This window comes from Notechis scutatus, chromosome 1 (assembly GCF_049901735.1).
Source record: "Notechis scutatus isolate UNSWTSFEM ecotype Mainland chromosome 1, rNotScu1.2, whole genome shotgun sequence".
NCBI lineage: Eukaryota > Metazoa > Chordata > Lepidosauria > Squamata > Elapidae > Notechis > Notechis scutatus.
This window is the reverse complement of record NC_142009.1, coordinates 225,152,608-225,216,468: the sequence shown is the minus strand read 5'-3', so window position 1 is coordinate 225,216,468 and position 63,861 is coordinate 225,152,608. Positions and strand designations below refer to the sequence as shown.

The window sequence follows — 63,861 nt, the reverse complement described above, 5'->3', positions numbered from 1 at the left end:
AGTTACAATTCCCCCCAAGAAAGCTGATAACCGAGATGGGTAATGGTCTTCCTCGGATCAACCTTACTGACATCTTTGCCTTTCATGACTTCAGGTGGAAATCCTCATGGAGCTTTCCCCATGCACGTGTGCATGCACAGTAGAACTGAGCTGCAGCAACAGCTCACGTGCCGGCAGAGATAGCTCTGCATGCTACTTCTGGCACATGTGCCATAAGTTTGCCATCACGGCCCTATACCATTTCTGACAGATGGCAGTCCAGTCTCTTCTTGAAAGTCTCCAGTGATGAAGCTCCCACAACACCTGAAGACAAGCTGTTCCATTGGTTGATTGTTCTCACTGTCAGAACATTTCTCCTTATTTCCAGGTTGAATCTCTCCTTGATCAGTTTCCATCCATTATTCCTTTTCTGGCCTTCAGGTGCTTTGGAAAATAGGTTGAAACCCTCTCCGCCCCCATCAGAGCCCTGGATCTGTGCAAAATCTTATTCTAACTGGGATCCTTCCAGGCTCTTCCTGATATCATCTCACAAAAGGCTTGGAAAAGAGTTGCAATTGTCCCGCCTGGATCTGTACTGCCTTGAGGCCAGAGTAGCGATGTTGTCTCCACAACTGGTTCTCCCTACCCTCTTAGAACAACAGTGTAGTACCAGCGCAGGGTCACAAGGAAGCCTAGTAACCATGCTGCCCCAACACCTTGACTAGAGTGCAGACAAGACGCAACCAATTTATCTTTAATTATGTTTTCGTGGAGGAAGTTATTATGCCTGCTAATGAAAGGCAGGCTGGTGAGTCTGCGCCGCACAACCCCAGGGACTAGGTGTGCTGATGGAAGTCCTCCAGACCCAATTCCTGCATTCTTTACTAAGGTTGGGTGTGAATGGACGGAAAGGGAAGGTCCTGGCAGATTCTGCCGTTTCCACCAGAATAGTGGACAGCCTAAAACCCTCCCAGGATTAATGGCTCCCTTCTATCTTCTGGGGCGCAGCTCTTGTTGTTGCAACCAGGCCATTCCCCCTCTCCCGCCATGAGGTCGCAGCCACCCCATGTTGATGACATCACGGGCCGCTGCTATGGAGACGGCCGGGATGTGACAAACATGGCTCGATGACCTCACTGCAGGAGCTGAGCCCGCCGGCCTTCAATCACCGACGGACGGGGAGAGATGTAATAAGAAAGGCAACGCGGAGCGCTGGGAAAATATGCGGCTGTTTGAGTTGGAGGCAGGCGAGGTTTTCCACCCGCAGCGGGACCGTCCATTTCCGTTCCCTCCCTTGGTCGACGGAGCGGCGGGGGGGTTCGAGGCGGAGCCGCGATGCCCGAATACGGAGGGAGTGCGGGAGGTCGCCGGGGAGGGGTCGCGGCCGCCAGGCCTGCGGGAACGCGCGTTGGGCGACAGGTGGCTCCGGCCCCTTGTAAGTCGCTGCTGCCCCGAAGTTTCTCGCTCCTCGTCGGCCTTCTGCCAGGGGTCGCTGTGCGCCAGCAAGCAGAGCCCGGAACGCCGCGGAGAGAAGCCTCGCCGCTCGGGCCTGGGCTTCAGCGCAAGCGACGGAACCTCATCGGCCCAGGATCGAGCGAGGGTTTGCGGGGCGGGAACGGGGAGCGACTCACCGGGAGTCCTGCCCTCCTTGCTCCACGCGAAGTGGAAGCCTGGGGGCCTCCTGGGTGTTCATCACCCCTCGCGCTTCTGCCTAAAGAAGAGAAGACGATGGGACGAAGCGTAACTGGAAGTAACCTCCCAAACCTGGACTGGCAGCCTTGGCCATGGACCTTCTTGATGCGGAGGGAATCTGTTAAACTGCGCAGCGGTTATGAGGGCAAAGAGGAAGGAGATGCCTGTCTGGAAATATGTTTCCTTATGGCTACTCTTCCCCCCCCACACCCGGTAGAAATTGAAAGAGGCCAATATAAGCTTAACTTCTTCACGCTCCTGATTTTCTGTGCTGTCGATTCCCAGAACAATTTTTAAACTGCTCCTTTGAGCAGGTTAGCTGAGTGTTTGCTTCCTTTAAAAATAATAATAATAATAATAATAATAATAATAATAATAATAATAATAATAATAATAATAATAATAATAATAATAATAATTAATAATAATAATAATAATAAATTGCCAACTATAGTGATTAATACTCTTAAAAGCTTGTCTACTCTAATGCACAGATCATGGGTTAAACAGCAAGGTTTCCCAACCTGGTGCTTTGGAAATACGTTGAACTACAATTCCCATAATCCCAAGAGAATATAGCCATCGCCATGTGATAAAACCCTTGGTTTAGGGAGAAGGAAGAAAAGAGAAACAGGTGAAGTTGTTTAGAATACAACTACCAGTCCTAAATTACTCTAACCAAGGGCTGCATGGAAACCATAGTATCACATGCACCTTCCTGCATTAGTTTCAGGATCATCCTGATTGTTCTTCCCATGCCACAAAAGTCAGGGCAGAAGCCTTGGGAGAAGTAAAGGTAACATGAGGGTTCGTAGGGAAATGAGGTGAAATTCTTTGAAAAAGATAGGATAGGCAGGTTAATTGACTATACCAGCTTCAGTTTAATATAATTTTTATAATGGTTGACAAGCATGGTGTAGTGAGTATTAGTTCAAGGCCTATTTTAGGATGCTAATCATTGCAATCTTTCAAAATGACTGAGCTCTGAATTTCCCAGTGAAATGGGCAGTTAATTCAGGACGGAAATTGACTGAGATCACACATCCTTCCAAGCTATGGTTTGCCTAAATATGGTTTGTTGAATGAGCCACAACTAGTTTGATTTCCATGCTGTGTCAAGTGATAAGCCCCAACTACTTGGTATGTATGGTATACCAAGCCAAAAATCAAGCAAAAGTACATTATGCCTTAGTCTATTTATTACAAAATACAGGGATGGCTTTGGGCTTAGATGGCTTTAAAAAGGGATTAAATCAGGGTTGGGCAGAAGACAGATTGAATCCAACTGGTACATTTTTGGATGATGTGCAATGGAACAGTCAAAATGTTTATTCTGTAATTGTAAGTCAAAACAAAACCATGCACCTCTCATTTCTCTCTCCCCACCCCAAATAGCTTGCCCTCTTACTGAACAAATCTCATTTTAAAAATAAAATCTTATTTGCCACTCATCTCCTATCCAGTGACTCTGAACATCTTATACCGTATTTTCAGTGATCTTTGCTATGAAATTTTGACGGTCATAATACTTGGAGAAAGTAACAGGCTTATTCCTAAGTCTTTGTTTTGCACACAGTTCCTACTGGTGGATCTTGGGTTCTGCTTTGAAGCAAGAAAACGGAGCCTATGAACCTGGAATCGACTCATGTGTGCAATTTTAGGAAAGTTTTTTCATCAGCGCATAATGGGACTTCCATGTACAGAGGCAGTGTATCATTAACTTCTTGAGAGAAATGAGAGAGGGACTTTTACTAACTTGTAGGATTGTAAACCTTTCATGCACCTGGAAGGACACTATTTGGGGGAGGGGGTGAAGGATGCTGGGACTAAAGTAGCTGCCTTTAATCCAGTCTGGCAAATCTGCTGCCCATTTTGTAGACAACACAGCAGCAATCCATCCGGTGTCCAGGGATTGTTAGTGTCAACAGGTTTTTCTGTAGATAAGATTCCCTTAACAGCAAAGGGCAAGGAAGTTACAGAGCAAAGATGGATTTCTACCACGGAATCCTGTGTATGGCTTGCAAGTTATGCCTCCTCGTTTAAGACTACACAAGCACCACCTAAGCTTTTCCATTAGCTGGAGCACTGCTGCTCACCCTCTATGTATGTATGTATCTCTGCAGAGTTGTTCTCTGAAACGAATGAGACCCCCATCAGTGGTGGGATTCAATAATTTTTACTACTGGTTCTGTGGGTGTGGCTTAGTGGGCGTGGTGTGGTTTGTTGGGGGTGGTTTGTTGGGCATGGTGTGGTTTGGTGGGCATGGTTTGGTGGGCGTGGCAGGGGAAGGATACTGCAAAATCTCCCTACCCCACTAACCTGCTTTCCAGCTCCGTTCTCCTGGGCAGGGCAACCAAAGAAGAACCAGCCAATCAGCTGGGACTCAGGAGGCAGAGAATAGTTGGAGGTAGGGCCAGTCAGAGGTGGTATTCTGAACTACTCAAAATTTCCACTACTGATTCTCCAAACTACTCAGAATTTCCACTACTGGTTCTCCAAACTACTCAGAATTTCCACTACTGGTTCTCCAAACTACTCAGAATTTCCACTACTGGTTCTCCAAACTACTCAGAATTTCCACTACTGGTTCTCCAAACTACTCAGAATTTCCACTACTGGTTCTCCAAACTACTCAGAATTTCCACTACTGGTTCTCCAAACTACTCAGAATTTCCACTACTGGTTCTCCAAACTACTCAGAATTTCCACTACTGGTTCTCCAAACTACTCAGAATTTCCACTACTGGTTCTCCAAACTACTCAGAATTTCCACTACTGGTTCTCCAAACTACTCAGAATTTCCACTACTGGTTCTCCAAACTACTCAGAATTTCCACTACTGGTTCTCCAAACTACTCAGAATTTCCACTACTGGTTCTCCAAACTACTCAGAATTTCCACTACTGGTTCTCCAAACTACTCAAAATTTCCACTACTGGTTCTCCAAACTACTCAAAATTTCTGCTACCAGTTCTCCGGAACTGGTGAGAACCTGATGAATACCACCTCTGCACCCCACACAGTTTACAAGAAGTTGTTGGGAAGCCACACCTTCCTATTTTAAAGCGCCACTCTCTAGGCCCTGGGGTTTGCTGGCCAGTCTCTGGGGTATTGGTTCTATGTTGGCTTGTTCTCAAAACATTGTTGCTTCTTTGCCTGGACACAGTGGTGTATTAACCATGAAGCAGGCTAAGCCGGTGCTTAGGGCACCAGGCCCAAAGGGGGCACCACAAAGTTGAGAATCTGGCTTCCTTTGTACAGTATGTGCAAAGGGGGAGGGGGCATTAATCCCCTACTGCTGGACAGATAGCAGCCAGCACCACTCCTCCGGTGTCCTTGAGCAAGCCGTTCCTCACCCACACGAGTTGGTTCCGGATGTTCTTGCTTCTGTCTTAGTCAACGGAACAAGAACGGTCTACTTGTGTAATGTAGGGGCCGCGGACTGGGCTTTTCAAATTTAGGCAGAGGAGGTTCTCGGGCCTTTGGGAGGCGAGGCGAGGCGGGGGTGGGGTGGGGTGGGTGTTCAGCCGGCCCCAGCTCTCAGGGCTGGCGACTGCGGCGGCGTGCCTGGCCGGCAGCAAAGGCAGAGTTTTCGCTCCGCGCCGGTCGCTCAGCTGGCCGGCCACGTCCCCCCTCCAGCAGCTCAACACAGCCCAGCAGCGATGATGAATGGGGATTTGCCATCGGACGCACCTGCTGCCGCGGCAAACAGAGTTTCGTTTTCTTCCCGCTTTGAACTCCCCGGGACGAGGGAAATCAAAGGGATTTTTGGGCGGTTAGGAAATCAGATAAAGGGGCTTCACCTGCCCCGTGGCCTCTCTGCTCAAAGGAAAGAGGCGTGGTGAGCTGTGCGGGAGTGGAAACTGGCGATCGCTCTGGTGAATCTCTCCCCCTCCTCCCCCCCATCTCTATCTCTGGGTCGGTCTGTCTCGCTCCTCTCTTTCTCCCCCCTTTCTCTCTCTCTCTCTCTCTCTCTCTCTCCATCTCTCTGCGCGGGAGGGAGAGCGAGGCTGGGGGAGATTCCCTGCGGGGGCGTTTAAAGAGCTGCGCTTATAGCCGCCAACCTTCTTGCTCCCAAGAGCAAGGTCAGAGACCAGGTTAGGGACAGACCGTCACGGAGAAAATCTATGTATCGCTAGGAGTCGAAGAGGACTTGATGGCACCTATCAATCAAGAGCAAGGAGCTGCTCTCCTCCGCGCGGGGCGGGAATTCCTTAGGACTCGACCCTGGGGTGTGTGGGAAGAGCCCTCCTCCATTTGTCGGGAGGGGTATTATGTTGGGCCTATGCTCGCATGGTTCGCATTGAGGGAGCCCAGAACGGCAAAAGAAGAGCAGGGTGGACCTGGGCAAGTTGAGTGGTTTTCCATATGGAAGTGTTTTTAAATGCCCTTGTCTATAGAAAATTGTTGGAGTAGGTAAAAACAGAAGAGATCAAACGCCACAATATAACCAACCTTTCTCTAGATTGCGATTTTTTTTTTAAATCACCAAGCACGATTTCTGACATGTGACTCTTGTGGATGTACATAGTTTTCATTGCTTTTTATGCTAGCCAAGGCGCGGCAGCTTCAAAGGAGATGGCGTGCAGTCGGGTTGATTGACAAGCATATGCACGCTACCAACTGGGATTATGCTGGACTTGGGTTTGGCGCACTCCTGGTTCTGTGAAATGGGTACCTGATGCCCTCTTCTACATGGGGAAAGACTTTCCATGTTCAGATTTCTTCTATCTGGAATAGGCAGCATTTACATGGTCGAGGAGAGCCACACTTAACAAGGGCTGCTGTGGGTGATCACATACATACACAGAGTGTGGCTGTATCAAACTGGGTAGGGATTTTCTTTTCTTGAAACTGGGGGGAAGGATTCCCTTTCTGAAAGCAGATTAGAACTAGAGGAAAATGGCAACGATGTTTGTGCATCCACCTCCTCTCCCAATGTGTGGGAAGCCATGCCATCAATTATGGGTCACATGTGAATTCAGGAACCTCCAGGGCTACAAGCGTGATATTTGGGGTGCAAAGCATTTAGCCAGAGCTCTCCTCAGCTAAGGCTTAATGAAGAAGTGTGTGTAAGTCCTGCAATAAAGCCTGTCCAGCTATCCATGGAGAAAGCTCTACCTACTGGTCAGCAAGACAAGGATGGACAGGATCGTCGCCTTATGTGGGCAAATGGGCAGTTTAAATAAGCAGCCAATAAACTATAAAAAAAAATTGCAGCATTTTGGGTGAACTTTCCTGAATCTGAATTAATGCCAGCTGTACTAACATATTAGAACAGAACATACAGAAATGCATTTTTTCCCTTTTAAAATGTGGCTAGTGGTGGGGTGGAAGCCTGGGGATACTATTGTTACAGCACCTACTGTAGTATTTATATAGGTTATTCATACAGCAGCAACTAATATAGACAAATGCTCTTTGATCTATCATACAAGGCAGAAGCTGGCACTTGAACAAGTGGTTTGCAAGTGAACAACCACTTGGCTCGTAGCTTTCTCTATTGGCTCATGGTTTGCTTTATAATGCAAGGCACCCTGAGGTTCTGCAAATATGGGGACTATGATTCACACAGCATACTCTGCCTCGGTACTGAATTAACCCATTTTTCCTGGGATCACAGAATACCTTGAGCAATATATTAACGCCCTGGACTCGATTTGGATAATATTCCAACAACAATAAAAAAAACAACAGTATTGATATTTGCCAGGCTTTCTGTACTTATCAGGCCAATGGAATGACTAAACTTTTAAGGGATCTGACTGAATGTGTTGTGTGAACGCTGCCTGTACAGCATGTATGACTAATGTCTATGTAGAAGAGGGGGGGGGAGGGTTCGTGAATGGAATGTGTGTGTGCTGTTTAGGTGTGTGTGCTCAAATGACAAATTGTGTGTGTCTGAATGGAGTGTGTGCATAAGAGTGGCTCTGGGTGTGCATGCGGCCCCACCCACTGCTGGCACGAACCAGTCTTCCAAGTCAGTTTGGCACCCAGACAGAAATACGCTGAATATTCCACAGGCGCACTTGTATTGTCTTGACACTCCCTTGACCATTAGGTTAGCTGTGCATTAGGTAAAGGGGTGGTGGTGGTGGGGTGGGGGGAGAGAATAGAATCGGGGATATTAGAATTCAACATGCTGAACTTCAGCCTCCTAGCAGTCCCAGCCAGAATGGCCAGTTCGAAGGCACGAGAATTGTAGTTCTGCCACATTTTGGAGGCACCAAATTGCATCTGCTATTAATCACTGCATTTTAAATAGTTTGAACCGGGTGAGGATGTTGAAATTGTCCCAAAGAGTTTCCGTTGGAAACTCTCCTTTGCTCTGATGAAAACGCCTATGACTTTTTTGGGATTACTACCCAGATGATTTTTTGGAGGGCGCGCGCGCGCAGGCTTCGCATCCCATCTGCCAGTCTTAAGGCAAATAGCTAATGTAAGAGCGCCTGCACCCAAAGCTTCAATAGGACGGAGGGAATGGAGGTGAAAGATAAGCAGTGCGGCAAGGAAGACTTAAAATGGAGCCCCTGCTTCCAGAAAGAAAGAAAAATTGGAGGCCTTTGTGAACAGAGATGAAACCCGATTAAAAGACGGAAGGGAGGGGAAGGGGGGGGGCAAACAATTCTAGCCTCTGCACGAAGGATGATCCCACGCCCCGGTGCTGAAAGGAAGCGGCTCCAGAAGCTGCCCCGCTGATGGAAACCGCCAGCGATCAGGAAGGATCCAACAAACCCGGTTGGGAATCGAAGTGGGGGTTGGAGACGTAGAGGCGAGTCGTTTATGCCGACGAAGTCAGGTTTTTGGTGATCTGGTCCGGGGCGGGTGGGAACTCAACTTCTGCCTTTTCTCCCAGGCGGGCCCCCTCCTTGGAGAGAATCCGCGCTGGTCCTCCTTGCCCGGGCCGGCGGGAGATGGCGATCACGGTGCGCTCGGATCGGAATGCGCCGCTTGGCCCTCGCTCAGCCCCTCCCCTCCCACTCCCTGCCTTTCGCTCTCCCCTCCCCGCGCTCCGCTTTGCCTGTCAAGGGGAAGCAGCCTCGCCGGCCGTCCCTCCCTCCCTCCCTCCCTGGCTCTTCTGGCTCTTCTCCTCCTCCGCTTGGGACGGGGCTTGCGAGCAACCGCTCGTCCAGCCCAGCGAAGCCGGCTTTGCCCTGCGTGCGCGCTCTCCCTCTCTCTCTCTGCGCCTTCCGGGGCGCCCCGTGTGCGCCGCGCTGGAGAAGGGGTCGGCGGCCCCAACGGCCGGGATCATCCGGGCGCTTCTCGGAGTTGTTTCTTCGCCGCCAGGATGTGGTCCCAGCTGGGGCTTTTCTTCATCTTGCTCTGCCCAGCCAACATCATCGGACTCTGGTGGTGAGTAGTTTGGGAAGCCGGAGGAGAGTTGCCGGGAAACGACTCAACGGAGGTCCCCAATCTCTCTCTGGAAGCTCCAGGCGCGGAGATCGGGGAAACCCCCGGACTCAGGGGCGTTTGGAAGACCCCCGGGAATCCCTTAGGCGGGGGAGGGTGTGCACGTGCGGCGGCCAAGGAGAGCTTCCTAGAGAGCTGGAAGGTCTGGAGGCGAGAAGGGGGTTTGCGAAAACTCGGGGGAACCAGGAGCGGTTTCCAACTTAGCCCACCTCCTCTCCAGCCAGCCTCAAGCGCGCCTGGCCGGCCTGAAATGAAAAACCGAGGGGAGCAGCTTCAAAGGGGGACGCTTGCACACTCGGGAGGGCTTATGCTGCAGCGTCAGCCTCCCTTGCACTCTGGGGCTCTCTAAGCGTTAGGACAGCTGTGCGGTTGGGAGGAGAGAGACCCTCTAAGACTAAGAGAGCGCCCGTGCCCCGTGCATGCGCGCCTGTCGCAAGCTAAACTCCCCCCCACACGTGCCCTAAAACCCCCGCGGGTGGCTCCTGAAAGGACCGCCGAGGTGTTCTTTCATCACCCCGGGACGCATCTCCCTTCTGTCGCTCAGCTTCCGGGAAAAAGCCCTCCGGGTTCAAATTAAAACACACACACACACACACACACGCACACGCAGAGCCCTCCATCTCCCGCAGCTTGACTCCCCTCTCCCCGCCCCGTCCCAGGCCCTCGAGGATCTTAAGGTAAACGCCAGACGCTCCTGTTCGGATGGGAGCCGACGCCGGGCGAGCGTTTTGAGTTGTCCCCGGGCTACATTCCTACAGAAGGCAAGAGAAGGAGGGGGACTCGACCGAACCCTTGTCGAAAAGCTCCAAAGCTCTGGAGAAACAGGCGCTCTTCGCTAAGAAGTTAACTTTTTTAGTTTTTTAAAAAAGTCCGGGTTCTAAGGAAAACGCAAGGGGATTCCATTAGCACCCTGTCTGTGCCCCATTTGTGATGGGGCCTTCATCAAAGAATCTCGGGGTTGAGGGGAGATGACAAATCCAAGAGAGCAGAGAAAGGGGGGCGGGGGGGGGAGGTGCGGGTTCATGCCAAGAAAGAGCTGTAGCTGAGAGACTCAGCCTTTGGAAGCCTAGATATCTGTCGAAACATGACTTATTTAAATCTATTAAGAATTTCACCTCACCTAATCATATAAACTATGATTCCCCTTTTAAGTGCTTTCCACCCTAACTTCCTTCCATGCGACCTAGAACGTAATTCATTAGTTAAGGTGATTCGTTTCAGCATTGTCGCACACACTTGCCCGACCCCTAGAATCAAGTGTGGGTTAATCCTTTCATGGCCTTCTTCCCTGCTAGTCCTGACTAGCAGACCAAGGTCATCTCAACCACCTGTTGATTGTTCCAGATAGCTTTAGGAAGAAAAGAAAAAAAGCCCATATCCTTAAGACAAGGTTACGATTTCACAGAAGGATAAGTGGAGCTTTAACTCCCTTGGAAAAGTTCAAAGTAGGAAGGGAACTTATACAATTTTATCAACTGATGATCCCATACAAAATCACTGTCAGGCTGATCTGGAATTCGGGGCAGAGTTTACACTAGCTTGTATGGATAGAGATCATTTTTCCTGAAGAGGGGGAAAAAAAACCCTGTGGTATTTTGGTATTTGTCAATATATTTTATTTATTTCAATGTGGATGCTGCCAGCTCCAACCAATTCACTTTGGCGCACATGGATCAATCAATAACTATGCTGATATTGAACGGATTTATCCATCTGCTTTGCCCCAGACAGGGCTGATTCAGACATGCATGGCCATGATTAACCCACGTACAGTGACTGATAGCTGAAGAATGAACCAACTCCATTTACTAAAGCCATAGCTTTGTGAAACTCTGCTTGCTAATGGCTAATCTCTGAGGGTGATCTTGACATCAAGGGCTGACTTCCCATGGAGTGGTGTCTAGCCAGAACTGCATTTTCTTTGCTGTGCATAATGGAAGTCAATAAATCAACCCGATTCACACCTTATGCTGTCACAGTTTTTCTACACTGTGGTTTGGTTTGTGGTGTAAACCCAGCCTGTACTGGGTATAAACTATGGTTTGAGTATAACATGTTTGGTGAGCATAATTATGAACCAGATAATAACTTAGCAAAATATGCGACTCCTTCCATATCCAATGAAAAACACCCAAAAACTTTTTTTTTTGAGAAATGAGAAACAATCTTGCTTTGATGTACATAGATGTAAAAATCTGAATTTTGTGCAACAATACCCTGCCAGGGAAACCCAGAAGTGTAATGACCAAATTGTTTCAATGTGTAATCTTTGACTTTGAAATACTGACATTCACCACAGAAATGCCAAGGGCACTGTCACCCCCAGGATCTGAGCCAGGTCTTCCTGGATGAATCTCAGCACTGGTCCTGCCAGTTCAGGCACAGATTTTCTTTGAGTTTAGTATGCCAAGAACCTTCTTAGACAGCTGAATGGGGGAAGGAGGATGGGACCACTGACTTTCTAGAGCAGGGGTGTCAAACTCAAGGCCCACAGGCTGGATCTGGCCTGTGGGGGCTTAGATTTGGCCCACGGGGCTGGCCTGGAAACAGGAAAGGACTGGCCCGCAGTGCCTCTGCCAGTGAAAATGGAGCTTGGGGGAGCTGTGTGCGGCTCCCACGGGCTCCATTTTCGCTGGCAGAGGGCTAGCAAAACAAACTAAAAGCAAAACAAAAGGAGAAATGTTTCCCCTTTTGCATTTGAGCATGCAAGAAGGGACAAGAAAGGAGAAAAGGGAAGAGGGAAAAACAAAGAAAAAGAAGGGAAGATGGGAAGAGAGCAAGGAAGGAAAAAAGGAAAGAGGGGAAGGAAAAAGAAAGGAGAAGGAAGAGGGGAGGAAGGAAGGAAGGAAGATAGATTATGAGAGGGAGGGAGGGTCTCAGGGAAGTCCTGCCTGAGAGTTTGGCCACCCCAGGTGCCCCCCCAAACACAAGTGATGTTGAGCTGTCCATGCCCATCTCTGGCCATGCCCCCCCCCCCAGCCCTCCGAGGTCAAACACAATCCTGATGCTACTCTCAATGAAATTGAGTTTGACACCCCTGTTCTAGAGCAGAGGTCTCCAAACTTGGCAACTTTAAGACTTGTGGACTTCAACTCCCAGAAGCTAATGCTGGCTGGAGAATTCTGAGAGTTGAAGTCCACAAGACTTAAAGTTGCCAAGTTTGGGGACCCCCGTTCTAGACGATGAGTTGGGGTACATGCAATAACTTACTTGGGCAAGTAATCTTATCAATCTCTAAGGAACTGGTTTTCATGCAATATGAAACTAATCATGCTAGTAATGGGGCCATCCGCCAGTTACAACTTCTGCAGTGATGTGACCCTGTGCTACTCCAGCCTGCTTATCTACTTTCCTTCTCCAAGGGTGTTAACCATGCAAGGTGGGTGGTGGGCAGGGGGAGAAGGATTCAGCAGCATCTATGGACACAGCCCTCTTCCCTCTGGGACATGAACAGGTTGGAGTTAAGGAAAAAGGATTGAAAAATGGACAAAGAAGGAGGAGGAAGCTCTACTAAGGGCATTTGCCAAGCATGTAGGTTATTCAACTCTCCCATCCTTTGAAAAGCTTTTTGCCTGAGATGCTTTCCTCCCACTTTCACTCCTCTGAAGAGCATCTCAAGCCAACTACCATTCCCCCAAGTGTCAAAGTATTTCTGTGACAATGGATCATGGCTCCCATTGTTGGTATCCATGCTGTTTTCCCATTCCTCCTCCAAATACTTCGCTGTGAATTGAAGGGCCAGCAGCTCTCATGGATTGATAACTGGTTAAAGAGTAAGAATAATAGGTGATTTTCGCCTGAATTTAATCAATGGGATCCCACAGGGATCAGGGCTAGGAATGGTGGCTGATGTATGAATAAAAATTACATCTGGGTAGTAAATTTGCTGTATTTGCTGATGTCAAACTGTTGAGGGTGGAAATATCCAAGAAAGGACTGTGAATGCTTCAAAGGGATGTCTTTCTACTTGGGTGAAAGAATTTGGCAATGGCAAATATAGTCAGTACAGATAATATGATGCACACTGGCATAGAATACCCAAATGTTACTTTATTGAGATCTGGCCTGACATTTGCTCACCAGGAAAGTGAATGCACATCTAGGCAAATTCTGTGCTTGGAATCATGAAGGAAGGAAGAAATAGAATTGCCAATATTGTCCTATATCAGTCAGCGGTGAGATCACTTGGATAGAGGTGATATTTCTGATCCCTGCATCTTAAGAAAGTGATTCTAGAGTAGGATGTTGGAATTTGCAATTGTGGTTTGGTGTCCCTTACACAGGATTGTCCAATGCCTTATAGTCAACTCTTCTATGGCAATTCTTGCATTCTTGAAAAAAAATGAGGAAATGAACTTTTGTATGCCAACTTTTTAGCACTCTTTAGAAAAAATCCCTCATCTAATCAGTAAGATGGTTGGTCTGACTTTTGATTATCCAGTTGTTCCATTCTACAAGTATATTATTGACATCTCTCGCTTAAAACTTTTATTTCACCCAGGGTATTGTGCTACATCACTCAGCCTCCCAGAAATGCAATTGCATTTCCTTCTGTCCCTGTTCTCTCAGATAGTTCCTAATTAAAGCAGTAGCCTCAAAAGTGACAACTATGATATAATCCTCTTTTTTCCCCCAATTTGGTATTGAAAATGTTAGATTTTATTGCCCCTAATTGCCTGTCCCATCGCAAGACATTCAGCGGTTCCAGGGTCAAAATGACTCTTCCCAGCTGTATTTAAAATGTTCCTTTGATGAATCAAAGCAGAGAAAAATGGACAGATGCTTTGAATTATATTTAAAAATCCAGTGGCCTCCCCAGAAACTGATTTAGCATCACTGATGCTCAGTGAATGAGAACCGATTGGATGAATAAAGCTTGATGGTTTGACTCTTGGATCTGTGTGTTCCACTCCTCTTTTATTTCTATTATTGTAGTTCTGACCTTTCATGTCAGCTGTCACAATTCCCGTCTTCCAGCTTTAAAGAAGCACATTTGGCCCACCCTTCTTGTGGAATCCTCAGTTTCAACAGATTCCAGATAATGCTCTTGGATAGTTATTTTGGGGACATTTCCATGAGGTTCTGTTACAAAACATACCATTAAAAGTCATTTGTTCTGTACCATTAATGTCCGATGTGTCATCCAGAATAACAGAGAATAATAGAATAATATCTCGGTTACTTTCGGTCTGCCATAATTTTGTTTCACTTTTCTTGCCAGTAACTCTGTGATCTCATTTTGAATTGCTTTTCCAAGATTAGTGGTGTGTTTTCAATGCTTCTAAGTGCAGCATCAAATGCAGCCATCTGTTTCACAGTTTTTTTAAAGAAGTTTCCACAGTTTAACACATACAGAAGGATGGAAGTGCCATACAGGGATAGACGTCATGTTGAACATCTTTGCTACCCAACAATATGTTTTGGGGAACATATTGTCAATAAAGACTTGGGTCAATCTCCGAGGGCTTTTATCCTTAGTCTCATTTGAGGCCTTTCACACATATAGACTGTTTCCTGGTGATTTGCTACCTTCTTCATGGCCTACCAGATTTCTAGCGAGATCTTTTTAGCCTTCTGTCCAGTAGGACCCACTGTCTCTGGAAAATTAGTCTAAGAAGAGTTTGCAGAAACCTGGGTTTTTGAGTACACAACTCATGGCCTCTCTGCTGCGTCACCAGTAAGACTTCATGCCAGAAATGTTTTGGATGGAAATGTTCCTTTTCACTACCTTTGGAAACACAATATTTTTTTCCCTTTCTGTGAAGTACATGGAAGTCCCTCAGGCTGCTGAAGTGAGTCCACAGTCCTGGATCATGTAGACTTAAGAACAGAACTGAACAGAAGTTGTTTCTTTCCTCTCAACCACACACTCCTCTGATTTAGACTTTTCTTCAGGAATGTGTATGGCTAGATCCCTTGCAGGTGGAAATATGGATACTGCCTGCATGCAAATTACCTGGAAGATAAGGCACCTTGTCACAACCTACATCTCCATTACAGCCAGGAGCTCATTGTGAAGATCTGTGTTTCATGCATCATAAGAGGAGATCTCCTCCTCCTCCTCCTCCTCCATATTGTCTTCTTTCACTCTTTAATTAAGTGGATCTCAATACTCAGTTGAAGGGGACCAATAAGTAAGCTAATACAGGTAGTCCTCAACGGTTCATTTACTTGTGATTGTAGGACTGTAACTTTGTCGCTTGTATCCTTATGATTTATATTGACTGTTTCCTAGTATGATTTGATTGTTGATTGTACCCGGTGACTATCATCAAGTGTTGGACATTATGATTCTTGATTCTTAACGAATGTATATTTTCTTTATGTATACTGAGAGTATTTACACCAAGACAAATTCCTTGTGTGTCCAATCACACTTGGCCAATAAAGTATTCTATTCTATTCTATTCTATTCTATTCTATTCTATTCTATTCTATTCTATTCTATTCTATTCTATTCTATTCTATTCTAATGGAGCCTCAGTGGCACATTGGTTAGAGTGCAGTATTGCAAGCTACTCCTACTGCAATTTGGCAGTTGGAATCCCACCAGGCTCAAGGTTGACTCAGCCTTCCATCCTTCTGAGGTGGGTAAAATGAGGACCCAGATTGTTGGGGGCAATAGGCTGACTCTGTAAACAGCTTAGAGAGGGCTGTAAAGTACTATGAAGCAGTATAGAAGTCTAAGTGCTATTGCTAATGACCATTCAAAATTACAATGGCCCTGAAAAAAATGACACATGACTGTGTTTCACACAACCGTTGCAGCATCCCCATGGTCACAATTCAGATACTTGGAAACCGACTCATATTTATGACAGTTGCCATGTCCTGGGGTCATGTGATCACCACTGGTGACCTTGACAAGCAAAGTCCCTGGGGAAGCCGTATTCACTAAAACAGTTGGGCCACTAACATAACAACTGCAGTAATTCACTCAACATCAGTGGCAAGAAAAGTTGTACAATGGGGCACAACTCAAACGTTTCGCTTAGCAACACAAAGTTTGGACTCAGTTGTGGTCATCAATCGAGGACTACCTGTAACAAGACTGGAGTGAAGAGAAGATATTAGCATGTAAGGGTCAACTGGGGTCCTTCTAATGTTTCCTCCTCTTCTGCCTCCAAGAAGTTGAATTTTCTTCTCAAATGGATTTAGGAAAGTGGTAGGACGCTTCCTGTGAAACTGCTGTTAATTAGTCCGGGCTCCTATGGGTGCTAGAGAGAGATACAGAAGAGCCTCACCCTTTCCCCCTTTCTCCACGTATGCCATTCTTTATGTCCATCCCCTTTTGCTTCCTTACTGAGTCTCTTATGCCTCCATTCCTCTAGCATACCACCCCTTCAGTTTTGTGTATTGAGAGGGGAGAAAATCCATATGCTTCAGTGAAATAATTTGGTAGACCCTGGGATCTACTGAGTCCCTAGGCCCTCATTGGATTCCACCCCACCCCACCCCACTTAGTGGCACCTAAGGGGACTCCCTTAGTTCATCTCATAGCAAGACTGGGATCATCCTGTGTGCATTGGCAGCCTTGGGACTTTGATGCTTAAGTGAGTAATGCAGAAGAGGGCAGATGTTCAGTGTGCATTGGCTGCCCTTTGATTTTCATTTAAAAATTAATAAAAAAGGAATAACCCAGCTGCAAAATCATGCAAGAAAAAAACAAAAAACTTCGCACGAAAGAACTCTCGCTCAACTCAACTCTTTCTCTCAAGCTCCTTTGTAGGATAGGAACACCAGATGGATAGAGATGATTTTTTCTCTCACACTCTCTCCTTATTTACATCTTGGCACTTTGGTGTTTTACAACTCAGCCTTACTTTGCCCTGCAATTGGACCTCTGCACAACTGACTGCATTGATACTAGGTGGGAATAAAGAGTGGGTAAAACAACACTGCTGGGGAAACCAGTACCCTGACATACTCATGGACTGTTCCTGGAGCTAATACCCAGTTTCTGGTTCTTAAAAGAATCCTCAAAAAGGTATCAGTTGTTTACAACAAGAAGTCGATAGCATTTTTCCTTAGACGAACTGGCTATGGAGCTCCTCAGGAAAAATGCAATGAGATCTGGATATCTTCTTTCACACATTATGTACTGACTGAAACAAAATGGCCCACGCTGGATTACTGACCTTTAGTGCAAGGCTGTGCCAGATTGCAGAAGAAAAGTGTTCTATACCAGAAAACTTTCCTCTTGACTCTTAGTTCAGCCAGCCTCATTTCAGGGAGGGGTGGCATTTACCCCATACTTTTCCTTGACAGTTTTAATGTGGGGAGCTCAACATAGGCAGCTAGCTTTTATCAAGAGCATCTGTAGAGAGGGCAAGAGAACAAGACTTGTTGCACATGTCATGACATCATTGCACAAAGGATGTTAATTGTGTAATGCATTGTTTGTGCAATGACTTCTTAAAGCGCATGACATCATTGTGCCTTGCGCCAAATGCCTGTGCCTTATAGAGAATCAAGCTGTTAGTCCATTGTCTAGTTTAAGATTGTCTCTATTAGTTGAACTATAACATGCTTACATGCCAAGCCACGATATCGTTTGTTTAATTTTGATTTAGTGCAAAGCGTGAACTTCAGCCATTTTATTTTACGGCTAGCTATGAATCAGGATTCTGTGGTCTATTCAGCAAGTCACAATTAAAGCAAACTCTCACTCGGCACAAGAATAGACAACTTGTGCGGCTGGGGAGGAATATCGATTGATTGATGATTGAGGAATCAAAAAATGACAGAGGGCCTGTATGATGCCATTTCTGGAGAGGCAGAAAATCTTGACTTGCTTTTTGTGGAGTCTAGGGCTGCAGTGGAATGTAAATGCAAAATTGGGCCAAAAAGAGGGCAAAGAATCATATTTACAATGGTGTATTTGATGCTAAATTTTGACAGTTCCATTTGTCAGGATTTTGGGAAATGCAAAATGGGTCTTGGGGTGCCATATTGCCTGAACCTAGATAGAAAAAGGTGGAATTTGCCATTGTTTGTGGGACAGTCATGTGTGTAACATGGGCAGTCCAATGATGTTCCACCTGACAGGGAAATGAATATTGCATGTAACTAGGAGGAAAACTATAGAGAGGTAGGCAGCACATAGTATAGCATCTGATTTGGACACTTCTGCCTACTTTTTTTTTTTTTTTTTTACTTTAATAGGGTCAAGAACCCATACCTCATATTCTAAACAGCGCATGTTAATTCTGCTCTGATAATCTACGGAGATTCTCAGTCATCCAAGTCATAACTGTCCCAAAGGTGCTTTTTCAAGGGCAACTGGACTTTGTTTTTGCTTTGTGTTTGCTTCAGAAGCTTCTTGGATGAAAAGCAAAATGTCCTCAAGCAAAAACAAAGAAAGCCCACTTGCCTTTTGAAAAAGCACCTTTGGGTCTGCCCTGATTAATTTTCCTGACTCTGTCTTTCTATCCAATAATAAATGTAGAATTCATCTTTCACTGAAGCATGGAGCCCTGGGAGCCATGTTACCTGTAACCTACTTGACAGCAGCCATGAAGAAGAATTTGAGGAATGGCAACAATTAATTAAGCTGTACTGTATCAGTCTGACTTTGAAAAGGAGCATGGGTCCCAAAGCTGATTCTCTATAAGTTATTGTCTTTTGCGTTCCAGGAAATGACAATGCAAAGGAGCCAGAGATAGGCCAAACAATACTTTCCAGATACGTTGGCTCATAGTCACCACAAACCCCCATTGAGCATGACAAAGTGTCATGGAATATGTTTAATTCAACCAGGTCTTATGGGGAAAAAGTGTGAGCTTTCATGCTGTTGCCCAGTCTCTCCACAGTATAGATACACAGAGAAAGAGAGAGAGACATGCAGACACAAACACAAAATTGTAAGGCTTAGCAGCAGTTACCCAGCACTCTGGGCATAGGATATGATTGATCTCATCCAGCGGTTTTGACATTATCGCCATCTTGTTCCTTAGGGGACAAGAAAGCCTTAATTGCGTCATCTCAAATGTACTTCTTCCCACCACAAACACGTTGGCAAATGAGACCAGCCTCTTAATATGAGTAATAGCAGATTTATATCAACACAGATTAATGTCTTAAACACTCAGCATGGGGACCTGTGGGAAATGTATTTTGAGATACAATGGTTGCATGTTCCTGGGAGGCTGTTCTTTGGGATCTGACAAACTTCCCCTCCCGCCTCCCTTACAGCACTAAAACCATTCTTTGAAACAGAAAAGGCAGCATTTACATATGTAGGCAGGAATCATACATTCTGATGAACCACCACGGGATTTGGGTCTGGCTTTGCACGATGTGTAAGCTCACTATTGTCTCCCTTGCCATTTCTGTAAATGAACTTCTAATGCTTCTACTTTGATTACAGTAAAAGGCTTGTGGTTTTGATAACCACCATCTTGGCTGCTTCTGCCTTGATTGTGGTCCATGTGAAGCTCTCGCAGAGTGTTTGAAAAGGCTGCCTTAGAGAACCTGTTACTGCTGTGGTCCTGAAGTAGTGGTGGGATTCAAATTTTTTTTACTACTGGTTCTGTGGCTTGGTGGGTGTGGCATGGCTTGGTGGGTGTGGCTTGGTGGGCGGGGGAAGGATACTGTACAATCTTCAGTCAAAGGTGGTATTTGCCAGTTCTCCAAACTACTCAAAATTTCCGCTATCAGTTCTCCAGAACTGGCCAGAATCTGCTGAATACCACCTCTGCTCCTAAAGGTTTTTAAAGTTCCACCATCACTGACTCAGGTACACACCCTTTTACTTTGACCATATCATCATTGTTAGGAATAACATAGGTTACCTAACGTAGTTTGGGTAAAATAATATATATAAACTATGATAGTGAGTTTATGTGTGTGTCACTTTAACTGCAAAGCATGTAATTTTGGGTGCGGCTGTAAATCGCCATAAGAGGGAGCAAGAGAACTTGATTGATTGCTGGCTTACTGAATTGCTTGCTGACGATGATGGATTGATGGTGTGATAACTGCGTGTTCTTTGCTGTTGCTGAAGTAAGAAAGGAGGTTTGACTTCTTGATATCTCTACTGCAAGGAGATATATTACTGGACTGATATTTGTAAGTTTACTGACCTCTTTTTCGACACTGGACTTTGCAACTGAATAATCCCCGGACGGACTGAAATAGTGAATGATATATGGACTGTTTGACTATGCTATAAATCTTACTGGAATAAACTATTTAACTAGCACATTGTATCTGTTTTACTGAGTGTAAGCTACAATAACGTTTATCTCACATATTTGCCTGCCTGCCTGACTGCCGTGCAGGTTCTGCTAGGGTGTATATCCCTAACAACCATCCTACACAACGGCCCAGTCTTTAGAAGGACTTCTGATTCAGTTGGCAGAGTTGTTTTCATCTGAATAACTCTTGCCTATCGCTGGTAACTCTTGAGACACTTGTGTAAAAGTTACTTGAGCAAAACAAGTGCAGGTAACGAGAGTCAGCAAGAGAGTAGCTGTCTAATAATAATAATAAAAACAAGGCTGGGCACCTCGAATAGGGCTGAAGAATTGGAAACATAGACTTGAATGGCGAGTCAGAAGGGAATGTTGAAAGGAAAGTTGGAGAGAGTGAGTAGAATGAGCGGAGGGATGTTTCACCAGACTCAGAGAAGGAAAGTGAGTGTTTTCAAGAAAGCATGAAAAACAAATCACAGCCAGACTTTTGACTGCAAGGAAGTTGCGAGTGTGACTGAAATTGTACATCGTACAATTCCCCTGAATCAACCCTAAAAGAGAGTTCACATTTAGCACTGATCCATAGACTATTCCTTGCAATCTATAATGGCTGGTTTCATAAACATACCACTATGAAATATTATATTATGCACTTCTCCTATAAGCAATTTCACCGTTTTGTCATGAAAGAAGATTGGAATCCAAAACCAGCATTTAGGTTGGCAAACCTACCATTTTGGATGATAACATGTAGTTTTAAAAACTTCAGCAGGTTCCAAGATTCCCAACACTTGGTGGACCCTGTTTGGACTTAGAAACTAAGCAGGGTTGGGTCTCCCTACTTTTTGGGAGGGAGACTGCTAGGGACTACTAGGACTGTAGGCAAGCTGAAAAAAATACATCCCGGAAGAAGATCAATGGAAAATCACCTCTTTACTGTTCCTAAGAAAATCATATAGATGTATCTACTGTATGTGATCACCAGGAAATGAATCCGACTTGAAAGGGATTTTATCTTAAATACTACAAGTAGTCCTTGAATTACAATTGTAATTGAGCCTGCAATTATGGTCTTAAGTTGTGAAGGTCATAAAGCATGTCATCACTGACCAGACCCAATTTTATTACTTTTTCTTTCCAGCGGTTGTTAAGTGAACACTACTGTTGTTAAGGGTAGATACACTGTTTACTATGAACTGGTTTTTGTTGGGAACCAGAAATAAATGCCATTTTCGGGCAAGAATTGCATAATTTGTGGTTATGTAATTGTAGGATGCCAAAAAAGCCATACTGTAAGCGCAGGCTGGTTGTTGAGTGACCGAAATGTGGTCACGTGACTGTGGGGATGGGAGGGTGAGGGTGGAGATTGGAACTTCAAAATCGGGTTGTAAGTAACCTTTTGGCGGTCAGTCATAACTTTGAATGGTTACTAAATGACTGGACATAAGTCGAGGACTACCTGTATCCCAGGGCAACTAGGTAATCCTGGCACCGGTGACAAATAATGTTACAAGTGACTTTCTATTCCTGCTAGTAAAAATTCAGTTGGAATTTTTACGCATGTATGCTTGCATGTAAATGTCTATGTATACTATGTATTTATCTAATTTAAGTAGCCATCCATCTCATAAACAAGTGGCTCTGTGTGGTGTACAACAAAACTAAAACAAATATCTAAAACTATTGTCGTTAACAAGTATTTTTTTTAAATTTAATCTTTATTACGCATTTTTCAAACTTTTACACCACATTTCCATTTTTGACAGTGCATCAGAGTCAGCTTCTTTCCTATTTACATAGTAATACTTTCATTTTCATTTTCAATTCCTGGTATATTTCTCTAATATTTGTACATTTATATTTACCTTTTTATAATTCCTTATATAAACATTTCCTGCAACTCTTAAATAATTTTATACATATTCTTTAGTTTTGTCCTCTAACCACTCATACCATATGTCCCAAATCTTATAATATTCTGTTTCCTCCTTGTCTTTTAACTATATTGTTAATCTGTCCATCTTTGCACATTCAAGCACTTTTTTTGGGGGTCACACCCGGCTTGGGGCTGGGACACACAAGGGGGGTCCAACGTCGTGAAGGGTGCACTCTTCAAAACCTGGGGGGGGGGGGGGGGGGGGGGGGGGGGGGGGGGTGGGGGCCTGGGGGGGGGGGGGGGAATTGGGGGGGGGGGGGGGGGGGGGGGGGCATTCAGCATATCTTCTGTAGGGATGTTTGTTTGTTTCCACTGTTGTGCGAAAACAATTCTAGCCGCTGTAAATATATGGAGTATGATATATTGATTTTTTTTACTTAGATTGTCCTTTATTATACCAAATAAGAATAATTCCGGTTTTCACACAATTTTTTGCTCATTAGCAAGTATTAAAAGGATTAAAAACAACTATAAAAACAACTGAAACAAGAATAATAGATGGAGGTTGATAGTAATGGTGGCATCTCATTTGTTCACCCGTCCCCTGAGATCTCCAGGCCTATTGGCATAACCAGGCCTTGAAGGACCTTTGGAAGTTTAGAAGCAATGAGACCATCCTCGTCGGGTGGGGGAGAACAGTCCACAATGTGGTGGTCACAGCAGAAAAGGCCCACCCCTCTAAGGCCCACCAAATGTAGATCTCTAGATGATGGAACCTATAACTTGCCCATTTGTTTAGATCAGGTGTCTAATGTCCAGCTTAATGAACAAGATCTCACATCTGGTGATCTGAGGGCAATGGCTCTGAAAACTGTAGGGAATTATTGGGTAACTATCGCCACATCCCCACTCCTGCTCTCGCTTCTTGTCCGACGCTACACTTGAAGGCCAGTTGGGCATAGAAAGAGTCATGCACACCCCCTTCTGGGCCCAGCTAACCCTCAATAATATATGCTGGGACAGACCTTTCATCCAGGATCAAATCACAGATGAGGGAGGCCTTATTAAAGGCCAACCTAGCATTAAAAAAAAGCAGCCAAAAGCCAGAGTGTGAGTCTCTAAATTAGAAAACACAGTTACTACAATTTCATGACACTCAAACCTACCAAACGGTTGGAACTGGTCTGAGCAGTAACAATAACCATATCTATGTAATCTTTCAGGATAGCCACAGTGCTTTACATAATGGCTTGGCTGTCATTCTAAAACCCTGATGAATTAAATCTGTATTATTATCCCTCACACCCCTATTTGAAATGACTAGGCTGACGCTGAGATAATGCGGCTTCACCAAGACCCACAGATGAATTCCTAGCTCAGACAAAATTCAGACCAGCAACTTTGTGAGTGTATATTGCTTACCGCTGTATCACACAAACTGTGTAATTCAGTGTTTTCTCCACCTTAGCAACTTGAAGGTGTGTAGACTGGAGATTTTTATGTGTTGAAGTCCACACATCTTCAAATTGCCAAGGTGGAGAAACACTGGTCTAATTAAATCATACAAATATTAAAAAACCTTAAAGCTTCTTACTCCAGAGCATTGTTTACTGTCCTAAACCACTTACTTTCAATATATGGATTATTACAGCCATAATGGCTGGGGATTATGTGACTAATGAGAGATGGGGCAGACATTAGGTTGGTGAAAACTATTCTAGGCCCAAGGGTTGTCCATATCGCTGCCTTAAGCTGCTGGACACCCACCTGCAAACTGGCTGGAAATGAAACAAGCTTAAGAAAACCTTTTTTCAATGTCTTTGCTTTGCTTTGCTTTGCTTTGCTTTGCTTTGCTTTGCTTTGCTTTGCTTTGCTCTGCTCTGCTCTGCTCTGCTCTGCTCTGCTCTGCTCTGCTTTGCTTTGCTTTGCTTTGCTTTGCTTTGCTTTGCTTTGTTTTGCTTTGTTTTGTTAGTGGCAATGTCCTGATGTTCTATCCAGACCACATTTACTACAACCTCTGGTTGGTGTATCTTGTAGTTCCTTACATCTCCCAGAGATGTTAACGAGAAAGAGAGGGAGAGGGAGGGAGGGAGGGAGGGAGGGAGGGAGGGAGGGAGAGAGAGAGAGAGAGAGAGAGAGAGAGAGAGAGAGAGAGAGAGAGAAACTCTTCTATTGTATAATTTTTGTCACTTGGACAGGAACAGGAAAGTAGCATTGTTAAATTCACCTAGATAAAAATAAACAAAAATCAATAGGCTCAATTATTTTACTGTTGAAGGAAGGAAGGAAGGAAGGGAAGGAAGGGAAGGGAAGGGAAGGGAAGGAAAGGAAGGAAGGAAGGAAGGAAGGAAGGAAGGAAGGAAGGAAGGAAGGAAGGAAGGAAGGAAGGAAGGAAGGAAGGAAGGGAAGGAAGGGAAGGAAGGAAGGAAGGAAGGAAGGAAGGAAGGAAGGGAAGGAAGGAAGGAAGGAAGGAAGGAAGGGAAGGAAGGAAGGAAGGAAGGAAGGAAGGAAGGAAGGAAGGAAGGAAGGAAGGAAGGAAGGAAAAGGAAGGAAGGAATGGAAGGAAGGGAAGGGAAGGAAGGAAGGAAGGAAGGAAGGAAGGAAGGAAGGAAGGGAAGGAAGGAAGGAAGGAAGGAAGGAAGGGAAGGAAGGAAGGAAGGAAGGAAGTAAGGGAAGGAAGGAAGGGAAGGAAGGAAGGAAGGAAGGAAGGAAGGAAGGAAGGAAGGAAGGAAGGAAGGAAGGAAGGAAGGAAGGAAGGAAGGAAGGAAGGAAGGAAGGAAAGGAAGGAAGGAAGGGTGGAAGGACCATTTTTTCATGGTTTCTTCCACATACTTCCAGAAAGAAAGAAAAATCCCACCATTTCATTGTGCCATCAGTGAATTTGTAAAGGGGGGAAAAGGGGGCAGAACTTGGGAAGAGAACGTTCTAGCCACACCATACAGGAAGCAGTTGGAATGGAAGTGTTTGCCTACAGTGAAAGGAAGCAACAGGTGAACTTGAGCCCGAACAGGCCAGAGGAGACTTTTGATGTATAGAAAAGACGGGTAGAGGCTGCATTCCTGGTGGGCTGGGGTTAGGTAGAAGATAATACTGTCTATTCTTGCCTGTGAGAAATGGTCAGATGCCTAGACTTGCATTGGGACAAATGGTCATGTGTATCAGCCCCAAACCTCCTTTTCTTTTCTCTTTTCTAGTGGACCCTGTAGATCCTCCAGTTTTGAATCAACCCCCCCGCCGCTGCCAATAAACCTTGATATTGGTTTGAATTGGGTTGTGTTGGTTTAATCAATGCATCTCTTCTTGTTTCTGCTTTTGGCCATTTATAATTTAAATGCACTGAGCCTTTTGGTTTAGCTGGCCAATTGCTGATTCATGAGCAACTTAAGAAGCAACTCAAGAAGCAAATTAGCTGGTTCCTGGCAGCTGTAGCAGATTTTAATCAAGGACTGGGAAACATTTTTGCCCACGGTTTCCACATGAAGCCAAGAAAACTATTAAAACCTAGTATGAGATAGCAACAGCTTCTGAAGCTAGACTTTCATGTTGAATCTCAGAGATGTGGTACTTCTCAATATAGGCTCCATAATTGTGAGGATCTTATTACTAAGAGTGTTGTGGTGTTAATTATAGGGCCTGAGTACCAGGAAGAGGTCAGTGCTCTAACTTTCTCTGTTTGGGGGTGGGGAAAGAGAAATAATGAGAATGAGAGCTTCTGGCCTTCAAATCAGCATCCAGAAAGTAGGTAGTCTTCGCCTTAGGACCACAATTGAGTTCAAACTTTATACTGCTAAGTGAGATATTTGTTAAGTGAGTTTTGCCCCCATTTTATGATCTTTCTTGCCACAGTTGTTTCGTGAATCATTGCAGTTGTTCAGTTAGTAACAAGGTTGTTAAATGAATCTGGCTTCTCCATTGACTTTGCTTGTCAGGAGGTCACAAAACCAGAGGTGGCATTCAGCAGGTTCTGACCAGTTCTGGAGAACCGGTGGCGGAAATTTTGAGTAGTTCAGGGAACCGGCAAATCCCACCTCTGACTGGAGATTTTACAGTATCCTTCCCCTGCCATTCCCACCAAGCCACGCCCACAGAACCGGTAGTCAAAAAAAATTTAATCCCACCACCATCAAAAAAGCTTTCACATGATCCCAGACACTGCAACATGCCAGTTGACAAGCGTCTGAATTTTGATCATGTGGATGCTGTAGCAGTCGTAAGTGTGAAAGACGGTGATAAGCCACTTTTTTCCAGTGGCATTGTAACTTTTGAATGGTCACTAAATGAACATGTTGTAAGTATAGATACGTTGTAAGTCGAGGACTGCTGTCTGAAAGCAGAATTTGATCACCCTGGTGCTGAGCAACAAACATCCAAAGCAGTGAAATACAACTATGTGGCCTTCGTAGGTAAGTTGTCAGAAAGATTGTAAGCAATGTTCTGATCCCACCCTATGAGACCCGATAGGCTCAGAAAATGAATTGCCGTGGACACTAGCCAATAATATTCTGTAAGATTGGCACACTCTAGTCCCTTTGATTAAATATTGGGACCTTGGAAGCACTTCCCTATAGTTGTGATTGCTCTCTGGGATGAAGTTCACCCTGGATGCCTCCCTCTGCTATTGTTTAGAAGAGCCTTGAAGACCTGGCTCTTTGCCCAGGACTTTGGTGAGGGACAATCAAGACCATTTGATTCATCCTCATCCCGTCTTGCTTTATTTTACTTGTTTTCGTTTTATTACAGTTGATTCACGCAGTTGCTCAGATGTTTAGACTGGATCTGGCATTTTTTATCCACCTATCAAGTCCCTCCCAAGGACCCAAGACAGACAAATGTTGCTTGTTGGTGTTAAGGGGATGTAAGCTTAGCTTGGCTGCCTTTTGCAATAGGCCGGTTTTGGTTTTATTAATGCCAATGGTGCTCCGGGTACTTTGGGATAACATCTACTACTAATGATACTATCTTTGCTTTCTTTTGCCACAGTTGTTGTACTTTTGTTTGCAGCTCTTTGTATTTTGTGGTTTTCTCTAGTTGTTTTTTATTCTGTTGTCTGCAGGTACTGCAACATCCACTAGCCAGATCTTTTTGTTACTTTTTGTTAACAATTGTTAAGTCTGGGGTGTTGTGCAGCACATGTTGCTTCAATTCTAAAGTCCCAGAACACTTTGGTGTCTTCATTTTTCTATTCCTTTGTCTTTTTTGTGATTTCACCAAGTTCTTGCTTGCAGACAGATAGTATTCCTTGCAAATATTCCAATGCATCATTGTTACAACTTTGTTGGTTCTTTGGGGCTCTCTGAGCTTGGTTGTTTTCTTGCAGACGTTTCATTATCCAAACTAAGTAACGTTACCAGTCAACTAGCACTGATGGTGTAACCTAGTTTGGATAATGAAACATCTGCAAGAATACAATCAAGTGTAGAGAGCACCAAGGATCCCTCATTTCAATCCTGAGCTACAAACATTCTCCTTTATTGATGTTGTTGTGGCTTTGTCATTGACAAATTCACAATCAGTCAATTGCAAAAGGCAGCTTTACTTAGAACACCTTACATCCTGCAACAATATCTTAACACCATTAAACAACATCTGCTTATCCCAAGGGCTTGGGAAGAATTTGATAGGTAGCTAAAAATGCCAAATCCAGTCTAAATAGCTGACTGACAGTGTGACCAACCACAATCATTCTGGTGCCCAAAGTCAATCTAATCCAGTGTTTCCCAAACTTGGCAACTTTGAAATATGTGGACTCCAACTCCTAAAATTCTTCAGTTTGAAGAAGTTAGGTCTACCCTATCAGGATTACAAAAATCTGGGTGACCACTGGATAGCAGCAGAGAACCTACACTATAATCTAGTGGTCACCTAGATTTTTGCATCTTCAGATTCAAAATCCCAGGTTAAACAAAGCATAATGGTACTTGCCATCTGACATTTTGCCATGCAAAAATACATTATTTCTCAGACATCAAAGGGAGAACTAGTTTTGATTGCTTCGTGTCAGAGATGCAGTAAATCTCTTCACATGGGTCAAGGGGCATCTGAGAATCTTGAGAAGGGCACCAAAGGGATCAAAACTCCTTCAGAAAGCTCTGAGCCCAGCTTGGACCATCTTTATTGTATGTATGAGGCGTTCAACAGTTGTGGATATTCCACCGTGGGATTGAGGTTTTATCAGTAGAACTGTTGGTGTGATTAATTACTCAGTTACGAAGGCAGAGATGAGTCAAGCACATTCATGATGTCCAGGAAACTCTTTACTCCAAGCCCTGGAGACAAAATTCTCTACCGTGGGGATGCTCTTTGAGTATGCAGTTATAATAATCCTTTCTGACCTTAATGCCTTTGCCATCTACAAATATCACAGAGATGTTGTGTTCCACCCAGTTCTAAGCGAATCACAGATGCTTTTTGAATTTATTTGTCATTTCTCCGTTTCAAAGTGGGGGGGGGAGAAGGAAAACCTGTGGGTAATGTTGGTGGGAGATCTGGGTTTGGTTCTCTGGTTTGCCAGAGACTCTCTGGGGGATCTTGAGAAATACACTTCCTGTTTGCCTCCAGTAGTTGCTCTCTAATTCTCATCACAAATGCTTGTTTATCTTTCTGTTTATTGTACACAGAGATCCCGAAAGTACTGAAGCCTTTGTTGCGTAAGAGGCTGTTCTTTTTTATACATCATAGTGAGCATTACTTGATATATTTATGCTTAGGGATTATATATTTAGGCAACAGTAGCTTGTATATCTACTGTGTTAAGATTCAGGATCTCCTCAAGCAACCAGGTTTTCTTTGCAAGCACATCTGTGGCATTAGTACAAATGCCCAGATGGGCCCTAATGTTATTCAGGGGCCAATAGTTACAAAATTTATTGGATGTGATACAAATGTACTTGGTTCTTATCACACTAATCCATGGGTTTATAATCCACCATTGGCTAGGTTTATACCTTAGTCTATAAACTATAGTTTAGACTGGGTGGGTTCCTATATTGTTCTCAGCCACATAATACCACAGATAATTATTAGGATTAGAGCAAGATCAGTTCTGATGTTTTAGGGCAGGGGTTTCCCAATCTTGGCAAGTTTAAGACGTGTGAACTTCAACTTCCAGAATTTCAGTTGAAGTCCATACCTCTTAAAGTTGCCAAGATTGGGAACCACTATTTTAGGGGCAGAAAGGCAGCTGGCCATATAATAACTTCACAAAGGTGAGGGATCTTCCGTCCAGGTACTAGTTTACCTGTATCTCAGCTGTGACCTTTGATTAGAACTAGAGACAATAAGAATTGTTACCCCTATGCCGTTGGACTAAGCTAACCCTGGGGTGGGGGGAGTTTGGAGGGGGCTGAAATGGTTGCCCTTGATCCTTGTAGAGCTGACTTAGAAAAGTAGAAGCTTTCTGTCTTCTGTCAACATCTCAGGGAAAAACATTCTGTACAAAGCCTGGTCTATTTAGTTTACAGTGAAGTTTGGCTTCAGTTGGTCTTTGGAGAGAGTAATGGATATTGAATTAACCTGACAGCTTTGTCCTGGCAATTTAAAGCAGCCTTGTAAACAAGCCCACAAAAGTTACTAGCCTGGGGGAAAAAAAAAAAAAGACCAGTTTTCTGGAGACAGGCAAAGGTGGGATGGGGAACATTGTGCTTTTTTCAGAAATTTCTGTAGCTAAGCCGTAGGAGGACAGTCCCATTCAGTTTCCAGGCTGGATGAAGACCAATGTTAGATTTTTCCAATGCTGAACCACCAGCTGATTTGGTCACTTATTCTCCATGCTCTTGCTTTCATGGTCACCTTTGGCTTTAAAACAAAGCCAAACCACACCACCCAGGGCATGATGATGGTAACAAGAAAATCTGAGGAAAACCTGTTTCTCAATCAGACTCAATATTTTGGAAGGGCCTCTTCATCTTACTTAGTTTCATGTAACAATAGTTGAAGGGATTCCATTCTTGTTTTCTTGGCAATATTTACAGGATACACAGAACCACAAAATGTCCACACTTTAGCTGAGTGCATTGTGATCATCCAGCCAAGTTGGAGAATTGGTGGTTCAATGAGTCATGCAAATCCAGAAAAGGGGATTAAGTTGACCACAAGTAAATTGTTGCAGAAAAACAGCCCGCTGAGTGGACAAACTATTTTCTGGCAGGAATTTTGCTCTCAATTTCCACTTTAAAGTAGCGACTTCTGCAAGTGAGGGGTTCTTGCATCTTCTAAAATTGCAAACATTCGGTCTTTGCCTACCAACCTTGGATGTAAAATTAATAAGAAAAAATGATAAACTAACAATTCCCGGATTCATTTAAATTTTTGACTATATACCACATTCCACCTTACCGACAGGTATGAATGTAATATTAATTTGGGCAACCACCCAGAAAACTTTTTATAATATTAGAAAAACCTACTTTACACAGAAAAATAAAAAAATTAAAAGTCAAACAGTGATTGTCTACTAGTGTTACTTAAGTATTTTCTGCTGTAATTCATAAAATGATTCTACATGGTTCTATTTCTAATTTGGCAATTTCAGTCAGTGTTTACCCTCTGGTGCCTCCAGATAGAATAGATAAAGTCACCATCAATGCTGTTTGGAAATAATGGGTATTGTAGTTCAGCATGTCTGGAAATGACAACTTTGGGAAGGCTAGCTTAAATGATTGACAATGAAATTTAAAATATTGCATAAATACAATACAAACTGAATATACAATCTGAGCCAGCAATTCAAAATGATGCCAACATCTGGGTACCATACCCAGATGTTGTCATCATTTTGATTTTGTTCCCATAAGCTAATGATCCGGAAGAATGAATCAAATACTTTAAATAATTGTTAATAAAGTCATACTGCCTTAAGTATACCTATTCATAGTTGCTCACTAGTAGTGGGAAGATATTTGCTGTCATTGCCCCAAATGGATTTAAAGGATATTCAAAACAAAACCACAAAATATTTTCTGCTCCTTGAGAAATACAAATGGCACTGTAAACCCTTGTCAGGTAGTGAATCTGAGGAGATTTAGACCTTCTGAGGCACATTAGATTTAAAACCTACTCCCAATACAAAGTGGCAGGTAAGCAAGTATTTAGAGTTTACTTGAACCACATATAACAAGAAAATATAGGTGAATGTTAAGACTTTTAAGAAAAATCATTAAATAAATTATAGGCCTCAGAGGAATTTTTTTTTGCCTTGAGCATATGTAAAATAAAATCACTACAGTAATAACACTCTAAATACATGTAATCTTAGACTTACAACCATGCATTTAATGACAGTTGAAGATACAACAGTGCTGAAAAAAATAATTTATGACCGGTCCTTGCACTTACAACCATTGCAGTATCCTCGTGGTCATGTGATTAAAATTTGGATGATTGGCATCTGGCATGTATTTATGGAAGTTGCGGCATCCTGGGGTCATGTGATCACGATTAGTAACCTTTGCAGCTGACGTCCTGCAATCAATGAGAGAAGCTGAATTGGCTTAATTACTGTGTAATTTATTTAGTGGTTCTCTTAACCATGACCAAAAATATAAATATAGTAAAAGCAGGCAGAATTCACTTGAGAACTGCCTTGCTTAGTGATGGAAATGCTAGTCCCAATTGTAAGTTGAGGACTACTTGTACTTATTGCATCTAGAAGTATGGCTAGATCACATTCTGTGCTAAACGTTTTCATCTTACCACCTGGGATGTATTTATCTTCATTTCTGCTCCACAGCCAGCTGCTCCTTATAGGGAAATTCAAAGAATGGAAGCCTCCAGCAAACTCTTCCCTTGCTATTTAACCTCAAGGATTTACTAGAACAGATTATAGCATACAGATCGGTTGTGGATCTGCTGCCATAGGGAATCTTTCCTGCTTGCATTTTTAGAGAAACCTATTACAGCTTTCCCAGTTTAATACTGCAGAAACTAAACAAGCTATGGCTTGGACATTCCATAGAGAAGGCATGGGAAAATACAGGTACCTGCCAATATTTCAAACTAATATGAATATGCTAATAGGCATAGACAGATTATTATTATTATTTACTTCTCTCCAACATACATTCTGTTTCTCAATCATTAAAGGGTTTTTCATCATGTAGTACAAGGGTGTCAAACTTGCGGCCCACGGCTCGATGCGTCACATGCTGGCCCCACCTCCACCCAGTTTAGCAAAGGAGGAAAAGTCCCAATACGTCATGTGATGATGCCTACTACCCCTGATGTAGTAGAATTGCATCTGGAGCAGTCTTTTCCAAGTCAGAATTATTCACAGGTAAGGATATAATCCTAACTAAATTAAATCAGAACAGCTCTCCATTTGGTATCTTTCCCACATTTGTTTAGAATGCTTGGGTCATTCATAATAGCAGATGAATAGGAAAATGTGTACATCACCCAATATGGGTTTGAGGAACCCAGATTGGAGGGTGTTATTTGAATCTTGCTTATAGGTTACAGGTAGTCCTCAATGTATGACCACAATTGAGATCAAAATTTCTGTTGCTACGTGAAACATTGAGTTTTCCCCCCATTTTATGACTTTTCTTGCCGCTGTTGTTAAGTGAGTCATTGCAATTGTTAAGTTGGTAATTCACTTGTTAAGTGAATCTGGCATCCCCATTGACTTCGCTTGTCAAAAGGTTGCAAAAGCTGATCATATGATCCCAGGACACTGCAACCATCATAAATATAAACCAGTTAGCAAGCATCTGAATTTTGATTGTGTGACCATGGGGATAGTATAACGGTCACGAGTGTGAAAAACAGTCACTTTTTCAGGGCCATTGCAGCTTTGGAACAGTCACCAAATGAACTGTTGTAAGTCGAGGACTACCAGTAGATATGGGCTGTGCTTCAGATTCAGAAAGATATGTTCTTCTCTTGCCTGGCTTGCTGTAATGTGTGGATATGCATGTTTCGGTTGTACAGTTCTCATCAGTGGAATTCTTTGCAGCTGCAAGGGAGTTCTAAGTCATAACATCTGCAGGGGCCCTTAATTAACAGTTATTGATATTTCTGTCTTTCAGTGATTCATCTAATCTTCTGTTTGTTATTCTCTTGGTCATAGCACTGTGTCTACAAGCTCCAAGCTCCACAAATTAGATACATACTGCATGAAATAGAGGGGTGTGAGTGAAAGTCTGAGGGTTCATTTGTCGGTTTTAAATCTGTCGTTCATCAAGAACTTTTAAATGATATATATGAAATCTGAAAAGTTCTGTTTGTTTTCACTCTGCCCAACTCTCATTACATTTGGATTCCACATACACCCTGCTTCAATTGTGTATGCAGCACATATGTGCATGCTTTATTAAGGTAGCCCTCTGGGGGAGCAAATACCAAAGTCAAGTTTGCAACATGTAACCTTAGCCCTGCATTTTTGATGTCATTCCCAGCTCATAATTACATAATCCCCTCCAATGAAAATATATCGCACTCTCAGTCATGACTAGAACATACAAACTTGGAGCCCCCTGGTCATTTCTCAATGCCCAGGAGTATTTCAACTTGCTTGGGTGGGGTGATTATTCCTTCCTAATGCCAAGCAGAGATCACTGGGCACAGTGTTTATAAAAATAACAACTGTACACTGTGAAAAAGCAAAGTTCAAGAAGCCACATGAGTCTTCCTTTGCCAGAATGTATTTCTTTCTTTTTCCTCCTGCTGCCACGCCCCCCCTCCCAATTTTCAGTCTCCTGCACTTGTATTTTATACACAACACAAGTTTGAATTCTGGATCTCTTACTCTATAAAAATAACGCTTCATTAACTGAGTGACAAAGGCAAGACTTTCACTTCTAAGATACTACATGCTGATAGCTGGCCAAACCCCTCCTTTCTGTGAAAGTATAATTATTTTTCTAGGAACAGGTATCCTATGCAATAAGAACGAACAATTAGCTTCATACCTCAGGATACAACTTGCCAATAATTCCCACTGTGGATTATTGGAATCACATTAAGCTTTAAGATCTTTGTATCTATGGAAGGACAGGCCAAAATAAAAACGGCTTTTGAAACGTCTGAGAGGGGATAGGTTTGTTTAAGAGTTTGTCCCATTGGGTTTGATAGAATTTATTTCCAAGAAGGTGCAAACAAGTCAGCTGTAATACAATGGATCATTCTTTAGAACAGGCCTCTCCAGTCTGGTGCCTCCAGAAATGTTGGGATATCATAAGTCACAATATTTTCAGGTAGCTTGGGTATTGTCCATGATGACTTGGAAGTGTGGGAATTTTATCTTGATTCAGATAAGAACTCCAATATAAGAAAAAATTCTCTAGAAAGCAATACTTAAGAAAAGTTCCAAAGCGGATGTACTAGTGATCCAGGGAGATTAGGGAAAAACAACAACGAATGGCTAATTTTAAAATGAGAGTAAGCTACACTAAGACAAAGTAAACATTTTTGATTAATGGATTATATTATAAAGAGGATCGTACTCAGGATGCTTAGTTTAATTTTAAACATATCTACTTAGAAATCCAGGTGTTAATTGTAGCTCACGTTTAGGATATTATGCATAGGATTGGAGCCTAAAAAGCTAAAAATGTGAAAATATTTTCTCTCTCTCTGACATTAACCATATTTAGCAGGAATCTGGGAAGAAACTCTGTTTTAATATGCATCTGATCTGCAGAAATCTCCCTCAAAAATGTTTTAAGAAAATCCTAAATTAGATCAATGGACTGCCTTCACCAGCAGCAACCTTTTTTCAACACTGGGGGAGCTGTTTATTTATTTATTAAATTTATATCCAAAGTGGATTGCTTCTACTTTGCTTGGAGATCTTTAAAAGGAATCTATAGAAAACAAACCTTTCAATAGCAGGGGATCTCAATCTTTCTTAAGCCTCTGGGTACATTTGGAGAGCTCTCACAAAAGGGTTGCTATAGAGCAAGGGTCTGCAAATCGATTAGGAGCTGACCAAGCAAGCAAACTTTCATCTGAGCATGAACAGGATCTAGGCAGCACACAAAATCATGGCCCACCCCCAGCCGGGGGGAAATTGTGAGGGGACTTTGGTGCTCTCTGAGCTTAGTTGCTTCCTTGCAGATGTTTCATTACCCAAACTAGGTAACATCATTAATGCTTTTGTGTGTGTGTGTGTGTGTTGCTCTCAATTTATGTTTCAGCGGCTTGCCCTGTCACTGTTGGTGGGAATGGTCTTGATGGCTCTTTGGTTGGGCTGTTTATTGTTAGCTTGTTTGGCAATTCCTTGATAGGGTATTGTTTACTTTTTGGTTGTTGGTCTGATGTTAATCTTGGTATTAATCTATGCTCATTAGGTATTGATTGCTGGTGTGGAGGTATTTTGGCTTTTTTTCTTCCCTTTTTGGTTTGTCTCTTTTGAACGGTATGTAAATGTTGTTTATATGTGCCCATTGATGGCCGATTGGTCAGAGTACTAGGCTTCTAGGAATTTTATAGAATTGTTCTAGCAGCTGAACTTGGTTTGGTCCAGGATGGTAAGTTTCCCAGTGGAAACTATGGTTAAGTCTGTTCATGTATATATTATGGAATTAAAGAGTTTTCATCATGTCTTCTGAACTGTTAGTTGGTGTTCATGGATGCACTTTGCTAGTTTTCTGCCTGTTTGTCCTATATAGTGGTTGTTGCTGTTATTACACTATATGGTATAGATCAGGGGTCCCCAACCGCCGGTCCACGGACCGGTACCGGGCCGCGGAACAAGCCTTACCGGGCCGCTGGTTGCTGGCGCCGCCATCTTTTTGGTAAAAAAGCAATTTTTCGTCAAAAAGATGGCGGCGCCAGCGCTCGTGAGCTTTTCCGGGTGAAAGCCATTTCTACCCGAAAAAGCTCACCGAGCGCTGCGCGCTTATTTTTGACAAAAATCACTTCGTGACGTCACCGGAAGTGATTTTCGTCAAAAAAGATGGCGGCGCCCAGCTGACGCCGGAACCGGGCCGCGGCGCCCAGCTGACGCCGGAACCGGGCCGCGGCGTCGAAAAGGTTGGGGATCCCTGGTATAGATGACTCATGTTTTTTTTTTCTGGGGATGCTGGGTCATTAGCAGGGGTGGGATTCAAATATTTTAACAACCGGTTCTCTGGGCTTGGCTTAGGTGGTGGGCGTAGCTTGGTGTTCATGTTAGTGGCTGGGTGTGGCCAACTCAATATCACTCACATCGAGGCATGCATTTCCTCGCCTGGCCTCTCATGACTGTGGGATGCTGCAACAGTCGTAATTGTGAAAGATGGTCATAAGTCACTTTTTTCAGTGCCATTGTAACTTTGAATGGTCACTCCACATAAGCAAAGTACCAGCAAAGGAGGGGGAAAAAACTCCAGAGAAGTCCTGAGACAGGAAGTCTAGTCCTGCCAAGAATGAAATAAGGTTTAACAGAGAGGCAGTTTCTGTAAGCAACACCAGAATGTTTCCTTCCTGCCTTCCTTACAGGATTAGGCCAGTAATTTCTTCTAACAACCGGTTCTCCAAACTGCTTAGAATGTTAACAACTGGTTCTAGCGAATAGGTGAGAACTGGTAGAATCCCATCCCTGGTCATTAGTTTACTTAGGATGTTTTGGACTGCTTTAGTTGGTTTGTTTGCTACATTGTGCAATGTGGTTGTAACATTCTGTTAGTGGTTTCTAAGATGTTTTTGATGCCTGGAAGTGTTATCCTTTTCACACCTTATGTTGATTGTACTATATTGGGTTGAGTGGTCAGGCACATTCGATAAAGATGCATGGATATCCATTTTGTTGGAAGATGTGAAGATGATCAATTTTCTTTTTTCTGATGTTCAGGGTTTCTGCAGTGTGTTTTTACTTGTCTAAATAGTGTTCTTACACAGCTTCTCTGATGGGAGGTTGTGTTATTATTTAGATCGTGGAACACCTGGTTGATGTGGATGGTTTTTCCATGGATTTATGTTTCTAGTTTGCCATGCAGGCTGTCTGCTGATAAGGATATCCAGGAAGGGGTATCATGATGTTGTTTTCTTCTTCCCTTGTAATTCCGTTGAAGATGTTGTCTTGTGATGGTTTCTTAGGTATTCCTTAGCTGGCCCTTTTTTATTATGCTAAAAGTGTCATTCACATATCTGATTCATATTTTGGGTTGTATGCATGGGAATGTAATGGACTCTAGGTGTTACATCATGACCTCTGCTATGAGACCTGAAAGTAATAATCACATGGGAGTATCTTTGATTTGTTGACAAGTATGTCCATCAGATTAAAAGAATGTGGTAAGGCAGAGGTCGAAGAGATTCTAGATGTTTCAGTCTTGGTATATTTGGTTAGGTTAGGTATTCTGTAGACCAGGGGTCTCCAAACTTGGCAACTTTAAGACTTGTGGACTTCAACTCCAGCATAGCTGGCTGGAGAATTCTGGGAGTTGAAGTCCATAAGTCTTAAAGTTGCCAAGTTTGGAGACCTCTGCTGTAGACCAATGTTGTCCTAGATTCTTTGGTTAGTTCTGGGTTTATATGAAAAGGGCTCTGACATTAAACGAGAAGCATTTCTTTTCTAGACAGGTAAAAGAGTAGGTTTGCACTCTAGAAGTACTATTACTACTTACTCATGAGTCCTTATATTTCCCTATATAACAAGTCAGAGACTGGCTTCAAACAAGCTGGACCTCTTTCCAACACTACAGAGGTTGTTTGCCATTGCCCCCTTCCATCTTGATGCAATGGGATACTGCAGGGTCTATGGCACCTTAAAGATTAACATGCTGATTATTTTGGGAACTAGTATCTACTTTATCAGGGGTATAAAATATTATCCTTTGCTGAAGGTATTTAGGGACAGATTTATGAAGGGATTGTGCCATACAATATGCCAAAGCAAAAACAAACAAAACATTGAGGCTCAACAGGATAGCCTGATTCATGCAACATGTTAATATACTGTATAACGAAGTTGATCTGGTTTTGGCTTAATCATTGTGATTTCTAATTCCAACCAAGTTTTAATGTGTGAACATTCTTCTGTTGTTTATGTACGTGTAGTGTATATACACGTGAGAAGTCCAGCCTGAAACAGTGAGTGAAAGAAGAATCAAGAGAAGTAGTGCTTATCTTCTTTTCTCACATAACAGGAAATGTAAAATTCTCTGTGTTCTGCACCAAGGTTGCAAAGTAGCTCTTCTACCTAGAGATGTTCCCAGAATTAGGTTGAGATAGCCAGAATTGCTTTTTCTAATTGCAATGTTTACAAGCAGTGTCTCTCTTTCTGAACATTTATACTCAAACATTGTAATTCTTAGATGGCACAATGAAACAGTTCTTTCAAGATGCATGACTTATAGTCAAAGGCCTTCACATTGCTTTTGTATTTATCAGCCCTCAAAAGATTTTAACATGTGTGAGACTTAAGAAATTATAGAAAAATAGGTTAATCTTTAAGGTACCCAAGACCCTGCGACATCCCACTGCATCAAGAAAAAGGAGTGCTGAGAATGAAAATTATCATAGTTTTAGGCCTTCATAAAAACCCACCGGGCAGCACCTACTATGTTTCCAAATGTCCCAGTTTCCTTTAGTTCTAAAAGACTAACTTTTTATTTCATTTATTCTAAAACGCTGGTTTTCATCCAAACTTAAAAGACTTGGATCTTGCATGCCTTCAGGAGAACCAGAAGAATGTTGTCATTGTTAGTCTAGTGCCAGTTCTGTATCAACACAAGACTTGGGGATTTTCACATTCTAGAGCTGAATACTGTATTCTTTTAAATCTCACTTTTACTTTGAGGTGCGCAGGTCTGCCTTGTTCTCTCTCTTGCTCCCGTTTTAGCCTTACACATTGCCACAGTCGTGCTAATTGTAGATAATGGGTGGCAGAGCCTAAACAACAGTTCTCGTTGAGAGAAGGGTTCAAGGAGCTCACCGACCAGTGATTCGAAATGTAATTTTCTCCAGACAATAAATCCTGGCTCAAATTAAGCCCTTGTTTAGTAAGATTCATAAGACCCGTTTAATTACTGGTTCCGGTTTTTGGTTTTTTTGGTCTTCGATTCTCTCAGGCGCGCAATTCAAGTTCGCGCGCGGCCTTGGCGGCGCGCGCCAGTGTGTTTACAGAAGCGCACCGCGTGCCAGGGAAAGCCAGCCAATTTACGCGCGAAAGAGGGGGCGTGGCTATTTGCAGGGATTGATAATCCCTGCAAATAGCCTCCCTATGGGATGTAGGACTCCGGGAAAGCCACGCTCAGGATTTCGGGGCGCGATCTTTTCGCAGGTTTGCAGGTGGGGCGGGGCGGGGGGGGGGGAGCGGGCGGTAATTGCAGACCCAGGCGAGCTTTGCGTCGCGGACAAGCTCGGGCAGTGCTCGCGGGAGCTCCCCTTCCCCGAAGCAGAGCAAGTAGCAGTTTGGCAGCATTTTTCCACCTCGTCCTATGGAAGGTGGAAGTGGGGGGAGAGAAAGGAGGAGGAGAGACGTAGTGGAATTGACAGCTTGTGGTCACACAGACACTCACCTACACACATTCTCTCTCTGTCTCTCCCATCTCGGGGTCCGGGATGAAAGGGAGGAGACCTGGGTTCAGAATTCCTCCTTCTCTGCCCGCGCGCCTCGTCTCTTGCTCCCCCTCGTTCTCATTCCGTGCTGTCAGCATTCAGCGCGAACGGGGGAGGAGGAGGAGGAGGACTTCGGCGCTCCCTGGACCACCGTGGGTGAGAGGAGAGGAGGGACTGCTGGCTGAGGGCTTGCTTCCTCGTCGGATCTCGCCGGGGTGAACCGCAGTTCAGCGTTTGATCCTCTGCCCCAGGGCTCGATCGCTTCGTTTAAAAGGAGGGACAAATTGTCCCTACTTAATGATAGCCTTGCCCAGGCCAAAACTACGGCCAGGCGCCTCTTCCTGCACGCTAAAGCTCTGTCCCTCCCGGGCTTAAATCTGAGCTGAAGATGCCCTTCGAGGAACTTGCTCTCCTGGACAACCGTGATCCTGGGAAATGCGTGAGGGGTATTTATGGGTTTAAAGCATTTCTACCCTGCCCTTCATTACGTGAGATTATGATTCAGCTAACAGGAAGTTAATTGCCACCGGCCCCAGGCATACAAATAAATAAACATCAGTAACAGAGGAAAACTGAGAATTTGTATAAAGACATGGGTCTATTTATCTAGAGATAAATACTATAGATACATCTTAAACTGGTCCCAGAGTGAAAGAGAATCAAGTTTACTGTTTGGCTTACTGTTTGAAAGAGAGCATTCCAGAGCTGGTGAACCGTTACCAAGAAAGTAATTATAATCATAATTACATATGGGAAAGGTAGCTGGAGCAGGGCCTCAGTGCAAGGCTGGTTTGGGCTCCTTCCTTTCAAATATTTGGGCCTGCTCCAACAAGCATTCATTCAACAGGCACTTTGAGAGTTTTGACAGTATAAATTAAATTTTTGACAGCCATATTGTGCACTCGTTGGAGTTTCCGTACAGTATTGTCTTCAGGGACAGTCTCATATTTAACCCAATAATCAGTAGACACCAAGATGTGGATTATAGTCATCTCCATCTAGGAACGGCTGCAGCTTGTGTATCAGCTTCACATTGGCTAATTTTAGACTGGATGAGAGTACACTAGTTTACCTGCGGCAACCTTGAAGACGTCTTTCTAGTAGCAGATAGTGCAGAATATCGGTGGGTATTGAAAACTGAAATACAGCTAGTCCTCGACTTACGACCACAAAGGAACCCAAAATTTCTGTTGTTAAGTGAGACATGTAAGTGAGTTTGCCACATTTTACAACCTTTTGTGCAACCGTTGTTAAGTGAATCACTGCAGTCGGTAAGTTAGTAACCCTTTCGTGTTACCGTTGTTAAGTGAATCCATTGATTTTGCTTGTCAGAAGGTTGCCAAAAAACCACTTGACCCCAGGACACTGCAACCGTCAAAAATGTGAGTCATCTGCCAAGCTTCAACATATGTACATGTAAGCAGTAGTTTTTCCGGCTATCTTCCTACTCTGGCCTTCAGCACTGGGTGGTCTCCCAGCCAAGTACTAACTTGGATGCAGGACCCTGCTTAGCTTTCTATGGCAGACAGGTTCTATCCAATGCTACCATCTAGCCAGAGAAAATAATGAGAAGTGGAATCTGGTCTCAGAGTCAAAGAATACGGACTTCGTAAACATGGTCAAAATCAGGTTAGTTGATTCTATGGCATTGGAAGTTCAATCCTAGGAGCTTATGACTTTTCCCCCTCAAAATATGCTTTTTGCTAACAGTACAGGTAGTTGTTGACATGACCACAATTGATCCCAACATTTGCCCCATTTAACGACTTTTCTTGCCACCGTTGTTAGGTGAATCAGGGCAGTTGTTAAGTTTGCAACATGGTTGTTAAGTGAATCTGGCTTCCCCACTGACTTTGCTTGTCAGAAGGTCGCAAAAGGGGATCACATGACACCCCCCCAGGACACTGCAATGGTCATAAATGTGAGTCAGCTGCCAAGTGTCTGAATTTTGATCATGTGATGCTACAATGGTCGTTAACTGTGAAAAGCTGTCATAAGTCACATTTTCAGTGCTGTTGTAACTTTGAACAGTCACTAAATGAACGAGTACCTGTACTAGAAATGTGTGAATCAGCCATGCATTTTCAGGACAACACACTTTGTGCTGGGGGCGGGCAGCATTTGCATCGTTGTGTTGCCCTGGTGCCTCATTTGGCTGTTCCATTAACAGAATCACTGGAATGGTATTATCAGGCTTCTGGAACTCATGGATAAACCCCTTTGCTTCACCTATAGATGGGAGGCTGCTGGTTGCTTTTCAAAGCAGCTTTGAAGAAGAGCTTTGCATGAAGATTCTTTGAACTGAAGCCTGTTAGGTATAACATTGATACCAAATATGGTTTGGGTGAATAAATATATAAAACTTAGATATCATGGTTTAAGTGCTTATCACTTTAAGCACAATGCAGCAGGCAATTAGCCGATTAAGGGTGCGGTTAGAAGTTACAATATAAGGAAGCATTAGAAGCTGGAAAGCTGACTGTAACTGTGTGCTGCTGCGACTAACTGTGATTACTGACTGTGAGTGCCTGTGACTGAACTGTTATTGTTTGCTGATTTACTGCGTAATTCTACTGAATATCCAGCGTTTGTTTCTCTGGAGAGTGAAACCGGAGGAGGAGAAGATATCTTTATCGGCTGATAAAGATATTGCAAGGACTCTTAACTTGGACTATACTAGTGAGTCTTACTGGATGGAAATACTGTGAATGACTTAATGGACTGAATGACAATGCTTAAACTCTAACTGGATTAAAAACTATTTAAACTACAAACAGTGTTTGTGTTCAGTGTGTGTATACTCTGGGGCCCTTCCGCTCTCCTTTGGCTGCCTGGCTTGACTACTGCTGCAATACTCTGCTAGGGGTTAATCCTCAAACCCTAACATTGGTTATGGGCCCAGCAGCATAGTCTAACTAACCAGGATATAGCAGAGAGAGTTGGTGTGAGTTGCACATTACTGTAAAAACAAACTGTTTTAATTAGTTTAAAATAGTCAAAATATCTGAAGAGTAATGGCACAAGTAAATTTGTCACAACTGTCCATGATATCCAGGCTGGATGGAACAAACTATGTTTCATGGTCAATGAAATGTAGTTTACTTCTACGCAGAGAAGGTTTGTGGGACATTATAGCAAACCCACCAGATGTGAGTAGCTGGGATCCTGCTAATGATGATGATAAAGAAAAGTTACAAGACTTTAAACTGAAGAATGAGCAGGCTTTATGCATCATAGGACTGACTCTCTGTGATCAGCAGCTTGTCCATATTCGTGGAGAAGAAAATGCTGCAAACTGCTGGGAGAACCTCAGGAAGATTTATGTTCGGGACAGTGTAGGAGCACATATAAATCTTACACGGAAGCTTTTTCGAACGCATCTTCAGAGGAATGGAGATATGTTAGTTCATTTAAACTGTATGAAGAGCATTTTTCAAGATTTGCAAGAAAAAGAGCTTATATTTAATGAACTGCAACAAGTCTACATAATATTATCTTCATTAGATCAAAGCTATGATGACTATGTGACTTCGTTAGAAGTATTGCCAAAAGAAAGCCTCTCATTAACCGAGATTACAGGCAGGCTACTAGAAGAAGCCAGAAGAAGGCGTGAGCGTGACGAGCTGAGAGAAGATAAGAAAGAAGAGAAATTATCTTCAAAGCTTGAAAGAAACCAGCAAAGCAAAATAAAGCACCTGGAAGAAGAGAATTTATCTTCAACGGCATACACAATTAAAAAGTGTTTTAATTGTGGAGGCAGAGGACATTTGGCAAGATTCTGCAAAAAGAGAAAAAGCCAGAATGTAAAAAAGCCAAAGAAAGCATTTGAACTAGCCACGTTTAGCAACTCTGATGTGAAGAATAATTTATGGGTGGTTGACAGTGGCGCATCCCACTGCATCACAAGAGATAAGACAAAATTTATAAAAATGTCTACAAGTTCTCAACATATATCACTTGCTAATGGCTGGAACCTGAAAGCGAAAGGTCAAGGTTTTGCACGTTGTCCGTACATAAACCAGGATATAAAAATGTTGTATGTACCGCAACTAAAGTTTAATTTGCTTTCAGTAAGGGTATTAGATAAATTAGGTTATGTAATTACTTTTAAGGATAATAATTGCATAATTGAAAAAAGATAACAAAAGGGTAACTGCAGCTTTAAATGGAACATTATATGTATTAGATAATAGTAAGAAAGGGGAGGCTCAAACTGTATTTAATAATATAAAGCCTCATGAAGAATGTATCCATTTATTGCATAGGCGTTTGGGGCATGTAAATTTTAAAATGCTAAAACGTACAGTTGAGTTATCTGAAGGAATAAGGTTAAAACCTTGTGATAAATATTTGCGTTGTAATGTTTGCTGTGAAGATAAGAGCAAGGTATTGCCTGCAAATAGGCTAAATGGTTTCAAAACAAAAGAACCTTTAGAAGTAGTATTTGCAGACATAATAGGTCCAAAGAAACCCAGTATGGGGGTGCTAGATATATACTGAGCATTATGGACCATTATTCTAGATATGGGTTTTGCTATTTAATGAAAAGCAAAACTGAAACATATCAACATTTTTTCAATTGGCTTAGGTTTGCTGAAAGAAAGTCTAAACGACAACTGATAACCCTGGTGACAGATAATGGTACGGAATTTATTAATAACAAATTCCAGAACAGACTTAAGATAGCTGGAATAGAGCATAAGAAGTCTGCTCCATACAGGCCAGAACATAACGCTTTTATTGAAAGAAGAGGCCAAACACTACAGGCAATGGTTAGAACAATGTTAAATGATTCTGGGTTACCTGATTCTTTGTGGGGAGGCTACAATGTGTGCTAATAACATATTGAACAACGTTGTTAATACAACAACAGGTGAAATTCCATTCACCAGGTGGCATGGCAGGAAACCTGACCTAAGTTACCTGCACACATTTGGTGCACCAGCATGGGTGCATATTCCTGCACAACTCAGAAAAAAAGGGCAACATAGAGCTAAAAGATTTTTCTTCGTTGGTTATCAGGCAAACCATAGGGCATATAGATTTTGGGAGAAAGGCACATCTAAGGTGTTATGTAGTGCTAGTGCCCAATTTCTAGAACATGAAGGATGGGAGAAATTAGAACAGGATGCCAATAAAGATGTAATTATTGAATCCTATAGAAATCCCATTAGTTATCCCTGTAACTTTAAAAATAAAGTAAAGAGACAAATACAGGATGAAATAGTGCCCATAAAGGAAGAAACAGATTCAATAGCTGAACAGGATGAGGAAGATGAACAGGTAGTAGTTCAAGAAAGTCCTCCTGTAAGCCCTATAATTCCCAGAAGAACTACACGTGTATCTAGACCACCTGATAGGTACCAGGCTAACACAGTGTGCCAGATTAATCAAGTTCCTAATTCTGTTGAAGAAATTAAAAAGTATCCTAATAAGGAAAAAGAAAAATGGTATGCAGCAATGAATAAGGAACTGAATTCATTAAGTGATATGAAGGTGTATGAAAATGCCAAATTACCTGTAGGTAAGAAATCCATTGGCTGCAAATGGATTTTTAAGGTAAAAACAGATAAAGATGGTAATTTAATCCATAAGGCAAGGTTAGTAGCCCAAGGTTTTAGGCAGAATGCTAATGACTATGATGAGGTGTTTGCACCTAGTATTAAGGCAGCAACCTTGAGGGCAGCTTTAGTGTGGGCAGCTAGTAAAAACTATATAGTTAACCATCTAGATGTGGAAACTGCTTACTTGCACGCCCCATTAAAACATACTATTTATATGAATAAACCTGTTGGTATTAAAAATGAAAATAAGGATAATAATGATTGTTGGTTGTTAAAGAAAAGCCTCTATGGTCTTAAACAATCAGGCTATGAATGGAACCAGTATATTGTAAAGGAACTAGACAATATAGGATTTAAAGCTGGTTTAGCCGATCCATGTCTGTTTAAGAGGGAGACAAATGGGAAAGTATCATTATTATTACTATTCACAGATGATATTGCATTGATAACTGAAACTAATGATGAAGCAAATAAAATAATAGCATCATTAGGAAAGAGAATAAAGATCAAGCAATTAGGGAGATAAAGAAGTATCTCGGTTTGAATATAAAGAAAACACGGAAAGGTTATAAGATATCTCAGGAAGATAAGATAAGCAAATTGCTAAAAGATTACAAGATGGAGCTTTGTAAGCCGGCTAAGACTCCAATGAGTCAGGAGTTTAGCAACACTGATGTACAAAGCCCTGAGTTTGATAAGGTGATTTATCAATCTTTAATTGGTAGTTTGAGTTATATTAGTAATTGGTCTAGACCAGATATTTCGTACTGCGTGAATCAGTTGGCTAGATTCAATTCTGCACCATGTGAAAGACACTGGAATGCAGCTAAGAGGATATTAAGATATCTTAAAAGACAATGAATTATTCATTGTATTTAGAACCAAAGGGTGATTTAATTTTGAGTGCTTATGCAGATGCTAGCTTTGCATCAGAAAGAGACACTAGAAAGTCGACTTCAGGAACAGCCATAATGCTGGGTAAGACATTAATAGGCTGGAAGTCAATAAGACAACAGCATATAAGTTTGTCTACTATGGAGGCAGAATTCTCCTGTTTATCATTGTTATGTACAGAATTAATAATGTATAAACAAATGTTAATTGATATAGGTATAACTGTAGATTATCCTATAATTATACATGAAGATAATCAGGCAGCAATTCAAATGGCCACAAATATTGGAGTAAAAACAAGGAGCAAACATACAGATCTAAGATACCTAAACGTGAGACAATCTGTAAGAAGTAAGATGATTCAGCTAGAGTACTGTATGTCGGAGGACAATTTAGCTGATAATTTTACTAAAGCCCAAGGTGCCAGTAAGCACCAGGAGAGTTGTGAAAATATGGGATTAGATTGTAAGGTATTATATATTTATTTCACCCAAAAGGGGAGTATGTTAGGTATAACATTGATACCAAATATGGTTTGGGTGAATAAATATATAAAACTTAGATATCATGGTTTAAGTGCTTATCACTTTAAGCACAATGCAGCAGGCAATTAGCCGATTAAGGGTGCGGTTAGAAGTTACAATATAAGGAAGCATTAGAAGCTGGAAAGCTGACTGTAACTGTGTGCTGCTGCGACTAACTGTGATTACTGACTGTGAGTGCCTGTGACTGAACTGTTATTGTTTGCTGATTTACTGCGTAATTCTACTGAATATCCAGCGTTTGTTTCTCTGGAGAGTGAAACCGAGGAGGAGAAGATATCTTTATCGGCTGATAAAGATATTGCAAGGACTCTTAACTTGGACTATACTAGTGAGTCTTACTGGATGGAAATACTGTGAATGACTTAATGGACTGAATGACAATGCTTAAACTCTAACTGGATTAAAACTATTTAAACTACAAACAGTGTTTGTGTTCAGTGTGTGTATACTCTGGGGCCCTTCCGCTCTCCTTTGGCTGCCTGGCTTGACTACTGCTGCAATACTCTGCTAGGGGTTAATCCTCAAACCCTAACATTGCCCTTCAAGCTTTGCACATGTTTACTAAATAACTCCAAGCTTAAGATAGTTGCATCTGTCAGTATGCTTACTTTCCGATTCAAAGTGCTGGTCTGAAAATGTTACTTATAGCTGTACTCAGGTTAGCTAAAGAACAGTCTTCACTCAGACAAGGTCACTTCCATGCTACCTGACCAGCCTTTTCGGAGAGATTGAGTTCTACTAGAAATAGGATCTTTTCAGCTGTGACTCCACTTATTTGAAGTGGTCTTAAAAGCATAGGTTTCCCTTCAGCTAGTTTTGTATGTAGGCAGAGCTTACTCAGAATAAATTCTAGATATCTAACATGGTTATTTTTAATTTTTACCATGTTTCTGGATGGTTTTTTTTGGCAGAAGGTAACTGCCCTGTGTTAGACCAGGGGTCTTCAAACTCGGCCAGTTTAAGACCTGTGGGCTTCAGCTCCCAGAATTCCTGAGCTGGAGGAGGAATTCTGGGAGTTGAAGTCCAAAAGTCTTAAACCTGCCAAGTTTGAAGACCCCCATGTTAGACTCTCCTTGCTTGGAAATGGTGACAATTAGAGAAACAACCAAAGATGCAGAAGTGGTCAGTGCCACCGAAACTATCTGTAGTGGGTAAGACGTAGGATAAGAATCCACAGCAATCCTCCCTCAGCCATAACATTCCGCTGGCAACATTGAGGACAGCTGTCCGTGTTCCCCTTTAGATAAGCAGTTTATAATAATTCTGCATATAAAAAGTGACTTCATTTTGAGTCACTTTTGACTCATTGCCCATGGCAACTAAAAGTGAGCATAGATTGATTAACTTTGTATATCTATCATAAAGGACTATTTTCTGCCAGATGGTGTTGAGGACATGGAATGGATGCTGTTTCTGAGATACTCTGGTTTTCAAAGATGCAAACGCCTGGTATCTCCTTGCTGTTTTGGAACAGCAGTTCTATAATTCCCAGTTAACTCAGGCAATATGTTGCTGTGAGTCCCAAAATGTTTAAAGAGTGCTTGGCTAAGGAAGGCTGGGTTATAGGGGGAAAAGATCTTTACTATATTGATTCTTGGTTATGAAACACCCTCCCCCAACATAAATGTTGGTTTCTGTCTTTAAGACAATGAGTAATCTTTACCCATTATTATCCCAAATCCTTAGGGGGCATTCATTCTTTTTTTTTAATAATCTGTACTTTGGTGGGGGGGCATATATTACTTGAGATAGCTTTGAATAAATATTAGAATTGTCTTGAAGATCAGAAATCTTTTCTGTGGAAGGTAATTTTTAGGCATGTATACTGTAAGTCCTTTACATATATTGTACAGTAGAAGTTACAAAAAAAGTAATAAAGAAGGCAAAAGATGAAGACTGAATTAATTTATATCCCTATTCCATTTTTAGAAGAAAATTAAATTGTTTAAGAAGCACTCCATGTTCTCTGTATTCTTGTTAATATTTATTGAAGATATCACATGTGGAGCAATAAAAAAAGTCCCAATGAGGCTGCTATAAGTTTGTTACAGGGATATTTAGCAGAGCTGTTACAAGTCAATTATCCACTGATATTGGCTAAAAAATGACTGTTCATAAGAAGCAGAATCATTATGGGTAGAGTAGATTTACAGGAATAGCCTCATCATTATAATAAAAATAATATAATCATTTATTAAACTTGGATGTCACTTGATTCTCAACAAGTTCGGATGGATCACAACAATCTACTAGGTTTCCAGAGAAATAAACTTTTTGCCTCATGGCCATGCATAGAATTGAGTCCAAGATAAGTAGTTCCTATTGCTAATCTAACATGTATGATTGTATGGGCACTGTTGACCACATAAGCACTTTAAAAAAATAGCAATGTTTGTTTTTTTTCCCCTCTGTGCATAATCTTTGTCCTTGTTACTTTAAACATATGGTCTAGCCTTATCACAATCCAGTGTCCTTCAGATGTTTGGGCTATATTCTCTATCAGCCATAGCCAACACAGCTGTAATGAAGTTTGGGAGAGGGTGGTAAAAGAAGATTGGATAAAATTGCTGGAAAAATGAAAGTTTAATGCCCTAAACAGGGCAGATGCCTCTCTCCATGGTGCTTACTTTAGATTGAAGCACTTTACCAGCCTGGGCCAAATATCAAGCCTACAGGACCAAAAATCACTAGTGATGGACCCCATCTGACAAATATAAACAGCTTCCGATACTTGGGAAGCATCATCTTGAGTGTTGGGTTTTTGGACAAAAAAATTGATTCAAGGATTAGCAAGGCCAGCCAGGCACTGGGGCAGCTGTGTATTAGAGTGCTTAGTCAATATAACAGCCATACCTCCACAAGCCCGAAAGTCTACAGGGCTGTGCTTTCCACTTCTCTCCTATATGGATGTGAGTCCTGGACTTTGTACTGAAGGCAAGTCAAACAACTGGAGAAATTTTACATGCATACACTCTGCTCCCTCCTTAGCATTTGTTGGCAAGACTGTCTCAAACCTGGAGGATCATGCAGAGTCCTCCACCACCACAGAGTACCTGATCATCCGGGCCCAGAAGAGATGGGTGGGATATGTCATCAGGATGGATGATCACTGCATTCTTTATTTGTTCAATTTATTTGACACCCATCTCACTGTGGAGCTACTCCGGGCAGCTATATGTATGCTTTGCTCATTGCTGGAGTCTGGAAAGAAATCTCAAGCTCCATCATGCAAAATGCTACAAAGATGCTGTGAATGAAACTGACTTCTAGCTAAGGGAACTAGAAGCTGCAGCTGCTGACAGAACCTGCTGGTCAGCCCTGTGCTATGAAGCCTTCATTGGCTTGGAAGACAGGTATCACCAAATACCGATAGAAAAACCAAGACTGGCATCACAAAGGAACACCCTAGAGTGGGACTGCAGAGCACCTCCATGTCCACAGATGAACTACACAACAGCATTCTTCTTGCAATTTGAGCACCATATTTTTATCTTCCTAATGCCACTTGGCCACTTTTCTCTGTTGCTATGTACTATTTATATTCCATTTATAATCTGAAGCACACACCCTAACCCTAACCCACCCCTGACCTTGAGCCAGTGAGAATTGAACTGATGGCAATCAGCAGAATTAGCCTGCAATACTGCATTTTAACCACTGTACCACCCCGGCTCTAATATTAGCCTAATATTTAACATTAACATTGTTAAGTTAATATTAACTTAATGCTGAATATTGCTGCTGAACTTTCAAGAGCTTCAATCGGTTTCTCCAAGTTGATCCTATTTAGATGCACTGGGACAGTCATGCCGAGAGAATGATTGAGAATTCTTAGCTATTTCATCCCAAAAGGTCTTTAAGGGAATCAGGTTGAAGAAGACTGTATTAGGATATCTAATATCTTTATGCTAATAAGATCACTGTCTATTTTCCCATGGTTATCTTTGATCCTTTTGCGCTTCCATGCCTCATCCATTTGCATTCGGGGTTTCATGACATGCAAGAAGAGCTATTAAATAAGTGCCTAAATATAATGTTGCTGCAACAGAAATATGAGAAGATGCTATAGCTGTCTGCATATTCACACATCCCAAATGTAATCCTTTTTCAATCCTGTATATAGAAAATAGTGTAGTTGCAAATTAAATCACTGGTTTATTTAGTGCCTTTCTGAGATTTCTGACAGCAATTTTTTCTGACTTAGATTTTAAAAAAAAATCCACCATCCTTTAAGTAAAACCTCACAAGGCCGCAAATGCATGCAATCTTGATTGACCATCTGCATGCAAACCTGGTGTGCTATTACTGAACTGCAGGTCCTTTCTTGCAGTTTTTCAGCAAAAACAAAAACAACCTTATACCAATAGCCTACATTTTTCTATATATTTTCTAATATATTCTATATTTTTAGGTAGAAATATATATCTTTCCGTTTTAAATCACCAGAACCCTTATAATTAACCATCTAAAATTTTTGAATAGAAAATAGAATATATTCAATAATCAATAGCAACCATATAAAACTTGAAGCGAGACATGTCTAGTAAGTTTGAAGTGACACAGAACCGATTAGCATAGTCCTACTTTGTTTGGTTTTAGTTGTATGCCCTTTTACAACCCTCACTATGCCTATGAGTATCTTCTGCTGCCATGCCCCGCTGGTAAGAAACAGGAAATTAGATAAGCGGGAGCTTTGATCTGGTCAAGAGGAGTCTTATACTCTTAAGTGTGACATGTTTTGTGCCACAATCTACTCATGAAGGATTGCCTTAAAATACATCCACTGCCAAGCGGAAGCAGACAAGAAGGAGTTCATACTTAGATCATAAATGATGACCCACAGATAGCCTAGGTAGAAAATGTTTGTTTGGGCAGATAGAAGCACACAGGTGCAGACATGAATGCACATGGATTCAAAACTCTGCGTTCCCTCTCTGTGTTACTGCACTGAGATACTTAATCTTTTGAGTTGCTAGAATTTCCTGGTTCTGGTTCTCTAGTGATCCATTTGATTAGTTTGGATTTTTTTTCAAAACTTCCCCAGGTGTCATGGACTCCTAGACTGTAGGCTTCAAAATCAAGCAGTAAGAGCTATTCCGTATCCTATCACTCAATGTAGTGGGAATCAAAGTGAGAACATCTAAACTGATCATGACTTCTTTACTCCAGCCTTTAGTGAACAATAGGTGACCTTTGGCATTTTAAAAGCTGTCATCTTGTGAGGGCCTTTTGTAAAACTAGACAGTCCGTTGTAAAAAATATATTGACCCATAGTACTGAATAGCACATTATTTCATCAGAGAATAGACACAAATAGTTTGTCTCTCTTGAAAATATGTTTTTATCCTTAGATATTGATTACACCACTTCACAATCCATACCCCTGTTTGTGTTCTCTCATTGCAGATAGCAACAGCCAGCCTAAGAATGGTTTATTGAATCAACTATAATTGACTGGATTTGCACAACATGCTAGGTCTTGAAAAAAATATTTATAAAAGAGATTGGCTCAGTTCGCACAACATTCCACACCAAAATATTAACAATTTTTCATGGCTTTGGATAATGAATCCAATCATGATTAAAATATATCAGTTTACAAAAAAATGAAGGGTATTGATAGCTGTTGGAATGATAAAATGATAGTTTCTGGGGTCCCTGATGGGCAAGAAATACAATGGAAGCAGAATTTAAGTGGATGAAAATCTTGCAATGGATAAGAAAATATGCAGACTGTATTAGTGTCCTTCTCTCGCTGAGCATAGGAAGCGTTAGTTTTAAAAAGAATCCTTGCATTTGAAATTTAACAGATACACCTGGCATGTTTTCAAGTTTTTTTTTCCTCCTGTGATTGCAAAGGAGGGAGGGAGGTGGATTCTTTTTTTTATTTTTAAGAATTGAGCTTCTCTGGATTTTGCATGCAATCCTGTGTTCTATGGCATGGGCAGGGAAGTTTGTACATTGTATAGTATAAAATAGCGTTATAATTTCTACTCTGGATCTTTATGTTTTACAGATGCTACAACCTTCAACTGTTTTTTTGTGAGATTTTTGAAAGAAAATAGTTAAGGGAAACTCCTGTACTGAGAATAATCTAGAAGTTAGGGAGAAAAGCTGGCACAACATTAGAGGTTGTTTATAAACCTTTATCGTTTTTTCAAGGTTAGGCATTCTTTCAAAACGTAACTTGTGGTTTCCTTGTTTTCCTGCTCTGGTCATACAATAGAATGATAATAATCCTAGAATATATTGAATTTAAGGAAGGGCTTATGCCCTATTATCAGTCCACATGGAAAATAATAGTGAAATGAATGAAATTGGATTATATTCTTCAGATAGCAAGTGGTCAGATCATTTTTTAATGCTCTCTTACATTACACAGTAGCAACAGCTGCAGCAACAGTAATAGATAGTATATATACTGCATTGGGCAACTGATACCATATTATATACTATTTGGTTGGCTTAGTAGAAAATCTGCCCATCTGAACCTTCTGGTTTTGCCTATGAGCAGGTGCACCTAAGGTGTTGTCATTGCTTTAAGGAGCATGGTATGCAAGGCTGGGCTTTGAGATGAGATTGGACGGGTAGAAACTCTTGGGAAAAGATAGTCCACAGGTTAATTTTGTGTGTGTGGTGAAAATTCTGAGAAAAGAAAAAATAAGTCTAGGCCTAAAAATCGTAAGTATCATGCTCAAAATCTCAAAGAAAAAAAAAACCCACAGTGTGCGTTTTTGAAATCCTTAAAAAAATTGGAAGAGGAGGCAATGGAAGAGGGCAGAATACAACTTTGCCTAGGGTGCCAAAATTCACAGAACTGGCTCTGGTCAGAGAGAATGTTAAACTGGAAAGTCCTGGGACACACAGCACAGAATGTTACCACTTTGGGAACATCCTGGCATATGTTCAGTGATTAATTTCATAATTAATTTATAAAAGACCCCTAAAGAACTGTGGATTAAACAGGTTTAAACCTATTAATTTCGATGCAGCTAGAGTGTTTCCTTGTCTTTCCCTCCAATCTTTCCAGGGCAGTGGGCAGCCCGTTGGTCATGGATCCCAACAGCATCTGTCGGAAGACCAAGCGCTTGGCAGGGAAACAGGCTGAGCTCTGCCAGACGGAACCTGAGATTGTACAAGAAGTCGCCAAAGGAGCCAGACTGGGTGTCCGTGAGTGCCAGTACCAATTCCGTTTTCGTCGCTGGAACTGCACCAGCCACAGCAAATATTTTGGGAAGATCCTACAGCAGGGTGAGTGGGGTGGGCTTTGTTGCTTAAGTAGACCGCTGTTCTTTGGGATTCTTCCAGAATAGAGGGGGTGGTGGTGTAGAAAGCATTTATTTTGTCCATAAAAGAATTTTTTCAGCCAAATAGTCCTCACAATTAAAGAGAGAAGAAAAGAGAGGACAGCCTATATTTTAGAGGTGACCAAAATTGCCAGTGGGATAGAAGCTCTTATATGGAGATGATTTGGGGGGGGGGGGGATGACACAATACATTTGCAACTCTTCTCTGTTTGCTTTGAAATTAAATTGGGCAGCAGATGGGATGAACACACCTGTTTACTGAATCCTTGCTGCATACTTTGAGCTGGGCTATTCAGATAGTTCTAGGATTTGGGATTGATTTAGTGCTTCTATTGGCGGGTGGGAAACAGGAACTCTCCAGTCATAACATGCACTGTTTGTCTCTAAATTATAGTGATGTTTATTATTTTGTGTACTATTTCCAGTACAGAGGCCTTAGCTTAACAAACTGCATTCACACTTCCAAAAGGAGCCTCTTTTAAAAGAAGTGTTTTATGTATTTCTCTCCTTGACTCACACAGCTGTTTTCAGTTGTTTTAGCTCAGGGTAGTAAACAGAAATAGGAAAAAAAAAATCTTTCCTGAGCACCTTTGTCAAACTAGCCTCACTGATGTCTAATTTGTAAAACGCACCCCCCACAGAAGCTGCAATAATATCCCCCTGCCAGTTTGCTTAGCAGATCTCCCTTTGGGTCCTGCTGGGCCTTCACTTGCAGATTCACCTGTTCCTTGTATCTCCAGTCCATGCCATATAAATACAATTTCAGCTATGCCCAATGGTGCCCCATCCATTGCTTAAAACTTCTGTTCTTTTATATTTTTTCACTTGCATCAGGGGTCTTAATTAGGCATAAAGCTTCTTCGTGTCTGTGTGAAATTGTGCCTGGTTTTGGCACATAGAAAAAAATCCATTTGAATGTTAAGACCATAATATCATCTCACATCCTACCATACCCCCAGATGATAAAAAATATTTCTCTGAAATGAAGCCAATGAACTTCTTACTAGTGCTCATTTAATTAAGACACATAAAGGTAAAGGTGAAAAATCTCTCTTTGTGTTTATAGTAGAACATCTAGTTTTCGTCTTCCAAGTTATTTGTTTTTCCCTATTCCCCAATTTACCCTACAGCACTGAAATTCCCTTTTGGTCTCCTCTCCAAGTACCACTAATAAACAAAGAGGCAATGTAGCAATTCTAACTGACCTATCTATAAACTCATTTTATCTTAAGTATTGGATTTCAGGATCAGTGGAAATACAAAACACTTAGGCCTCCATATTGATCTACATCCAGAATATCAAGCAATTTTTCTTATATTATTTAAATTATTCAGTTAAGACACTGAGGGTCTGTGTCTACAGGCTTCAAAGAGAAGACTTAAACTGAGGCCTACAAATGTAGGTCTAGTTTAAATGTGAACCCAGAAAGCATTTAAATAAATCTAGAAAGCATTACTCCTAGTTGAGAAGTAGACTTGGGCAGTCTGAAGGCTGTTTGGTATGTTAAGATTATAGCATTTTGATACTTGTGTGCCCCTTCTAACACACACACTACACTACACTGATAGGAAGGGCAGACATTTTAATTTTTCTTCTGTTGCCAGTGATCCTTTTCCAGATTACAGAAGCCACTAATCTTGTGCATGGTCACTAGTATGGGTGAAGCTTTATCTTCTTCCTCTTTTCTATTATTAATTGAGGAGAAGTAGTAATCTGTCCCCCTTATTCAGGTGCAGGCTGATCAATTGGATAGTTAGAAAAATCTGGTGGGGCACTTGAGACCTATAAAATAGAAGCAACCAAACAAAACATAGCTAAGGGTCAAAGAGACCGAGACATTACTGATAAGCAATGTAGGTTAACACTTCTAGATCTGATATGCATCCATATAAGATATACCCAGAACATAATATCACATGATTACTTTCACCAGTTTTAATGTATTCAATTAGAGTATTAGAAGTATTGTTTCCCTAATCTGAAAACAATTATTTAAGCCTTGCCCAATGTGATTAATTGACAACATTTAATTAATTACAAGGTTTTTTCAGACTTTTTTAAATTTAAAAAACCCTGCAGTTATTGTGTCCCTTTGCTCATATAAAGGGAAGGAATGGCTCCTTTAAGATGATGCCTGTTGCAAAGTGTATGTATGAAGCATGCAAAAACCAAGCAAGCAAGCATTTCCCTGTACAACTACATTTTATTAATATGAAGATACAAAGTGAATGTTATACAATTATTTGATAAAGACTTCTGAAATTCAGTTACCATTGTATTGTTTTAAAAATAGAATTGGATTCTGCATTGCCTTTTGCTTCCTGCAAAAAAAAAAAAAATTGTGTTGTCCAGCTCAAATCATCTTAGCACAGCCCATTTGGTGGAAAACAGGAGTGCCTTTGACAAGTTCAGAACAGTTTTCATAACCTTGAATTCTTAGTCAGGTTACTAGGATGTATGAAAGTTGTGTGAAAACACGAAGGGCACTAGACTGTTATTCTTGATTAGAGTTAGATTAGAACTCCTTGAGTTCAATCTCCATTCACACATGAAATTATGAGGACTAGCCTCCTTCTCTTATTTACCTCCAAGGGAACTGGAGAAGATGAGGTTTATGTGTGTGTGTGAAAGTAGAGATCCATGAATGGCACCTTGAAATCTATGGAGGAAAAGATAGAAACAAGTGCAACAATGCTGCTGGGACGGTGGATCTGAGATATCTGATCAAGCCACGGAGTCCCTTGATCGTGAGGAGGAATTTAGCACAGGATAAACCTTTGCTGCTAGGAGAAGACCAAGAACCATCTTTTCTCTGAGTGGAGACGACAGATACACGTTGCTCCTAAGGGGTTGTGCTTTGTTCTTTTGCAGTGTGAGAGCGTGAGAGGTACACGCATCACCTGGGCTTTGGGGCGGGAGGCCACAGATTATTACTACAGGCCGAAGGTTTACTTCTGTGACATGTCTCCCTGTCCTTGTAATGAAGCAATTATGGATGCTCCCAGACAGCACAGCAGCTTTTAATAAAGCCCAAGAATGCATCCATGTCTGGGAGAGATTTACTGCCCCCTCCTCCTTCTCAAAGACTCTGCTCCTACATGTCCGTAGAGCTTCCTCAGACTTCCCAGCAACTGAGAAAGCAGAAATGGGCCATAAATATGGCCAGGGAGCCTCTCTGGCACCTTCACAGTGAATAACCCCACCTTCCCCTCACTCTAAGGCAGGGGTCCCAAACTTGGCAGCTTTAAGGCTTGTGGACTTCAACTCCCAGAATTCTCCAGCCAGCATAGTCCTACCTCAATGACTACTTCAGCTTCAACCTCAACAGCACACAATAGATACAAACTAAGGGTAAACAGCACAAAACTCAATTGCAGGAAATACGACTTCAGCAACAGAATGGTCAATGCCTGGAATATTCTACCCCACTCTGTGGTTTCTTCCACTAACCCCAAACACCTTAACCTCAGACTGTCTACTGTTGATCTCACCCTATTCGTAAGAGGTCTGTGTAAGGGGTGGTGCATAAGCGTGCCAACCCTGTCTTAATTTTCCTTTTTATTTGTATCTATTTCATGTATTAATAATCATGTTTATAGTTATACATATTATCAAATGCGTGCTTGACAAAATAAATAAATATTAAAAAAATAAAATAAGTCTTAAAGTTGCCAAGTTTGGAGACCTCTGCTCTAAGGGCAAAGAAAGCCTCACCTTTCTTTGTCCTCCTGCCGGCGATCGCTCCTCGATCCGAGGCATTTTTCCACGCGTAAAACCAAAGAGTCTAACCGGGAGGAAGTCAGAGCACGATAGGGAACGTCTACCCAAAGGCAACGTTGAACTGAAGGGTGTGTGTTGTGTCCCCTAATGGGATAAAGTTAACAGCAACCAGAACAGGGCAGAATAGAATACTTCCCTGCAACAGGTGCAGGAAGAGTGGCAAATGCTCACTTTCGTTCGTCAGTTCACTAATAACCGCGGGGCCGAGCCCAGGACCAGGCAGGCATGAGAGCCAGAAAGCCACAGCAGCCCTGGGTACGGGCGTTTCCAGGCGCCCAGGACAGGTGCTTGAACCCACGGACGAGCAAGCCAGTGGAAGATATACTCAGGGAGAAAATGGCGCCCGTTCTTGGCGGGACGGAAGGGACGGGGGCCCATTGGACCGCCGCAGAGATGTGGACTAGAAGCCCCAGACGAAAGCGATGCCGCTGCACAGCCGCACAGGGAAAAATACTCGGTTACTTGAAACCGCCCCCCAGCGTTGCAGCCCCTGGTGCAAGCAGCCCCTTACTGGGGCAGAGAGGTGGTGAAGCGGGGGTGGGGGGGAAAGGAGACGGAGCCCTCGGCGATGCGGCGCCTCATGCTGGAATAGAGCAGAGCAAAAGAGAAATCCCCCCCCCCCCGCGCCCCGCTGTGGCTGTGGCAGGTCCCAGCATGGCGAGGGATGCTTGGAACTCGTGTCCCGCGGCGGAGGGGCGACTGGCGCCCCCGTCATAAATAAAAAAAAATCCAGCTTGTTGAGATGGGAAGGGGGCTACTGCATCTTGGAATCCCACCCCTCGTTGTTACTGTGTTGCTAACGAAAGCGATTTGTTGAACTGGCAACAGGCTGTTTGTTACAGGCTGTTCTGCGCTTTTCATGCAGCAGCATGGGGTCCTTTTTGGTGGGAAGATTCCCTGCCTTACAACGTGTTGCCTTTTGAGTAGCAGCACCAAGCGGGATTGACAGTTGGTTTAAAACTAGGATCTCCACAAAGAGCGGGGTTAATTCATTCGCCGGTCCCATTATCTCCTCCCTTTTCCATAACTATCTTTGTAGAGTGAAGTCCGATGTGTATTTATTTGGGGAAAAAAGTCCGTTTTACTGATTTCAGGGGGCCTAATTAACAAACAAGGGTAGGTGAGATTACTGTGCATTCCAGCTTCCTGATGATTGGAATTTAGTGTTGAATGGTAAATCTTTTTGGTTGGCAGATCCATACCCAGAACGACTAAAATCATGCCCTGACAACCTCAGTTTTCCTCCTTGGCTATGCAGTGTTGGTTTCACCTTATTTCTAGCCCATTTTTTCCCTTGTCACATTGGCCAGTTCCCCACAATTGAGCTAAAGTACCATCCATCCTTTCTTGTGTGGACCCAGAAGAATGTCTGTTGTAAGATTGACTGGTTGCATCACTAACTCCTATCTTGCTTCTGCATTGCTTGTTATCACCACTGGCTGCCAAATGTTGTCTAAATTGGCAGGTTCGCCAAGCAATGTAGGCTTGCTGATTGGTTTTCTTATTGGCTGGTGAAAGGGGCTCGCTGAGAGCCAGAGGTGACACCAACCAGCAGCCAATGTAACAGATGCCATGGAGATAGGACTTGGTAATGTCAATAGCAAGTTTTATGACAGCATTGTTTCCTGTCCACATCAATAGCATTCACTAATACTTTAAATCAATGGTTGGGAATTGTTCTATGAGCCTTTCCTTTCGAAGGCAGGGCTCCCCAAACTTGGCAGCTTTATGGATTTTCCCATGCTGACTGCGGAATCCTGGGAATTGAAGTCCACAAGTCTTAAAGTTGCCATGTTTGGAGACCCTGCCCTAAGAATACCATTTGACTAAAGAAGAGCCGATGATATTTATTGCCCAGTCTCCCCAGGATACAGGCACTTCCTACTGGTCTGATCACATGACCACACCATTCCAAACAGGGCAGGGAATGCGATAAAATGTATATACCATATCTATGTTGCATTTTGAGTGGGAAAATGTATTATTTTACAAAGAATGAAGGAAAATCATCATTGTTTATGTAGTCTATATTGGAGGTGGTGATCCTTTGAGGGCTATATGCAACAAAATTTCATTTTAATGTAAGACGATAGTGTACATTCAAAGTGACAATAAAGTCTCCAAGTCTAATTATGGCTAGGGATGAGTAAATGCCAACGTACATTTTTGAACTAGAGCTATACTATGCCTTGTTGTGTTTGCCAAAAATTGTCCTTAAATAAGTAGGTTTTCTATAAGTAACAGCCAAGAAAAAGCAACTACAGGTAATACTGTATGAGAAGCCCTCAGTGCAGTGGTGGGATTCAAAAATGTTTACTACCAGTTCTATGGGTGTGGCTTGGTGGGTGTAGCTTGGTGGGCATGGTAGGGGAAGGATACTGCAAAATCTCCATTCCCTCCCCACCCCACTAACCTGCTTTCCAGCTCTGTTCTTCTGTGCAGGGCAACAATAGAAGACCCAGCCGATCAGCTGGGACTCGGGAGGCAGAGAATAGATGGGGGCGGGGCCAGTCAGAGGTGGTATTTGCCGGTTCTCCGAAGTACTCAAAATTTCCGCTACTGGTTCTCCAGAACTGGTCAGAACCTGCTGAATACCACCTCTGTTTCAGTGGCTGAATTGTTGTTGCCTATGGTGACATGGCCTGCCAGTACCTCTTGCTTTGCTTGGCCATTAAGGTTATTTTGAAAGACGACTCTGCCTAATGTGTTTTCCATCTCTCTCTTTCCCTCTCTCAACTTACAAAACAGATATCCGGGAGACAGCCTTTGTCTATGCCATCACGGCAGCTGGTGTTAGCCATGCGGTCACCCAGGCCTGCAGCATGGGCGATCTGCTGCAGTGTGGCTGCGAGGCCACTCGGAGCAGGGCCCCTCCTCTGCCACCCGCCATCACGGGATCGGAGAGCTCTGCTTGGGAATGGGGTGGCTGTGGGGATGATGTTGACTTTGGCTATGAGAAATCCCGGCAGTTCATGGATGCTAAGCGCAAGCGTGGCAAAAGTGACATTCGGACTCTTATTGACCTGCACAACAACGAAGCAGGGAGACTGGTAAGGGCCGTGTTGCTTCTTCATCCTATTTTCTGTGGAAACCTCTGCTGATGGACTGCTCTGCCTCCTTCTCTATCTACACTTTTCATGTAGGATATGTTGACAAAAGTGATTAGTGGATTCCCTTCTAGTTGTCATATACAGAAGTGTACCATGACTATGACCTGTTATGCAACCTATTTCAGGTGTCTGAATTAGGTAGGTGCCAATAAAGGTGCCACAAAGTTGGGGTAACATTAAAATCTGTAAGCTTCTGAAGTAAGAGTCACTCCATTATGTTTGAGTTGAAAGCCTGAGCATTCATTGCTTTTTCCCAATCAAGTCCTGATGGCCTTAAGCATTTCCACTGCATTTTTTCATTCAATTCAGGGCAGAAAATAGAGTGGCATATGGATGATATCTTACTATGATTTGGAAGATTACTTCTCCCAGTGGCTTCATATAGTCATTAATCAAGATGTACTTATTTGTCTGGTCATATCCTTCTCTGAGGTCCTTTTCTCTTCTATTCCGTCTTGTCTTGTATGTAGACAATTTTATATGTTCTAGACCTCGTAACCTAATGTTCCTTTACACTGCTGGGTTTCTGATCCTCTACATAATTTTGAGAAGTAATTTTATGCATGTGTGTGTCTCATTTTTTAATTCCATTCTACAAATGAGCAGGGCAGCCTTAGATCACCAGTGAAAACATATTCCCTGTCAGAACAAGGAAACTCTATTGCTTGCCACAGAACTATCACTTCTGTTTGAAAAATGGATATTATTGCAGTTGAGTAAGTGCATGCAGAGGGAGGAGAAAGTACAGGGACAAATATAAAGCATTAAAGGAAGTTTCTGGAACATAATAGCTAAGGTTTGAAAGTGTGATTTAAGAACTTGGATCAAATCCCATTGTGAACAAGATCTCTAGATGGATTTTGGCAAAACCTTATCACAACAGATTCTGATGTGATGATAGGAATATTGGACTGTTAAAATATCTGCTCCCATATTTAAGAGCTGTTTAGATAGTGTATTCCGTCTAAAATTAGTCTGTATCAGATGATGATGAATGATTCTTCCAAAATACAATTTTTTATTATCTAGATTTCAGAAGCATGATGCTATAACATATCTTAACTCTCATTTTTCTTTCTTTTAAAAAAATGTAATACAGGAAGTGCCAATTTATTATTTTCAGGCATCATTATATTCTTGAAACATTAATCTGAGGACAATAATCTGATTTTCACAGCCTAGCTGACTGGCATCATTAATTAATACTTCCAATACTTAGGTATATGAAGCTTAACTATATGAAGCTTGTCAGCTCAGAAGTCAGGAAAATAATTGTGTTTCTTGTAAGATATTAAGAAACAGTGTCTATAAAACACAGCTTAAATAGTAATACAGTCATTCTTATATGAAATAACAACTGATCTAACATACTTTTTTTGCAAATAAAACTGAACATAAAAGAAATTCAAAAGTGCAATTAACATTTGCTAGGATCCATATAAAATTGCTTTGGGTAATGAAGTTGACCAGCTAGGTTGTCTGTGGGATGTCCATGTTTAAAGCGTTAGCTGCCACATATTTTACAAGCTGTTGTGGTATCAATAGGTAGAAATACAATATCTTTTTAAGGAAAAGAATGCACCCATGTAACCTTAGAAGAAACTTTCCGTCTCCTTGCCTGTTCTCACTTCTTATCTAAAATAATCAGCTAGGAGACTTCACTCTGATCTTACTAATCTTGCAATTGCCATTTTGTTCCCTACTTATTGTGGCTGTTCCCCCCCACCCTTTTCCAGGCAGTGAAGAACCACATGCGGACAGAGTGCAAGTGTCATGGCCTTTCAGGTTCCTGTGCCTTACGCACCTGTTGGAAGAAGATGCCTCCTTTCCGGGAAGTGGGTGACCGCCTGCTTGAACGTTTTAACGGGGCTTTTAAAGTGATGGGTGGCAACGACGGCAAAACACTCATCCCCGTGGGTCGGAACATGAAGCCCCCTGACCGGCAGGACCTCATCTATTCTGCCGACTCGCCTGACTTCTGCATTGCTAACCGCAAGACGGGTTCGTTGGGCACACGTGGACGAGTGTGCAATAGCACTGCCATGGACATGAGTGGCTGTGACCTGCTGTGTTGTGGACGGGGTCACCGTGAGGAGACGCTGCTCCTGGAAGAAAACTGCCTCTGCCGCTTTCATTGGTGCTGTGTAGTTCAGTGCCGGAAATGCACAGTGCGCAAAGAGCTCAGTTTATGTATTTGAGTGGGTACAGGAAGAACATTGACGAAGGATGACCCAAAGCAGAAGGACAGGAAGGAAGGTGCCCATCGCCTGCCACAGAATCCCAAGAGAGCAAGCATCGCCAAGCTGTTTAGGGTATGGGGACATCCAGGTCATTGAAATCAGAATAATGTGCTAGAGAGGCTGAGTCCACTTTGGATTCTCAGAGCAGGTTCTTGTTGATGGTCAATATTGTTCCTAGCACTTGACTACAACTTCTTTGTAGCAGATCCTTGGCATCTAGCACCAGGCTAAGGCTTCAGAAGATCCTACCACTCCTTGCTACACTCGACATGTACTCCTGAAAATGAGGAATCCTGTCTTTCCTGATACTCCCATGGTCATTTCCAGCTGCTTGGTCCTATCTAGGTCTCTTACTATGGATTATGAACTGACTCTCTAGAGAGAGAGGTGCTGTGCTTTACTTATTAATGGATCTTTACTGTGTTTTAAGAGGACAGCAGAGATTTCTATCCAATCCCCCAAACTCCCTTACTCCTCTTTGGGCTGCCATTTCTTTTTACAATAATAAAGTTATTTAACTCATTTTTTTCAAGTGTGATTCAAGAAGTGATTACAAGTGCAATTAATATTGATCAGTAAGCAATTATTCATTTTGTTCTATTGTTCATCCAAGTAGAATGGTTAAATGACAAACGGTTTTTTTCCTCCCTGAAATTATTTGCATTGAATTATCTTGAAATAATTACATCCAATAACAGAGATGGAAAACCTTTAGGACTAAAAAAATAAATAAATTATCCTTATTTGTATCAATAAATGGGAAATTTATTGCAGATTGATCTCTAAT

General features: G+C 42.4%; 1 protein-coding gene across 2 annotated transcripts; it reads left to right on the top strand.

Moving 5' to 3' along the window:
* The first annotated feature begins 8,324 nt into the window (after positions 1-8,324).
* On the top strand, positions 8,325-63,597 carry WNT6 (Wnt family member 6). Of its 2 annotated transcripts, none has more exons than XM_087950405.1 (4): positions 8,325-8,422; positions 53,667-53,887; positions 60,473-60,774; positions 62,571-63,597. In XM_087950405.1, the coding sequence occupies exons 1-4, from the start codon at positions 8,370-8,372 to the stop codon at positions 63,030-63,032; spliced, it is 1,038 nt and encodes a 345-aa protein (XP_087806531.1). In that variant the 5' UTR covers positions 8,325-8,369; the 3' UTR covers positions 63,033-63,597. The 2 variants fall into 2 exon arrangements, with proteins under 2 accessions (XP_087806531.1, XP_087806532.1); XM_087950406.1 differs by lacking the exon at positions 8,325-8,422 and adding an exon at positions 8,735-9,024.
* Positions 63,598-63,861: the final 264 nt, after the last annotated feature.

What these genes read in the sequence shown, in the direction of transcription:
- WNT6 (XM_087950406.1), top strand. Translation starts at nt 8,960, where the DNA reads ATGTGGTCCCAGCTGGGGCTTTTCTTCATCTTGCTCTGCCCAGCCAAC. An exon ending in AACATCATCGGACTCTGGTG is followed by an intron (nt 9,025 to 53,666) that starts GTGAGTAGTTTG and finishes CAATCTTTCCAG; the next exon opens with GGCAGTGGGCAGCCCGTTGG. An exon ending in ACAACGAAGCAGGGAGACTG is followed by an intron (nt 60,775 to 62,570) that starts GTAAGGGCCGTG and finishes ACCCTTTTCCAG; the next exon opens with GCAGTGAAGAACCACATGCG.